A 72089-nucleotide genomic window follows, 5' to 3' on the forward strand; every position below is an offset into this window, starting at 1 on the left:
TTTGACTTAGAAATAAAAGATAAAAAGGGAGTAGAAAATTCTGTTGCTGATCACTTGTCTAGAATGTATTTTAAGAGTCCACAGGAAACCCCCATCAATGAGTCACTCCGGGATGACATGCTCTACGGGATTAACAGGTCTGACCCCTGGTATGCAGATATTGTTAATTTTATGGTTTCAGGGTATGTACCACCAGGAGCAAACAAGAAGAAGCTTATTCAAGAAAGTCGTTCACATATATGGGATGAGCCATACCTCTCTCGAGTATGCTCTGATGGCTTACTCAGAAGATGTGTGACCACTGAGGAAGGATGGAAGATCATCGACAGATGTCATTCATCACCATATGGAGGTCACTATGGAGCATTCCGTACACATTCAGAGATCTGGCAGTGTGGATTCTACTGGCCTACAATGTATGAAGACACGAAGCAATATATCAGAAGATGTGGGCCATGTCAAAGCCACGGAAACATAAATACAAGGGATGCAATGCCACTCACCAACAACCTTCAGATTGAGCTCTTTGATGTCTGGGGAATAGACTACATGGGTCCATTTCCTCCATCAAAGAAATGTGAGTACATCTTGGTGGCAGTTGACTATGTCTCCAAGTGGGTAGAGGCACTACCTTGCAAGCATGCCGACAACATCAGTTCAAAGAGGATGTTTGAAGAAATTATATTTCCAAGATTTGGAGTCCGCAGAGTAGTGATAAGTGATGGAGGAGCACACTTCATCGACAAATGCTTCAAGCAATATCTATCAAAACATGGAATCCGTCACAACGTCGCTACCCCCTATCATCCTCAGACAAGTCGCCAAGCAGAGACTTCCAACAAACAAATCAAGAATATTCTTCAGAAGATAGTAAATGAAATGGGAACGGCATGGAAAGACAAGTTACCCGATGCACTCTGGGCATACCGGACAGCATACAAGACCCCAATTGGAATGTCTCCATACCAATTGGTGTACGGGAAGACTTGTCATCTACCCGTTGAACAAGAGTTCAAAGCACACTGGGCCATAAAGAGATGGAATATGGACCTAGATGTTGCTGGAGATTATAGAAGAATGCAACTATCAGAATTAGAAGAATGGCGAGAGAAGGCATATCACAACTGAAAGATCTACAAGGAAAGAGTCAAAAGGTGGCATGACAAGAGAATCAAGAAGAAGGAGTTCACACCCGGAGATAAGGTATTACTTTTTAATTCTAGGGTGAAGCTTTTCGGGCATGGAAAACTCCGGAGCAAGTGGGAAGGACCATTCAAGGTAATTAATTCATCATCCCACGGAGCTATCACACTCCAAAATGACGAAGGTACATTATTCAAGGTAAATGGTCAACGTCTTAAATTATTTTTAGAGCCCAATAAAGAATTAGAAGAAAAAGACGTAGTCCATTTTTACCTTCCCATGGAGAACTAGAGCCCGACCTTTTTAGTCTGATGTTTTTGGGTCATACATATATTTTGCATCTAGAAACGCGCTCAAGAAAGTGGGCCCACAGATGGGCCAGAGAGAGGGCGGGCGCCCAGATCAGGTGGGCGGGCGCCCAGCTCCTGTTCCCCCTCGGTCCCGATTTTCTCTGTTATGGAAAATGCACTTATGGTAATCCGATTAATCCCTCAGATGGAAAGTTTCGCACGCACATCGACGAGAGCAACCCAAACAACCCATAGAGGCACTTTTTGACCCCTATATAAACAGACCCCTGTCCTCAGTTTTCAAACACCAAGCCACCAAGCCTTCTCTTCTTCAATTAGAGCTTGATTAGTTCCTTGCTACTCCAATGGCCGAGAAGTACCACGATGATTGGGAAGTCGTCCCCTTCAACCTCAACATGGAGCCTGTGGAAGACCCCGATGCCCGTGCTCTCGTCCCGGCCAACACAGAGCGACGGCTAGAAGCCATGCCATTACGCCAACGCAGCTCCGCCCAATCTTACCATGCTCAACCAGTTCTCACCGCACCGCCACAACCCCTACTTCTCAAGGGATCATCATCCAAGACGAAGACCACCATCAAGGTGCCAACCGGCACAAGGATCCTTCCACCTAGACCCAATGAGAGGGTCGTTGGAGTCAAGACCAACCGGAGCGGCGAGATCAGCAGCATTCGCTACACTACGTAGGAGGAAAGGCCTTACTTCGAATGGATTAGAGCAGCCAAAGTCCGTTTCATCCCTCCAAAGGCAGCCCCGAAGCACGCTCTCAATGCTTTTGAGACACCTCGCAAGCGTCGCAAAACTATAATGGATATTGATGAGGACGTTCTCAGACTAGACAGAGTTATCATAGACCTCCAGTCCTCGATTAATTCCCTCACTAGACAGCTCTCTAACCACAACACCGTTATACTAGGCCTTAGGCATGATCTTGCCAGTGCCAACAAGAAGATTAAGGAATTAGAGCGCCGCTAAGTTATCTAGATTAGACATTGAGGCAATGCATCTTAGTCATGTATCATTAAATTCGGTTTAGGTTTACTATTATTGTCAGTTTGTTACTATTATCATCAGTTTGCTATTATCATCAGTTTGCTACTAGTCTTTTGTAATAAATGCCTCAAGATTGATAAAGAGTATTATTATTATTATTATGTCTTGTGTGTCTCTACTTTATTTTTGTGCAAGAAAGCAGAAAACAAGTATGGGGGAGATCCCTCAACATGCCAAACACACTCTGACTACACCACTCCACGATTTAGGTACATACTCTGCACACTTTACTTTACACATACACATATATTGGATTATGCAGAATACTGTTTCCGACATGATAAATTAAAAAGATTAAAATGTTTCTAATCATGATTAATCTCATTCTGTAATATTTCCTGAAACTTGCAACTATTATAAAATCATTTTTAAAACCCTGTGTTTCTTAAAGACAATATGGAATGTGAGATGGTAGAGTATGAGTTTCTTATTCTTGATATCATTGTTGCTTGGAGAATTCATTTCAAAATCTTTAAAATTCTAGCTACCATCCTCAATGTTTTATATGCCTGATAAATCTGAAAATATTAATTATAGCTATCTACTCTGTATTGAGTTTGTTCAAAATGAGTTAGACCCTTGTTGAGAGATTTATCATGCTCCTAAGATCAAGACATTTATTTAGAAAGATTCACTCTTCTGAAGTATTATTGCATTAGAGGCATGGGCCATGCAAAAATAAAGATATTTCGAGGAAATAAAAAGGAGCAAGTGCTCGACAACCTCGCAGAAAAAAATGGACAAGTGTCCGGCAGTAGAATTAGGGGTACCTCGGTATCCACTTTAAAAAAAAGAGAAAATGATAGCCCATGGTCCCTCTAATAAGCAATATGCCAGCAAGAGTTGACAAAGATTTTAATTTCCAAAGTCATTGATCTAAGAGTATGACATTCCCCTCCTCGGATCCCGATTTGATCATGCAATAAATGCAAAGTAAGTATGCTTGAGAATTTTTGCAAATTAAAACAGCCTCAGTGAGATATATATAAAAGATAATGAGTGATCTGAGAGAACCTATGAGGATAAAAAGGTATGCTAACTTTCTTTCAAAAATATACAAAAACTCCAAGTGACGAGATTGAGAAGAAAGGATCTTTACTCTTAACCATAAACTTCCCTAACTATGGTACATAGTGGATTTTTAACACCCTGCAATTATAAAGAGAATGTTTTAAAATGTTTACCCCAGATATTTTTCTTAACCATCTTTTTCTCGAGGACGAGTAAAAGCCTAAGTATGGGGGTATTTGTTGACAGTTCTTAAGTATCAATTTTAATTATCAAATAAACAAGAGAAAGGACCAATATGCAAACAACACCTAGAATTAGGGTTTGATCTGACAAAATTCCATGAGTTTTGTGGTTTATCTATTTCTACAGGGGGTTATCAGGAAATAAGGAAGAAAGGCCCACATGTCGGGATTACATAGAGATATCAATGTACCGCGTGATTTTCTACCATCTAGAAGACTCCAGAAGCCACTGTAAGAAAGCAGTGGCCGAAAGGGGCCAGGCCCAGGGCGCCCGCCCTGAGGACCTGGGTGCCCGCCCCCTCCTGTACTCCGTTGGGGACTCTCTTCGCACATGATGTTCCACCGACCTAATGGATCAAAGATAACGTAGTACCACCTCGCTTACCGACCCAAAAACGCATAGAGGAGGACTATATAAGGAGACCCCCCTAGCCCCTGGAGGAGACAAGAAGTTATCATAGAGATTGAGGGGTGCCCTCGAAGGAAAACCTCTTCTCTAATTAATATTTCTTTTTAGGCTTAGCAACCAATGTAAGTAGAAATAGATCTTCTAGTTTCTACTAGATTGAGAGAGATAGAGTGGAGGTGTAGATTGGAGGAAGGCCGGCCTGTCGGTGTCTACTCCAAGCTTGTACCTGCGGGATTAAGTTCTCCTAACCCGAGGCTTGCTCCTAGGATTCTTTAGTATTTCGACTTCTAAATTCTAGTAAGTTCTTGTTTTATTGTTCTTTTGGTTTATGAGTTTACTTTAATCTCTTCGCGTAGAGTTTAGAGTAATCATTGCTGGCGTAAACGTGGTGTTTAGGCTGGGGTACTCATAGATATTCCCTGACTAGCTAGACTGTGGTAGTAGTGAGGAACGTGACAATTCTGAGTTACCTTTGAAGACCATATCTCGTTAGCAGGAAGGATAGGGTTTATAGGTGCGGGTTGAACATCCTTTGTGGTGTCTAGATTCCGTTAGCCTCTCCGATAGAACAGTAGATCATCCTTACCAAGGTTAGAAGGAGATTACGGTTGTAGTCTTCTCTATTTATCACTCACATCGAGAACATTCTTTGTTGCCTAAAGGGTTAGTAGTAATAGACCGGTTAGTTAGATGCACTCTTTCTTCTAGTGGTAAAAAATAAATACGATACTCTGGATAATTTTCCGGGTGAAGTGCTCACCGATATCCATGCGCTTGCGGATCAATTCCTTATTGCATTCCCAAATATCAACATGGAGAGGAGTTAATACCCGAAGTTTAGAGTCGTCTATCCGCTGTTTGATGCTAAAGGTTATCTCTTTTATATTAAGTACGTTATATAATTTATGCATTGTCTTTTGATATTACCCCTTATTTGTAGCTATATGGGAGTTTTGACTTCTAAAACTCACATATGGTGCATATCTGGTTTTATCCTTAAAATCGGGTATTACAAAGTGGTATCAGAGCAATGCTAACTGTAGGACGCAAGCCTAGTTAGAAATTTGTCGTCTTAAGGTTTTTGAATTGTCATAAAATCCTTGCTCTATAAATCTTGGTATTTTCATCCATACTATATCCCTATCCTTGCTATTTGTCTCTACCTTGTTGCTTATTTTAAAAGTACTTGTTCTCATCTTCACTCCTTGATTTGATAAGCTTTTAGAATCTTCTCTTACCACCTGCTTACGTAGTTGAAAAAGAATTTTAGGATCTTTACCCTTACTATGAAGAGAACGATAGTATCGCAAGTTGCGTGAAGTGTGAACCTTCGATGCTTAATTGGTTTGTTATTATGTTTATGCTTGATTTGGATCTTTGTAATGATTGCAATGATCTTGTGGATTTTTTTCACAATTTCATTTAGTTTATAGGCCCAAGGCATAAGGAGTAATGAAATAAGTAGTTGGGTTTGGTTATATCCTGTTTCTATCCTTTGCTGATTTCTGGAGCAGTCTGCAATGTTTTTAGTATATCTCAAGTTCTGATCGTGCAAAGTTTGTCAACTTTTTCTGGGAAGAACTAGACTTCAAGAGCTTTCTCTGACCTCAAGATTCACCCACATAGCTATTATGGTTTGGAAGTTACAAAAATCACAAGATGATACAACTGTGCTGTCAAGAATCAGGACCAGTTTTGGTTGCCTACTATTTGAGACAAATATAGCTATAGAATTTGGAAAAGCGTTCTATAGAAAAGATGTAGACAATTTACTATGATTTCAAACAGTATAAGCTGGAACTAATTTGGATTAGTAGAACCTGAGATATGACATTTACACTTGGATGTTTCTGTTCTGTATCAAAGTCTGGACAGTTTTGGTATTCCCTATTTCCGGCCAAGTTAAAGACAGAATCTGGGAAAACATGGTATACGAAAGTTGTAGAGGATTTCCTAAGCTTTTCAAAAATGTAGGGATCATCTCCAGATGAGTTAAGTAGCTCGAGATATAATTTTTGGAATTTACTGCACCTTTGCTGAGACATTATCAGGAAGGATATTATATTGGTTGTTTTACCTAAGCTTAGAGACAGAATCTAAGGAATGCTTCTATATGAAAGTTGTAGGGAATTTCATACGTTTTCTAACGGTATAAGCTACAACTCTATTGGATTAACAGAATAAGAGTTATACCTATTTTACTACGTTGGTGTTTTCATATCGCGAGGAAATTTCACGATACTTGTTTGCTCCATTGCACATAAGTTCTTTGGGATGTCAAAAGGTCTCAGTGCTAGTCAACTTGTCAGGAAAATATGCAAGCTACCTTCCTTTTGTCCCCTAGTTGACTTTTCTTAAGGGGGGTAGCCTAGTTAAAGGAGTTACAACGAGAAGGATTGGCTAGTGTTGGATCATATGTGAGGATCACCAGCTCTTGGTAAATTGGTTTTGATTCAAGATATCATCTCATTTAGAGAATATTAATGGAGATATATGTCATTGCTGATACTCATGGATTGAGAGTTATGCTATGAGGATCAGATGACACCAAAGTCTACAAAGCTATATGTACAAAGTGAGAGTGAAGCAACTTAACCGTGATAAAGGTACCGATAATTGGAACTTAGTGATGAAACTAACCTTGGATCAAGAGACTCGGTACAACGAATGCAAAGGACTATGATGTGTAGCGTACAAAAAAGATAGGAGAACTAGTCCCTAGTGTTCCCCAATCAACCTCGTCTTAAGGGGGGTAGTACCTTGATATCACGGATGATGTATTTCAAAACTATCTTGAAATGATAATTGTCTTCTGAGATATCCTATGGTTATGTGCACATATGTTACCCAGTGGAAAATTTTCTTAGCCGCACCATCAGGGAAAAGAATTGAGTATCAAGGTGGCCCACTCCTACCTGAGGAGGCAAATCCATGCCAAGTTATCATGACTTTGAGTCGTAAGTCAAAAGGTTGGAATTCAAGATAGAATTTGATCAATTATGAACAATAAACATCCTATGGAAACTTTGTTCATAAGTTATGATCCCGAGACACAAGTGTTTGCAGTTGGAATGCAAGTGTGAAGTTGAAAGAGTATTAAGATTTTTTCCTGTTTCTCTTTTGGAATCCGTGCCTCTTCCGAATCTCGAGGACGAGATTCATTTTAAGGGGGGCTAGATTTGTAACACCCTAAAATTTATAACTCCTGAACTAGGTGAAAAAATGATTTAATTTGTTGTTTTTGTGCCCATGAAACATAGGAAAATAATATTTTTCTTAAAATAAAATTAATCATAGGGTGTAGCAACATTTTTGTGCACTCATGCTTATCCATTATATTTATTGTGCTGAGTGGTTTTACTAAAGTTCAAAAAAATAATTCCAAGTGATTTTTAAAAATGGTTTCCAAAAATGGCTTTAAAGTAATAAGAAAAGAAAAGAAAAAAAACTTATAAAAAGGGCAAACCCACCCCTCCTTGTTTCTGGCCTGAATGGCCCATCAATCCCTTTTCTTCCCTCGGCCCGTCTCTGTTTTCCCCCTCTCGGCCTGCTTCTCCTCCCCACTGCGCAACAGGCCGGCCCAAATGCCGCAGTAGGCAGCCAGCTCGCACCCTCCCCTTCCCCCTCTTTCACTGACGTGTCGGGACCACTCATCAGTCGCCTGCGCTTCTTCCACCTCGCGCCATAAGCGTGCAGGACTCCCGACCGGGAGCCAAATCCCGATTCGCACGGGATTTACTACCACCCGCGCTCAACCGAGCCTTTTTAAGCCTCTCGCCTCTCCCCAATTCTCTCCTTTCCCTTCCGGTCCCCGCAAAGAAGCCCTAGCCATCTCGAGCATCGAAAACCGAATCTTGTCGATAACCTTTTCCGCCTCCGCCCGCAAACAGCACACCTCCGAGCCCTATCGATCCGCGCCGGACGCCTGGGTGAGTTCGCTTTTTCCTCCTCTGCGCTCCTATGGTCTTGATTTTGTGTTTGACGCTCGGTTTCGCGAAAACAGCAGTCGCCGGCGAGCTCCGAGGTGGTTTTCCATGGCGCCGCCGCGCCGGAGCCCCATCCCAGCGGCCGGCCCCCGTTGTGACCTTCTTGACGAGCTGAGAGCCGTTAGATGGAGATCCAACGGTCAGGAATAGAAGGTAACGGTTTGGTGTTAACTTTGCTAAAGAGCCCCTGCCCTTTTTCAGAGTAAACCCGCGGTCCAAAACGGGTTTTGAAAGTGCGTCTTCCTCTTTTGGAAACGTAAAAGCTCCCGGGTTAAATCAAAATACGTTTTCAGTAATTACAAAATTGCCACCAACTCATAAAATCTTCGTTTGAACTCCGATTTGACCCGCTCAAATTGTGTTGGATTCGTATTCATGAGCTCTACATGTTAGTAAAATTGTTTACTCATTTTGAAATTTTTTAATTTCGTGACCCTATTTAATTAATTATTTATCTATAGGAAATGTTGGAAAATTCATAACTTCTACGTTTTAATTCCGATTTTCGTGAACTTTACGTTTGTGTGATCGTATCGCTGCTTAGAATATTTTGATAAAATTTTATATTTGTTTTACCACTGTTTGGTGTATTGTTCTAATTATAGCTTGTTTGCTTTGTGTATGATTGTCCCCATTGGATTGCATGTTGTTGATTGATGATCGAGTTTAGTCGGTGAGCTTTACGTTGGTGATCAAGGTCAAGCTTTTGATGACCAACAGCAGGCTCAGGAGAGCTTTGATCAAGGCAAGTATAACTGGGGATTATCCTTGTTACCTATACACAATTAATACAATATTTATCATATGCATATGTCCACCTTGATGACCTTAGCAAAATCAGAGATGTTTGTTATCTTGAATTCCTTGTTACCTATTTGGATATGCATTTGGGTAGTTCTTGCTAGTGCTTGATTATTAATCCATGATCTTGTAACATGAATATTTGAATATACAATAAACAATAAAATAAGCTTTCTAGCAACTTGAACATAAAGGGTGGAAAGAACTCTGGCTTTTGACAGATTGATCTTGACCCTCCATAAGGACTTATCCCTTGGCAAAAGCTATGACAACTCGTACAACCATGAGGGCTACATGGCTCTGGTTTTAGCTCAGTATGAGGACCTTTTTCTAGCTTGTTAGCGGTTACCTTAAATGGCGTAAGAATGGCTAGACACGTTGGGTATAGTGTGGCCTCTGTCCATGTGTATAGGCTGCGGGTTATGTGCCATGGAAGGGGGGCTCTATATCTGCCTGCCGAGTGAATCTAATGGCCCTAACTTGTTAGACGAAACCTTTGAAAGGCTTCATAGTGATCCCTGCCGACCTCCCTTGGAAGGGGGTTAAGAGACTCATGACCTCGGGCGAAAGGGTAAATCACGACTCATGGGTAAAGATGTACAACCTCTGGAGAGTGTTAAATCTGGTATACAAGCCGTGCCCACGGATACGGGCGGCCCGGAGAACTGACAGAATAGACGGACACTGATGAACATGATTAATGATGATAAAGGATGGTTTATTATGTTGTTTATATGTGTTATTCATAATTCTTGTATACATTGATCATGTGGTTATGGGATTAATTATGCTACCTTGATATTTGCTATCCAATGATTAAATATGTTATCTACATATAAAAGCTAAACGCAGTCAAACCAGTGTCAGCTTATTGAGCCTCATGAACCCCTGGTTATACTTGTTGAGTACGATATGTGCTCACTCTTGCAATTTCCCCCACACTTCAGGTGTTGCTTTAGGCTTGTGATCAACCAGTCAGTTTGATCCTGTGGAGAGGAGTTAATACCCAAAGTTTAGAGTTGTCTATCCGCTGTTTGATGCTAAAGGTTATCTCTTTTATATTAAGTATGTTATATAATTTATGCATTGTCTTTTGATATTACCCATTATTTGTAGCTATATGGGAGATTTGACTTCTAAAACTCACATATGGTGCATATCTGGTTTTGTCCATAAAATCGGGTATTACAACGGTTGTTGATGCATATGTCTATATTAAATATTGCAGATCTCGTTGAGTTGATCTTGATATAGGTCAGCGTTGGAGGGGAAACCACTTCGCCGACATAAATTGATGGTTTCCCAAGGACAAGCTTAGTGTCCTAAAACAAGCTCTAATCAGATTGTAACATGAGCTTTTAATTATTTGCAACATTACCTTGTGTGTTGAGCATATAAGGATAATTGTAAAAATATTCCTTCGGGTATTCTTGTCACTAACCTTTCCAGGATTGGAGCAAGAAGATCAGATGAATGACAAGCACAAGGTATGTCCAACCAATCATCATACAACATTGAATTAAATTCATCCAAACTTGAATTTTGCAAAATTCAAGCTTGGGGGAGTACTTTACATAAAAACATCATTTGCCATGTTGCTATGTTGGTTGTCCATACCTTTGAGACCTGCTCAATTTGTTAAATACTAATCACACTACTTCATCTCCACTTGAGTAGATCTCTATAAATGCTCTCATGCTATCTTTATTTGCTTTAGTATATGTCTAGATTTGGAGTAGTTTCATTTATCTCTTAATTAAGCATGGTGCTTAGTTTAGGAATGATGACCTTACTTCCAAGGGATTTTAAATTAAGCATGATGCTTAGGTCAAAATGCCCTCCTAATCAAATTAGACATGGTGTCTAGGTTGATTTTTGAGCCGATAGTATGCTATAGTAGATATTGGATATTTTGTTGGACTAACCCCTGTAGGAAAACTTTCAATATCAACCTGGAAGTCCCGAGATAAACCCACATTGAAGACAAAGAGAGAGACACATGAAGTTTAACAATTTACACAATGAAGGCATAGCTCACAAGAGATGATCCATGGAGGGTGCCACAAACACAATGCACAACCGCTAAGAAAGGAAAGCTTCCACAAAGTGATACTGTACCATCACTCTTCAAGTAAGGTAACATCTTAAGGTACTTGACTATCACTTTTATAAGTTTCTCCTTGGTTCTAACGTTCACATGAATAAAAGTGACAAACATGTATGATTACAACTCTAGATTAACCAACCCAGTCGATTCAACATGTTTAGTCCTTCCACCTTTGTGATCCCATACTCCTAATATGAGCTAAAATGTTGCACATGCAATCTTTGGAAGATATATAAAAAAACATAACTATAGATAGATTATCTTTCCATTAGGTTGAGCGATCTGATCTGACAAATGTTTTAAATGCTACACTCATGATTTTATTATCCATCAACTTTGTCTTGCTCACTATGCTTAAGGTTAGAGAAGAACAAATACACTTTTGGTTCTGTTGGTGTTTTCCACCAACAGGGCCCATGCACTTGATCTCTGCCTTGTCTCTATGAGCAGGTACACTTCGAGCAAAATATGAAGGAGTTTTACAACTCTTAGACTCCACCAAGTGAAGAACCTGGATCTACGAGCACAACACACTGGAGATACTGGACACTCAGGCAATCACTGCCCTGAGATGCTTGAGGACGTAAACTACATCAACAACAACAACTACTACAACCGTCCTCAACAAAATCAAGGTTGGAATCAACAGAGGCCTAACTACTCAGGATGCCCCGTCATCTCGATCTCCATCGGCATGGTGGACTTCCCAGAAGCACTCTGCGACTTTGGCTCCAGCATCAACATTATGCCTAGGACTTCGTGGTGATAGAGACTAGTATTGATGAGAGGGCACCCATCATCCTAGGGAGCCCATTCCTGAATACCTCGGGAGCTATTATCTACGCTAGTACTGCCAAGATCAGTTTTTACATCAAGGGGAGGAAGGAGACGTTTTCCTACAAGAACAAGACTACACAAATCTCAGAGCAATCCCAACATGAACCAAGGAAGAGGACCAAGAGGAGGAACAGGAACAAGCAAATGTGGACCGAGTCAGCTAAGATGGTCACTGCAGTTCAAGGAGGTCAAGACCGTTGACTTAAGTCACCGTTCCTGACCAAAAAGGACGACCCAGTCACCTATCAGCTCCTGTTTGGAACCATGCCCTTAAAACCGACATACACCCAGCTCCAGATGGCAGATCAAACATTTCAGAAGGTTGAAGTTATTGACATAGGAGAAGATGAGTACGATCCACCCATCATCCTTGAGAGACCGTTCTTCAGCTCCGTTAAAGCAATCATCTACATTGGAACTGGAGAAGTCCACATGAACTTCCCCTCTAAGAAGGTACGCCGCTATTTTATTGACCCTAACTATATAGTTGAAGATTCTAAGCAGGTCAGGACAAGAAGAAGACGACGCAACCGCAACCAGAGGAGGCAAATCATCAAGGACGGATGGGCAGACTACGAAGGAGAAGTAGTAAGATCTGAAGACATACAGCTTGAACAGAACTGTCCTGAGGAGACCGTAGCACCGAGTCAGGTGTGGAGAGAGAAGATAGTTATACACGAAGAGCAGGCGCCACCGGAACCACCGACTATGCCATCCAGCGAATCCTAGGACGAGCGAATCCGAGGACGACTGAGGAAACGGAGAGTCCCGTTCGGAGGACTTAAAAACACCGAACGCCTTGCCAAGAGGTAAACTTGGTAGTTATCCTTTTCCTTTCAATTATTTAAAATAGTTTGCTTAGTTAGTCAGGTTCATATTATCTCGAAAAGAAAATAAAAATGTTAAAAATAGTAAGCCCCATGTGAGTATGCTCATGGCGTAAAACCCATAAGTACATTCACTGTGGTGGTGTAAAAAAATGAAATAAATATATTCCTGTCCTATAAAAATAAAAATATAAAAATAAGATTGTGATCCTACTAAAGAGAGTAATATTCATTAGAGGAGGCTCAACATGATAAAGGCTAGATACTTATGCTAACACTTAACCAGTTCCACAAAGCTTTGTTGTCTATTTGAGCTCCATGGAATTCAAGGATAAGAGAACACTAGCAGACGAAGGACATCCTAATCGCTGTCAGGGTGCTGCCGACATTCAAATACACCTCCACCACCTGCTTGTTACATCAGAAGAAATTGTGTCAAAATCCGGCTTGGGGGAGAGCACCCCCATTTATCCAGCTAAGTATTTTACTCACGTTTATACTTTACTCTAATAGTAAAAAGATGCATAATCATATAAACCCAAATAAAGATTTTATGCTTATATATATATTTGCTTAGTTTGCTAAATAAATAAATAAATAAATAAATAAAGTTTGCTATGAACCCTCATGATAAGCTCTCACATGGAAATGATGAATAGTTACTCTGCCATGACTAGTTCTCAAAACTGAAATCTCTCTCAAGTTTAGGCATAACTGTTATAATTTAAACCTGCTCTAAACCTGAACTTGTGGGAAGAGTACTTGATCTGAAGTCTAAGTCGTTAACGGATATGATATGGGAAGGTTGCTGTTTATCTGTTCCTAGAGATGCTAGAATTCTGGAGAATTTTATCTTTGAAAACCTTTAAAATAATACATGATGAGTTCCTGTATGATGAGAGTTTAATTTCCTACCATAGCCATATATACATGCTTATTAAACTATGAACCATACATTTACTTTTTACTGCTTATGAGCATTGAGTGTGGTCAAGCTGTGTAGGCCCTTAGGAGCTTGTCATGTGGTTAAATCAAGATTCACTTGCACGTTCACTCACACATGCTGCTTCTACTCCGAAAGTACGCATCCACATATATCCACCCATTTCCATCTCCAGAACCACCCAAAAATATTCTACTCCTAATCCAGGAGAGAATAGCCAAAAACATTTCTGTTTTCCCCTGTGAAATAAATGCTCAAGTTATCTTGGTTACTACCACTTGCTACATTATTCCAGGAGGGTGAGTGCTCTGAAAAAAAGTGAATACGAGGAAATAAAAAGGGGCAAGTGCTCGGAACCTCGAAAAAAAGAAAGGAAAAAGTGAGACGAGAGGTAAAAATGGACAAGTGTCCGACAGTAGAATTAGGGGTATAAGATACCGACCTGAGAGAAAAGAAAAAAAAGAAAATATAGAGCATCTCATTCCCCTCAAAAAGTTTCAAAAGAGCAAGAAAGGTATGTATCCCCTCAAAAGAGCATAAGTAGAATTAGACTTTCACTATTGTTATCACCATCATCACCATACACCATTCATTCGCCACACATGCACATCTTGATTTGACTTATTGACTTGTTCTTCTGGATCCATGGTTTGACTATGCAATAAATGTCTTGTAAGTATGTATTAGCTGTCTGCCACCTATGAGCTCCAGATATCAAAACCTTATTAGAGTAGGGTGAGAGAGAAAGCAATGCCACTATGCCTCATACCAAAAATACCACATACTTTGAGAGAAGGCATACACCATTACTGCCTTGGTAAGGATCTAGAAATACCACAAAAGAGAGACTAGAGTGAGTCATACAAGAAATCTCTGAGTTTTATTTGAAAATCTACAAAAACTCCAGAGCTATAGTTAATCAAAGAAGAAGAGACATGGCGCTTGACTAGACCGTTCTATCTTTTAACTGCTTAAGACATAAGTGACGGTTCCAAGCCCCATGGTGGAAGGTAAAATGAGTAAGTTTAAATCTTAAGAGTTTACCCTAACCCAAAGATGATATCTTGTTTGAATGCATGTGTACCTTTAAGGCATGAAACCACTGCAGAAACTCTTGAGTTCATCTTTGCTCAGGAACGAGCAAAGGTTAAGCTTGGGGGAGCTTGTTGACGGTCCTTAATGCTCACATTTAACCATCAACTAATCATGGAAAAGGATCCAAATGCAACCAACACCCAGACTTAAGGTGTTTTGGTGTTTGTCTATTTCTGCAGGGGGTTATCAGGAAATACGGAAGAAAGGCCCACACGTCAGGTTTACATAGAGATATTAACGTGCCGCGCAATTTTCTATCATCTAGAAGATTCCAGAAGCCACGGGAACAAAGCGGAAGCCGAGACGGCTCAGGGATAGGGCGCCGGCCCTAGTCCTGAGGGCGCCCGCCCTGCTACAGTGCCCAATCAGAGTCTAATTTGGGGATCACGCTCCACCGATCTAAAGGATCAAGGAAAACTGTGCGATTAATGTCAGTTTGATCCGACGGCCCAGATTCATCTGAAAAAGACTATATAAGCAAGGCGCCCTGGCCCCTAGAGATCATACCTCTTCTACAGAATCAAAGTTAGAGTTTCAATTCTTCATCCAAGTAGAGAGGATCCCTCTAGTTCTTCTAGTTCTACCTCTAGTTCATCTAGTTCTAGTTCTAGTTCATCTAGTTCTAGTTCTAGTTCCTCTAGTTCTAGTTCTAGTTAGTTCTAGTTATAGTTCTAGTTAGTTCTAGTTCTAGTTCTACTTTTGCAGCAACTGGTTCGTTCTACGTCGTTCTCCAGGTTCTTCAACTCATAATTCCTGAGTTCTTTAATTACTTTTATTTACATTCAAGTTATTTATCGGATTCTCGCTTGCATCAAGTGCTCTAATCTTTGAAACATTAGAGTAGTAATTAATAGATTAGACGTGGTGTTTAGTCTTGCAATTACCTGGAATTGCACCCAATCCTGCGGATTGTTGTGGTAGCCTTAGGGTAGTGACAGCCCTAACGGTCGACGTATTCCACCACGTTCGGATCGGTGTTTGTAGGACCGTAGTCAGACCTTCCTAGCCCCCTTCTCATCTGTTTCTGTGGTTAGTGCTCTGATGTCCCGATATAAATAATCTTTGAAGTAATTCTTGATTCTTAGATCAACTATAGAACTCTTAGGAAACTTCCTCTCTTCCCACCAAAAATAATTATATAGTTATCCTTGGGCGATCTTGGATCTTAATTAGTACACTCACGTTCTCTGTGGAAAATCGATACTCTGGAATACTCCCGGGTGAAAGCTACATCGGTATCCGTGCGCTTGCGGATTTTTCTGTTTGCGTTTAAAATACCCAACAACTACCACTTGCTATATTATTTCAGGAGATGAGTGCTCAAAAAAAAGAAAGAGAAAGAATACGAGGAAATAAAAAGGGGCAAGTGCCCGGAACCTCGAAAGAAAAGAAAAAGTGAGACGAGAGGTAAAAATGGATAAGTATCCGACAGTAGAATTAGGGGTACAAGATACCCACCTGAGAGAAAAAGAAAATATAGAGCATCTCATTCTCCTCAAAAAGTTTCAAAAGAGCAAGAAAGGTATGTATCACCTTAAAAGAGCAAAAACTAGAATTAGACTTTCACCATTGTTATCACCATCATCACCATACACCATTCACTCGCCACACATGCACATCTTGATTTGACTTATTGACTTGTTCTTCTGGATCTATGGTTTGACTATGCAATAAATGTCTTGTAAGTATGTATTATGTGTCTCCCACCTATGAGCTCCAGATATCAAAACCTTATTAGAGTAGGGTGAGAGAGAAGGCAATATCACTATGCCTCATACCAAAAATACCACATACTTTGAGAGAAGGAATATACCATTGTTGCCTTGGAAAGGATCCAGAAATACCACAAAAGAGAGATTTGAGAGTCATACAAGGAATCTCTGAGTTTTATTTGAAAATCTACAAAAACTCCAGAGCTATAGCTGATCAAAGAACAAGACACATGGCGCTTGACTAGACTGTTCTATCTTTTAACTGCTCAAGACACAAGTGACGGTTGCACGCCCCATGGTGAAAGGTAAAATGAGTGAGTTTTAAGTCTTAACAGTTTACTCTAACTCAGAGATAAGATCTTGCTTGAACGCATGTGTACTTTTGAGGCATGAAACCTCTGCAGAAACTTTTGAGTCTATCCTTGCTCAGGGACGAGCAAGAGGTAAGCTTGCGGGAGTTTGTTGACGGTCCTTAAGTACCTAATATAATCATCAAATAAATAAAGAAAAGGATCCAAATGCAAACAACACCCAAACTTAGGGTTTTATCTAACAGAATTCCACAAGTTTTGGTGTTTGTCTATTTCTGCAGGGGGTTATCAGGAAATATGGAGGAAAGGCCCACACGTCGGGTTTACATAGAGATATTAACGTGTCGTGCAATTTTCTACCATCTAGAAGAGTCAAGAAGCCACGGGAACGAACGGGAGGCCGAACGGGCCCGGGGGCAGGGCGCCCGCCCTCCCCCCTTGGGCGCCCGCCCTGGTGCAAGCACCAATCACAGAATGGAGTACACCATTACAAAGATCTCGTCGAGCTGATCAAAATTCATATATTATTTGCTATATTTGGAGTTCAGAATCAAGAGATATTAATAAAAGAAGGACTCCACGTAAAAGAGTTGTGGGATTAATTGGGCCCAAATCAGATTTTGGTCCATTAAGACCAATGTGCATTTTAATGAGATATGGTGGAAAGTTTAGTACCACATCGCCTGCTGAACCAAAAAGGCACAAAAGGAGGAGGCTATATAAGCAAGGCCCCTGGCCCCTGGAGGAGAACACATCAATATAGAGTTGAGAGGTGCCCTCAAAGGATAACCTTTCCTCTATATAGAATTAGGGCTTAGCATCCAATGTGAGATTAGAATTAGTTCTTCTATGTTCTTCTAGATTGATAGAGATAGAGTGGAGGTATAGATCGGAGGAAGCCCGGCCTGTCGGTGTCTACTCTGAGGTTGTACCTGCGGGATCAAGTCTCCTAACCCGAGGCTTGCTCCTAGGATTCTTCAGTATTTCGACTTCTAAATTTTAGTAAGTTCTTTGTTCTTATTGTTCTTTGGTTTATGAGTTTACTTTAATCTCTTCCGGTTGAGTTTAGAGTAATCATTGCTACCATAAACGTGGTGTTAAGGCTAGGGTACTCATAGATATCCCCTGTCTAGCTGGACCGTGGTCTTCGCGAGGAACATGACATTTCCGAGTTACCTTTGTAGCCCACATCCCGTTAGCAGGATCGATAGGTTTTATAGGTGCGGGTCGAACATCCTTTGTGGTGTCTAGATTCCGTGAGCCTCCCCAATAGAACAATAGATCATCCTACCAAGGTTAGAATGAGATTACAGTTGTAGTCTTCTCTATACATCGCTCACATCGAATCACATTGTTTTTAGCCTAAAGGGTAGTAGCAATAGATTTGGTTAGTCAGATGCACGCTTTCTCCCAGTGGTAAAAATATAAATAATGATACTCTGGATAACCTCCCTAGTGAAGTGCTCACCGATATCCGTGCGCTTGCGGATCATTTTCTGATGGCGTTACCAAATATCAACACATTTGCATGAGTGATTGCATCTATTGGCACATGAGAATCGTTTGAGCTATGGATTTCTTGTTACTCTTGGTGGTTGCCACCACCTAAATGGCTTAGAGAATTTACATGGCCATCACCCAGTGATTGTGAGGAGTTCTTGCGCCTTCCCTAGCAGAGCACAAAAGGCAACTCTTGTGGATTGCACGTGTCATTGAGCAACCTCACTTGTGGGTAGGTTATTGCAGTGTCCTATGTGAGGACGAGGTTCGTGCAACACCTCTTAGCTGCTGAACCATCAAGTGCTAGCAAGCACATGAACCTCGGGAGAAAAATCATGTCTCAATTGTGATTGATTGATATTGTCCTGGTGTTTGATTGGTTTACATCTTGGTGATTGGTTCATCTCCTACAAGGCGATATAAAGATCACAACCTATCTATTTGTATTTCCACAAAGTAGTGTAATTAGTTTTAGCTACTAGCTTTACGTTGTGTACTCTAATTCACTAGTGTAGCTTGTAGTGACATAGCTCTTGTGTGCCTAGTGATATTACTAACTAGAATTGTTGGGATAGGTGGCTTGCAAAACCTCAACTAGAGCTAGAGTAAAAAGCTTCATTTTGTTATTTACTAACTCCTTGCTCTAGTGAGTTTGTAGATTTTTTAAAATAGGTTATTCACCCCGCTCTAGTGATATTAGGACTTTTCAAGTGGTAACAGAGCTGTGGTCACTGTTTTATCAATGCTTAACAACCTTCAGGGCAAGATATGGCTCAAACAGTGTTGAACTATGTTTGGGGCAAAGCATTGTTCTTTGATGGCATAAGTTCTTTTGACTATTAGAAGAGAAAGATGAAGATGTACCTTAGATCAATCAATGATAGAGTGTGGGAAGTCACCGAGACTGACTTTGTGATCCTTGATCCTATAAATCCCACTAACAATGAGAGAGCCACCAAGCAATACAATATAATGGCTCTCAACACAATCTACAATGGCATTGATTTTAAGGTGTTTAAGCAAGTCAAAGATCCTAAGAAGGCTAGTAAAGTATGGAGAAGGCTAGAAGAAACATGAGGGCACTACAACGCGAAATAGTGCTAAGCTCTATATGCTCAAGGACAAGCTATCCAACTTCAAGATGAAGGATGATGAGTCCATACTAGAGATGTTCTGTAGGCTCCAAGTCATTATCATTGATCTGAAGGGCCTTGTTGAGAAAGTAAAGGATGAAGACTTCATTCACAAGTTCTTGATGTGCTTGCCTAAGAGATTCAAGACATTCATAACCATCATATTTAGAGGAGGATTAAAGGATGTATCTCCTAATGAGTTACTTGGAGATATCATGACTGAAGATCAATACAATAGTGATGATGATGAGGTTGTAAAGAAATAGGAGGACGACAAGAAGAGCAGTGTAACATCCAATGCTAGCTCTTCATTCAAGAGGAAAATCAATGGAAGAATCAAGTGATAATGAGTGCTCTAATGATAATAGTGATAATGAAGCACTAGCCCCTTTTGTCCACAAGTGTGGCAAAATAATGAAGAAGAAAGGTTATCATACAAGCAAGACAAAAGACTACTCCACGAACAAGGAGTATGTGAAGCTATCCTACAAGTGCAAGAGTCTCGATCATGTGGTAGTAGAGTGTCCCTAGAATAGTGACGATGATGAGAATGAGAAGAGGAACAAGAAGGAAAAGAAGGTTAAGAAGGAGAAAACGATGATCTTCAATTAGAAAAAGAAGGGTGGATCCTATATTGTAACATGGGACAGTGATGCTTCTTTGGATGATGATAACTCTAGTGATGATGACAAGACATCCAAGAAAAAGATGGTTGTTGCAAGTATTGCTATCAACAAGCCTTCACTCTTTGACACTCCATCATGCTTCATGGCCAAGGGCTATAAGGTAAAATGTGATGAGAGCGAAGATGAAAATGAACATGAACATGAAAGTGATAGTGATGATGATGATGATGATTGTTGATGGTTGTTAACCATCAATTTTATATGCCAACCAAGGAGAGAAAAGGGGATAAAAACTAAACATCACCATAGACTTAGAGTTTTCTCTGACAATTTTCACGAGTTCTGGTGATTGACTGTTTCTGTAGGGAGTTATCAAAAATTAACCAAAAGAGGCCCACATATCCAATTTACATAGAGAGAAGACCACGTCAGTAATCAAAGAACAATCTAAAAGACTCAGGAAGGCAACACCCCAAAGCTAGGGCCTACCTGGCATAGAGCTTGAGCGGGCGCCCATGCCCTAGGGGCGGCTACCTAACCTCCTCAGCCAATGAGGAGCAACCTCATAGATCCTGCCTCCTCCACCTTTGTGGAGTAATCTTGCCCGAGGGTTGTGGTGCTTCTTGGAGGGCTATATATTCAAGGCCTCTACTCCTATGGAGGAGGAATTCATTCTCTCCATTGAGAATTATATGTAGCCATTTGTTGAGCTAGGGATTAGAGATATCTCCACCAGAGAATTAGAATAGCTACTCCAAATCTTCAACTTCTACAAATGTTTAGACTAGAAAGAGGAAGATTCAAGCGCTTGTGCTCAGATTTCTGGATCTTCATCGTCAAAGATTAGAATTATCTTGTACCTTCCTTGTAACTTTATTCCAAATATCATTATGCTTCTATTTATTATGTTTCTAGTTTATTCTAGTTCTACATTTAATATGATTATGATTGGTAGTGAGTTTATGTATAAGTTTGTAAGGTGCTTAGCTCTCATCGCGGGAGGGTTAGGTGATAGATGTCATGTAAGCATGGTGCTTAGATGTCATTTATCTGCAAATAAAACCTATTGGCTGGGTCATGGTAGATCGTGGAAGTGATAGTTCTATTGAGTCCTTCGTATTCCATCTCCCGTTGGTAGGACAGGTAGAACCGCAGTTGCGTAGGAAGTCTATCAATGACTTGGCTTTTTATAGCAATGTACATTATACATAAATGAAGAGTCTTTTGTGCTATATATGATAGTATAGCATCAGACTAGATGAATGACTTAGTAAATTAGAACTACTTAGGATTTTCTATCTCTTGAACTAATCAAACGTCGACCTACTATTAAGCTGAGTAGTCTATATCTAATCTCTCTATGATTTATTCCCTGAGCTTTTATATTTCATATTTTTTATCTATCATGGTTTACCCGTCTGACAAGTATGTGGCTACGCAACCCATCACTCATAAGTAGTCATGTTTTGTAAGTTCATCTCATTGTTTAAGTCCTTAGTTCTTTCCCTTGAGCTAAATATAAATAATGATACCTAGAATACTTTTGGGTAAAGTGCTGCAATTGTATTTAATTTGTACACTTGCGGATCCTATATTTATTTTATTAGTGGAATAGTTTTTATACCAACACTTCTGGCGCCATGCTAGGGACGACAACTTAGCTTAAGTGGTGTTCGAAGTGTCAACAAGCATTTCTAGCGCCGTTGCCGGGGAAGGAATAAACTTTTTGTGAAAAATTGTCTAAACAGATACTTAGTAAACGAGTGGTAGCTTGCTAGTCACCTCTACTTGGTAGGTTTACCCTTGTTTGTTTTTCTATGTCTATATTTTATACAGGGTATTAGCAGGATTGAATCTGATTCATTCAACTCTCCAGCATCACAATCGGATCAATCAAGAAGGAAGCTCATCACCAATGTCTGAAGCTATGGCTGAAAAGACCATGTTGGAGTTCTCTGCTCCAATAGTGGAGAACATCCGCACTAGTCTAACACTAGAAACAAAAGATCTTGAGTTTGAGCTCAAGCCAAGCCTCATCAACATGGTGAAAGCTGTCCGATTTAGTGGAAATGTACATAAAGATGCATATGCACACCTGCAGGACTTCATGGAGATTGGAAGCACCATCGCCATAGAAAGAGTTAATCAAGATATCATACTACTTTGCCTCTTTCTATTGTCCCTAGTGGGAAGAGCAAAGTGTTGATATTTGGGAACGCAATAAGGAATTGATCCGCAAGCGCACGGATATCGGTGAGCACTTCACCTGGGAGGTTATCCAGAGTATCGTATTTATTTTTTACCACTAGGAGAAAGAGTGCATCTGACTAACCTGGTCTATTACTACTAACCCTTTAGGCAACAAAGAATGTTTCTCGATGTGAGTGATAAATAGAGAAGACTACAACCGTAATCTCTTTATAACCTTGGTAAGGATGATCTACTGTTCTATTGGGGAGGCTAACGGAATCTAGACACCACAGAGGATGTTCAACCCGTACCTATAAATCCTATCCTTCCTGCTAACGAGATATGGTCTGCAAAGGTAACTCGGAAATGTCACGTTCCTCACTACTACCACGGTCCAGCTAGTCAGGGAATATCTATGAGTATCCTAGCCCAAACACCACGTTTGCGCTAGAGATGATTACTTTAAACTCTACGCGAAGAGTTTAAAGTAAACTCATAAACCAAAAGAACAATAAAACAAGAACTTACTAGAATTTAGAAGTTGAAATACTAAAGAATCCTAGGAGCAAGCTTCGGGTTAGGAGAACTTGATCCCGCAGGTACAAGCTTGGAGTAGACACCGACAGGCTGGGCTTCCTCCGATCTACACCTCCACTCTATCTCTCTCAATCTAGTAGAAACTAGAAGATCTATTTCTACTCACATTGTTTGCTAAGCCTAAAAAGAAATTTTATTTAGAGGAGAGGTATTCCTTCGAGGGCTCCTCTCAACTCTATGAAAAACTTGTCTCCTCCAGGGGCTAGGGGGTCTGGTTTTATAGTCCCCTCAAGTGAACGTGAGCCATTGGATCAAACCGATATTGATTGGACGGTTATCCATGATCCTTTAGGTCGGTGGAGATTAGTCCCGCAAGAGAGTCCTGATCCAACTCGAGGAGGGGGCGGGTGCCCAGGTCAACTGGGCGGGCGCCCAGTGCCTGGCCCTGTTCGGCCTCCGCTTCCTCCCTGTGGCTTCTGGAGTCTTCTAGATGGTTGAAAATTGTGCGGTGCGTTGATATCTCTATGTAATCCCGACATGTGGGCCTTTCTTCCTTATTTCCTGATAACCCCCTGCAGAAACAGATAAACAACAAAACTCGTGGAATTCTGTCAGATCAAACCCTAATTCTAGGTATTGTTTGCATATTGGTCCTTTCTCTTGTTTATTTGATAATTAAAATTGATACTTAAGAACCGTCAACAAATACCCCCATACTTAGGCTTTTACTTGTCCTCGAGAAAAGGATGGTTAAGAAAAATATCTAGGGTTAAAAACATTGTAAAACATTTTCTTCATACCTGCAGGGTGTAAAAATCCACTGTGTACTATAGTCAGGGAAGTATATGGTTAAGAGTAAAGATCCTTTCTTCTCAATCCTGTCACTTGGAGTTTTTGTATATTTTTGAAAAGAAAGTTAGCATACCTTTTATCCTCATAGGTTCTCTCAGATCACTCATTGTCTTTTATATATCCCACTGAGGCTGTTTTAATTTGCAAAATTCTCAAGCATACTTACCTTGCATTTATTGCCTGATCAAAACGGGATCCGAGGAGGGGAATGTCATACTCTTAGATCAAAGACTTTGGAAATTTATAACTTGTCAACTCTTGCTGGCATATTGCTTATTAGAGGGACCATGGGCTATCATTTTCTTCTTCTCTCTTTTTTTAAGTGGATACCGAGGTACCCCTAATTCTACTGCCGGACACTTGTCCATTTTTCTGCGAGGTTGTCGAGCACTTGCTCCTTTTTATTTCCTCGAAATATCTTTATTTTTGCATAGCCCATGCCTCTAATGCAATAATACTTCAGAAGAGTGAATCTTTCTAAATAAGTGTCTTGATCTTAGGAGCATGATAAATCTCTCAACAAGGGTCTAACTCATTTTGAACAAACTCAATACAGAGTAGATAGCCTTTACAATCATAATTAATATTTTCAGTTTTATTAGGCATATAAAACACTGAGGACGGTAGCTAGAATTTTAAAGATTTTGAAATAAATTCTCCAAGCAACAATGATATCAAGAATAAGAAACTCATACTTTACCATCTCACATTCCATAATGACTTAAGTAACACAGGGTTTTAAAATGATTTTCAATAATTGGAAGTTTCAGGAGATATCATAGAGTGAGATTAATAATGATTAGTAACATTTTAATCTTTTTAATTTATCATGTCGGAAACAGTATTCTGCATAATCCAAGATATGTGTATGTGTAAAATAAAGTGTGCAGAGTTTGTACCTGAACTGTGGAGTGGTGTAGTCGAAGTGTGTTTGGTATGTCGAGGGATCTCCCCCATACTTGTTTTCTGCTTTCTTGCACAAAAATAAAGTAGAGACACACAAGACATAATAATAATAATATTCTTTATTAATCTTGAGGCATTTATTACAAACTGACGATAATAGTAGCAAACTGACGATAATAGTAAACCTAAACCAAATTTAAAGATAGATAACTAAGATGCATTGCCTCAAGGTCTAATCTAGATAACTTAGCGGCGCTCTAATTCCTTGATCTTCTTATTGGCACTAGCAAGATCATGCCTAAGGCCTAGTATAACGGTGTTGTGATTAGAGAGCTGTCTAGTGAGGGAATTAACCGAGGACTGGAGGTCTATGATAACTCTGTCTAGCCTACGAACGTCCTCATCAATATCTACTATAGTCTTGCGACGCTTGGGAGGTGTCTCAAAAGCATTGAGAGCGTGCTTCGGAGCTGCCTTTGGAGGGAAGAAATGGACTTTGGCTGCTCTAATCCCTTCAAAGTAAGGTCTCTCCTACTCCGTAGTGTAGCGTATGCTGCTGATCTCGCCGCTCCGGTTGGTCTTGACCCCAACGTCCCTCTCATTGGGTCTAGGTGTGTCGGTGTTTTTCCCCCGGGGGGTCACACCAACGAGTAAATTTGTATGCGTGTTCCCTTTTCCGGATGGTGATGCAAGAAGACACAGAGATTTATCCTGGTTCGGGCAAGAGAAGGCCCTACGTCCAGCGGGGGGAGAGAGTTTGTATTATCTTGCACCTAAGTGCTTGTACAGTGGCGAATACAAGCGTGGTATGAAGCGTGGAGCTTTACTACGTATGAGCGTGGTCTTTTTTGCCGTCCCTCTTCTATTCCTGAGTCCCTCCTTTTATAGTTCCAAGGTAGGGCTTAGGGTACATGTGTAGGTATAGGAATGGGAGTCGATAGCAGCGTGGAGCGCTGACCTACTCGAGGTTTCCGTACCGGCATGCCCTCGAGCCGTCCCATCTTAATAGCCTGGTGATGATCACGCGTGCCCTTGCATTCTGCTCTGCGTGCCGTCTTGGATTGGTTCGGCGGGTGCACGCTTATAAGGCCCGGCGGCAAATCCGGCGGAGCGGTTACGGCGTGGTCATTTGACGCCCGACTCGTCCCCAAGAAGGAGCCTGGTGAGGTCGAGGGTCGGACGCCGCACGAGGTGTCGATACCTGGAGCGCTGACCTTGGGTGTCTCGAGGGGGTCCCGATTAGACGTTCCATCCTTGTTTCCCGTGTCCTGGCACGCCCTGGGCCGTTCGGCGGGAAGGCTGCAAAAAGAACGATGGGACGGAAGCCTCCCGCGGCCCATGTGTTAGGTGGAGAAGCGTCAGGTGCATTAAATGCTCCGACCCGCGTGCGCGCGTCAGGCGGCGGACAGTGTCCTTGCGCTCGACGCCCCTCGGTTCGCTCGAGCCCGCTTCCGTATTCGACGGCAGTTGCTGCTCGACCCCTGACCGACTCGCTCGACGGTATTTCCGTCTTCGAGGCTGCGGCCGTCGATGGTCGCCCGTGTGTATGGATGGTTTCGTTATACGCATTGATGAGGGTACCCCTTGTTGGTACCCTCGACAGTAGCCCCCGAGTCTTCAGTCGAGCGCTGGCGCTCGAGTGAAGACTTTCGTTTTTGTATGGTCGAGCTTCCACGGGGGCGCGCGAGCGACCCCGCGGGGGTAGCCCCCGAGCCCTCGAGGGAGTATTTAACTCCTTCGGGGGCTTATTTCACCAAATTTTGCAGAAACGCTGTCAACACCCGTGGTGGAAGGTTTTGTTCGGCTTTGCCTTGCTTGGAGGTTTCGACGTACTCTCGATAGAGCAAGCATCTTCCACCCCAGTTTGAGTTCCCAGCGGGTAGTCCAAGTGAGAACCTGTGCCCCTTTCGAGGGGGTCAGCTGTAGCCCGGAGGCGCCCTCATAAAGCAGGGTCAACGTGGTCGAGGGTACCGGTCTCGTTCGATAGAGTCCAGCGGCTCGGTGCCTCCCTTCGGGGGGATTCCTCTCGACTGTCTCAACCCTACCTTGGACATCGCCAGCGAGTCTTCGAGGCGGGCCTCGATTTTCGACCGCTCGCTGGGGATCCCTGACTCTTGGCGCTCGAGATCGGCTGTCGAACCCTTTCGACGGGCCAGCCATCGACCTCTCGAGACTATCATGGGCGCATACTTTGGCTTACGAAGTAAGGAAGCTGCCGTGCCGGTTCGTCTTTCTGCCCGTTGGGTGCACCTTTTGAGGTAAGTGACGTCGCGACACCGTATCGGCGGGGAATTCGGAGCGTCCGGCCTGTGAGGAGAGAAAGGACCGTCAGACGGTGCATTTATGGGGGAGTTACCTTATTTCTTGGATCTGTCCGTTGGCGGACTGCTGCCTATAAGTACGTCGTGGCATCGCCGCCGTTCCTCTCCCTTCCGCCCTCTCGCTCTTACTCCTTTGCTGCCTTTGCTTTCTCGCCGTCTCACGCGCACACGCCCCCTCGAGCTGTAGTGAACCCACCGTCCCTTCAGCCGATATGCCTGTAAGACTCGTCGCTGCCGACGACTGGCGCCCGTCGTCGATGACGGAGCGCCGGCTGTTAGAGCTTGAGAAGGAGGGACTGCTGCGCCGCCGCACCTCGCTGTCGTCGCCAGAGTGGATCGCGCCGCCGGCGAGTCACAGGGGGCCTCAGCCGCCCGAGGGCTACGTGGTGTCGTTCGCCAAGTTCCACCGCCACGGTCTGGGTGCGCCCCCAAGCCGTTTCATGCGGGCCCTCTGCTTCCATTATGGGGTGGAGCTCCAGCACTTCTCTCCGAACGCCATCACCGTAGCAGCGGTCTTCGCCGCCGTGTGTGAGGGCTTCCTGGGGATGATGCCGCACTGGGAGTTGTGGCTCCACCTCTACAGGGGCGAGCTGTTTCACGCCCCCACCGGAACTACGGGCGTAAGGAAGCCCGTGCGGGCGGGTTGCCTCAATCTGGTGCAGAAGACGGGGAAGACGGACCGGCCGCGGGAGTACATCCCGGTAGGGTTATCAACCAACCACGCCGGCTGGGACTCCCAGTGGTTCTACCTGCGGAACGACGACAACCTCCTGCCTTCCTACTCGGGCCGTCTGATTTTGGAGCGTCCAGCGGACTGGACGTACGGCGTCGTCCAAGCTCATCAGTCTCGGCTCGACCCCCTCCTTGACGCCCTGAAGAAGCTTCGCCAGGAAGGCTTGACCGCCGCCCTCGTCCTCTTGGCCGTCCATCATCGGAGAGTTCTCCCTCTGATGTCACGACCGTTGAGGATGGACGAGATGGGCCCTGGCGTCTCATCTCGGGACCTCGAGGCGTGTCGGATGTCCAACGAGGCTCCGGCGGACGACGAAGTCGCAGCCCAAGTCAGGGCTGCCATTGCTGGTGATTTTCAGCCGGAGCATGTCAACGGCTTCCCCATGAGACCTGACGCCGGCTCGATTGATCTGGTACGCTTTCTTCTTGCGCGCATCCCCGATTCTGGGTTTCTTTTCTCCCCTCTCTTTTTTCTAAGTCTACTGTAGTTTTGGCAGGGTCGGATTGATGTCCGGTCCTCGAGGCCTCCGGTAAAGGAGGACGAGGTCGATCGCGACAAACGGCGCCAATCCGCCGAAAACCTGAAGTCTGCCAAGGACTCTGCAAAGAAGGGGGAGAAGAAGAAGAACCTCGACCGCCAAGCATTAGAGGCGCGTCGAGCCAAATCCAGGCAGAGGGGGGAGCCTGAGGAAGAATCCCCCAACGATGATGACGATGACGACGAGGACAGCGACGACTCTGAGGGGATGGCGTCGCGCCTCGACCGGATTCTCGAGGGCCCGCCTCGAGGTGACGTCGACGCCCCCCGGACGGAGGCGCCAGAGGAGGGTCCGAGCAGATCTCGTTGTCCCCAGGCCGACACCCCTCCCGCGCCCAAGGCGGGCCAAGATGCACCGCGCCCTCCCCCGGTGCCCAGGGAGAGCGGCCCGGCTGGGTCCCAGGCGTCGGGGCCGCTGACTCGTGGTCGCGCCGCGGCCTCTGAGAAAGGAGACGCCGGCCGTAGGAGCGCGGGTCCCGGCGTCCGCCAGGCGGGGACCGACGTACCTAAGCCGGTTCGTGCCCTCGAGGGGCCTGGAGCTCCGACGCGGGGTGGCTCGAGGCCCGCTGGTCTGGGTGGCGGAAGGCGAGCCGTTCTCCCCGTGGGGTAAGCCTTTTTGATGTTGCGGTTTTTGTCTTCCCATTCTTCCACCTTTCCTCTTATGCCGACCTTTTCTCAGGCTGAAGCGGACCCTTGAGCAGGCCCAACCGTCTATGGCCAAGAGGCTCAGAACGGGTGCCGCCTCCCAGGAACCAGGTTCGTAGTTAATTCCCGGGCGTCGCGATGTTCTTATGTTGGTTATCATAACGTCTGACCCTTACCCTTTGTTTTGTAGGCTCATCCAGCCCCCAACCTCCAGCCGGCGTCGAGAGGGCTTCATCTCGTCCCGCGCCTACTCCGTCGCCGCCGACTCATGATGCGGCCCCCCAGACGCGAGCGTCAGAGGGAGCCCCCGAGCCCCCTCGATTGGGGGTCGAGGGGGAACCCATCACCATCAGCGATACGTCTGATGGCAACGAAACGTCTGGGGGCGCTCGCCCTATGGAGGAAGAAGCGTCGACCCCCAACGTCGCGGGACGGACTCCCTGGCCTGCGGGCCTTCGAGCTCTCGAGGCGCAAAGGAAGATGGAGGAGGAGGAGGAGCGGGAGCGCGAGGCGACGCAGCCGTCACTGGAGCAACAGCAGCAGCAAACCCAGCCGGAGGAGCGGCTGCAGCATCAGCAGGAGGAGCAGCAGCAGCAGCTGGGGCAGCAACAGCAGCAGCAGCTGGGGGGCCAAGAGGACGAGCCACTCGAGCCCCCGCCTCAAGGTTTGGCCGAAACGGCGCCACTGGCGTCGCAAGAGCCCGGCGATCAAGAGGGAAATTTGCCGGTGTACGGACCTCCCACCCCAGCGTGGCTCCTCCCGGGGGCGCCTGCCGCGATCCGGGCAGAGTCGGGGCGAGCGGACGGAGTCGTGGCGCTCGCCTGTATGATGCGCACCCCCACCGACCCCGAGTCCGAGATCAAGAGGACGATCTACGGCATGGACGGGATCGCCCCGGGGTTCCTCCGGGAGCGTCGAGCATGGGAGGACCGCTTTCCCTCTGAGGAGGACGAGATTGGGTCGTCAGGGAGCAAGGACGGCACGTGGAAGACGGTGGACGACGATGGGCGGTTCCCTTGCCTCGCCGACCTGTTCTTGCGCCACGGGGGTTCCCTCGAGACCGTCGAGAACTTTATCCGCGGCGTCAAGGCGTGGGCTGATCGGGAGATGGAGAACTGGTGTCCCGATCGGATTCGTATCCGAGCTTCCACCGACCCGTCCGAGCCCAACATCTTCCTCGACGACAAGAAGGAGGTCGAGAAGTGGGAGCATGTCGAGAAGCTCCGCCTTTGGATGAAACACGTGGTGGGGCTCCTATCGGACGTCATCAACAACGGGCTTGGGCCAGCTTATTTTGTAAGTGTTTCTCGAACTCCAACCTTTATGGTGCTTTCTGGCTTCTGTATTCTAATCCATCCGACCCCTGATTCGCAGGATATGAAAGAGACCTCTCGCATCAAGTCCAGCTTCATACATGCCACGAGGGGCGGATGGGAGCAGCTTCCCCTCCTCAAGGATCAACTCCTCGAGTCACAGGAAAAGCTGCTTAAAGCTTACAAAGATCTCATAGCACTCGAGGAGGAGAAGAAGGCGAGGGAGGCTGCTTTGGCCGAGGCCCGAGAGGTCTCGAAGAAGGCGGAGGAGGAGGCGATGCAGCTACGGGAGCGGGCTCTTACGGTCGAGGAGGCCGCGTCCAGAGCCCGGGAGGAGGCCCTGTCCTACAAGAGCGTCATTGCGGACCTGGACAAGGAGAAGGGCCTTCTCCAAACCGACCTGGACTCCCTCCGCGATTCCTTCCAGAGGATGAAAGTGGCGTACGTGGATAATGAGGTCGCCAGGGGTGCCGCCGAGGACACAAAGAAGAAGGCCCTCGAAGACCTCGAGATGGAGCGAGCCCGATCCCGCAGTCTCTCTGACGACGTCGAGCGTCTGAAGGGAGAATTGCTGGAGAAGAGTGGAGCTGTCGCTCAGGCTGGCAGGGTGATCGAAGATCTCCGCGTCGCCAATACTGAACTGGCGCGCTCCAACAGAGAGATCGAGCGTGCCAACACCAGATTGGTCGGCGAGAACACGTCCCTAGAGGAGAGCATCAAAGGTATGTTTCCTTTGTTGAATTTCCTTTTCGAGGTGTGCTTGAGTTTTTCCTAAAGCTTATTTGTATTGGCATTTACAGGGCTCAAGGACGAACTCCTGGCCGCCCAAGCCGAAGCTCACAACGCCAAGGCTCAGCTCGAGGCTGAGGTTGCTTTGAACCGTCGGGTGCGGACGGCGATAAGCGATCTCTCGACCTCTTGGGAGGTCGAGCCTATGGATGAGTCGAGGGAGGACGCTCGAGGCGATGCCCTGATCGACCAGTTGTGCTACATAGGCGCGACGCTGCGAGATCGGGTGCGGGACGCCCTCCACATCGGGGTGAAGCGGGCGATGGCGGTTGTCTGCTCGGGCTTCTCCTACGACATGGAGGTGGTGTCCCATGGCTTCGTCACCGACATCTCCAAGACCGACGCGGAGAACGAGGAGAGGCTCCATGCCTTGATCGACGACGCGGAGGCTCCTGGGGAAAGGTTGGCCAAGCTCTTCGAGCCTGAGGTGCTCCCTCCTGAGGCTAGCTCGGGCGGAGGCGAGGGCGGTGAGGGTCGTGCCGCGGACTGAGGCCTGCGAGCCTGCTCAGGGCGCCTGAGGCCCCTTGTATGATACTTTATTAATTCTGCTGTTACGTGATATAGTATCTTTTTGTAATTGTTAACTGCATATTTGTCTTTCCGCTCGAGGTTCCTTTGTTTCTCTTTGTTCCTACGTTTGTATCCCTTGCTCGCTCTTTCGTCGAAAGCAACCTCGATTACTTCAAGGGTAAGGAAGTGAGTAGAGTTTCCGTAGCCCAGGGGCGTAGGAGTTCTCCGGCTCATTATCCCTCGGCCTTTGAGGGGATCGAGGCGCCTTAGCTACTCGAACCGTGCAAGGTTTATCAAGCAAGAAAGGAAAATTTCTTGGCTTTTTCGACGCTTGGGGAGGGGTCGTCCCTCTGGTAGCCCCCGAGGGGGTGCGGACTATGATGGGTCATGGTCGGCATCCCCTTTTAACGTCGAGACTATGACTCATAACTATTTTTGGTACAGAAAAGAAACCGCTCGAGGGAAAGACTTTATTTATTCATGCGTTCATTTACAAAGTCTTCGTACAAAAAGTAGGATCGTAAGTCTAGGACTTCTAGGGGTAGAATCGACGTAGCTGTTCGATGTTCCATGCGTTGGTGAAGATTGCCCCCTTTTCGTCCGCCAGTTTGTACGTTCCTGGCTTAAGAACCTCGGCCACCACATACGGGCCTTCCCAAGGTGGAGTCAGCTTGTGGCGTCCTTGATTGCTTTGCCGGCGTCGTAGGACGAGGTCGCCTACGTTGAGGTCCCTCTTGCGCACGTGCTTGTCGTGGTAGCGTCGGAGTTTCTGCTGATATCTGGCAGAGTTGAGGAGGGCCATGTCTCGAGCCTCCTCGAGTTGGTCGACCGCATTTTCTTGAGTCTCTTTGTTCGATTGCTCGTTGTAAGCCTTGAGTCGTGGTGACCCATACTCGAGGTCTGTGGGGAGGATAGCTTCAGAGCCGTAGACCATGAAGAACGGGGTGTATTTTGTGGCCCTGCTTGGCGTTGTCCTAAGGCTCCATAGGACTGAGGAAAGCTCCTCGACCCATTTCTTGCCGAATTTCTTCAATCGATTGTAGATCCTTGGCTTGAGTCCTTGCAAAATCATACCGTTGGCACGCTCGACCTGGCCGTTAGTTCGAGGGTGGGCTACTGCGGACCAGTTCACACGGATGTGATGCTGATCGCAGAAATCCAAGAACTTTCTGCCGGTGAACTGAGTGCCGTTGTCGGTGATGATGACATTGGGGATCCCAAACCGATGGATGATGTCGGAGAAGAAAAGGACGGCCTGCTCGGAGCGGATGTTGGTGATGGGTCGAGCCTCGATCCATTTGGAGAACTTGTCAATGGCCACCAGCAAATGGGTGTACCCTCCTTTCGCCTTTTGTAGAGGTCCTACTAAATCGAGCCCCCATACCGCAAACGGCCAGGTGATGGCGATCATCTGAAGAGCGTGGGCGGGCAGATGCGTCTGCTTGGCGTAGAACTGGCACCCATGACACGAGCGTACGAGCTCGATGGCATCTGCCACGGCCGTTGGCCAGTAAAAGCCCTGCCGAAAGGCGTTTCCTACAAGGGTCCGTGGGGCGGCGTGGTGGCCACAAGCCCCCGAGTGCAGGTCATCGAGGAGTTTTCGGCCTTCCTCTACGGTGATGCAGCGTTGTAAGACCACCGTCGGGCTCCGTCGATATAGCTCGTTGTCTTCGCCATAGATCACATATGATTTAGCCCGTCGAGCGATACGACGGGCTTCTGTCCTGTCTTCTGGTAACTCGCCGTGGATAAGGCAGTCGAGGAACGGTGTGCGCCAATCGAATGGTCGACCTGGCCGTCGTTCTATCTCCACCATCAAGAGCGTATCAACAGCGTTGGTTGGTTGGATGGCGATGGCGTCGATGCCAGCTCCCGTGCCTAGGTCGACGGATGGCTCGTGAAGATCTTTTGAGAACGCGTCAGGTGGCACCGTGCCTCTTGTCGATGCGATCTTGGCGAGTTCGTCGGCTGCCTCGTTGTAGCGTCGAGCGACATGGACAAGCTCGAGTCCGTGGAACCTGTCTTCGAGTCGACGGACCTCCTTGCAGTAGGCTTCCATTTTTGGGTCGTGGCAGCTCGAGGTTTTCATTACTTGGTCAATGACGAGTTGGGAGTCACCTCGGACGTCGAGGCGTCGGACTCCTAACTCGATAGCGATCTTGAGACCGTTGACGAGGGCCTCATATTCTGCGACATTGTTAGATGCGGCAAAATGAATCCTGATTACGTACCTCATGTGGACGCCCAAGGGTGAGATGAACAGTAGGCCGGCCCCGGCCCCAGTTTTCATGAGTGACCCGTCGAAATACATTGTCCATAGCTCCGCCTGGACCTGAGTCGGGGGAAGCTGGGAGTCTGTCCATTCCGCGACGAAGTCTACCATGGCTTGCGATTTGATGGCCTTTCGAGGCGCGTAAGTGAGAGTCTCGCTCATGAGCTCGACCGACCACTTAGCTATTCTTCCCGTGGCCTCCTTGCTCTGGATTATCTCGCCCAAGGGGAAAGAAGAGACCACCGTGATAGGATGACCAAGGAAGTAATGCTGCAGTTTGCGGCGGGCAAGGATTACGGCGTAGATCAGCTTCTGGATTTGGGGGTAACGCGCCTTGGTCTCCGAAAGCACCTCGCTGACGAAATAGACTGGCCTTTGGACCGGCAGCGCATGACCCTCCTCTTGTCTTTCGACCACCACCGCCGCGCTGACGACCTGGGTCGTCGACGCGACGTAGCGGAGCAGCGGCTCTGCAGGTTGAGGCGGAACCAGGACTGGTGCCGAGGTCAGCGTCTTTTTCAACCTCTCGAGTGCTTCCTCGGCCTCGGGGGTCCAAGAAAAGCGCTCGAACTTCTTTAGGAGTCGATATAATGGTAATGCCTTTTCTCCTAGTCTCGAGATGAAACGACTCAAAGCCGCCAGGCACCCCGTGACTCTCTGTACACCCTTGATGTCTCGGATCGGCCCCATTCTCGTGATGGCCGAGACTTTCTCGGGGTTGGCCTCGATGCCGCGTTGCGAAACGATATAGCCTAGGAGCATGCCTCGAGGTACACCGAAGACGCACTTCTCGGGATTGAGCTTGATCTGGCTGATGCGTAGACAGCTAAAGGCAATCTCGAGGTCCTGGATCAGGTCTCCTCGTCGCTTTGACTTGACGACAATGTCGTCGACGTAGGCTTCGACCGTCGACCCTATGTGTTTGCCGAATACGTGGAGCATGCAACGTTGATACGTGGCTCCGGCGTTTCGAAGCCCGAATGGCATGGTCACGTAGCAATACATCCCAAAAGGCGTGATGAAAGAGGTCGCGAGCTGGTCGGACTCCTTCATTTTTATTTGATGGTAACCGGAATATGCATCAAGGAAAGAAAGGGTTTCACATCCCGCGGTAGAATCGACAATCTGATCAATGCGTGGCAATGGAAAGGGAAATTTTGGACATGCTTTATTCAAACTAGTATAATCGACACACATCCTCATTGTCCCATTCTTTTTCTTAACTAATACAGGGTTCGCTAACCAGTCAGGATGATGAACCTCCTTGATGAATCCGGCCGTCAAAAGCTTGTGGACTTCCTCGCCGATGATCTTGCGCTTTTCCTCGTCGAATCGGCGCAACCGCTGCTTCACTGGCTTGGAACCGGCTCGAATCTCCAAGGAGTGCTCGGCGACTTCCCTCGGTATGCCTGGCATGTCCGAGGGACTCCATGCAAACATATCAGCATTTGCACGGAGAAAGTCGACGAGCACGGCTTCCTATTTGGGGTCGAGGTCGGCGCTGATCGTCAGCACCTTCCCGTCGGAGTTGTTGGGGTCGAGCGGGATCTTCTTGGTTCCTTCCGCTGCCTCGAAGATGCCCGCGTGGCGCTTAGGCTCTAGAGCCTCAGCGGCCAGGGCCTCGAGCTTCGTGATGATCTCGGTGGAGTTCTCGACCGCCTCCCCGTACTCGACGCACTCGACATCGCACTCGTAGGCATGCTCGAAGGAGGAACTGACAGTGATGACGCCTTTGGGTCCGGGCATCTTCAGCTTCAAGTAGGTGTAGTTGGGTATAGCCATGAACTTGGCGTAGCCCGGGCGCCCGATGATGGCGTGGTACGTGCCTCGGAACCCAACCACCTCAAAGGTGAGGGTCTCCTTCCTGAAGTTGGCCGCCGTGCCGAAGCAGACCGGTAGGTCAATTCGACCTACTGGCAGTGCCTTTTTTCCTGGCACGACGCCGTGGAAACCGCCGGCGCTCGGCTGGAGGCGTCCTCTATCGATGCCGAGGAGGTCGAGGGTCTCGAGGTAGATGATGTTGAGGCTGCTGCCACCATCCATCAGCACTTTCGAGAGTCGGGTGTTGATGATGATGGGGTCGACGACAAGCGGGTAGACGCCCGGGGCGACTACCTTGTCGGGGTGGTCCTCTCGGTTGAAAGTGATAGGGGTGCTTGACCAGCTAAGGTATTGGGGCACCGCCATTCTTGCTGCGAAGACTTCGCGTCGCTCCCTTTTGCGCTGCCTCGTGGTTAATTGAGTCGAGGGCCCGCCGTAGATCATGTAGCAGTCGTGGACGGCGGGGAAGCCGTCGTCATCTTTGTTGTCCTCCTGGCCGCCAGCCTTCTCTTTCTTGGAGTCATCACGCGTATCTTTTTTGAACCCCGGACTGTCGAAATGCCTTCTTAGCATACGACAATCCTTGAGCTTGTGGTTGGCGCCTCCCTTATGGTAAGGGCACGGCTCTTCCAACATTTTGTCGAAGATGCCTCCATCCGGAGGGCCTCGAGGCTTCTTTCGGTCCATGGCGGCGACAAGGTTGTCGTCGGAATCCTCCCGATGGAACTGCCGCACTTTCTGCTTCTTTTTATTTTTCTTGAGGCCCCGACTGGGGGTCCCATCTTCGTCGATGGGCTGCTTGCCTTTTCTTCCCTCTGAGCTGAAGAAGGCGCCAACTGCCTCCTCCCCTGCCGCGTAGTTGGCTACTACGTCCATCAGCTCGTCGACGGTCTGAGGTCGATTGCGACCTAATTCCCGCACCAAGTCTCGACTGGTGGTGCCCGAGACAAACGCCAAGATGACGTCGTGGTCAGGGATGTGCGGCAGCTCGGTGCGCTGTTTCGAGAAGCGTCGGGCATACTCCCGAAGAGTTTCTCCCGACTTCTGCTTGCACTTGCTTAGGTCCCATGAGTTCCCTGGCCGTATGTAGGTCCCTTTGAAGTTACCCTCGAAGACTCTGATCAGATCAACCCAGTTGTGGATCTGATTGGCGAGGAGTTCCTCGAGCCATCGACGGGCGGTGTCGGAGAGAAAAAGGGGCAGCTGTCTGATGATGGCTCGGTCATCGCCTCGAGCGCCACCTAGCTGACAGGCCAACCTGAAATCGGCCAGCCATAACTCTGGCTTGGTCTCTCCGTTGTACTTCGCGATGCTGGTCGGGGGTCGAAACGGACTGGGCAGGGGCGTGCTGCGGATCGCCCTGCTGAACACCCGTGGGCCTGGTGGCTCGGGGGCCACCCGGTCCTCGTCGCTGTCGTATCTTCCGCCGCGATGCGCGCTATAACCGCGCTGTTCCGCGTCTCCGTGCCGGCGGCGCCTATTTTCTTTGATGTCGTGCCGCGCATCGTGTCGACGTTGATTGTCGGCAGGGAGGATGAGAGCGGTCTTTCTACCTCGAGGGGGAGGTTGTTGATGGACTGATACCTCCTCTTCGTTTAGTGGCTGTTCGTCGCGCTTCTCTGTGGCAGCTCCTCGTCGTCGAGATGCCGAACTTTCGGCTTGTTGAACCGCCGCCACCTGGAGCAAAGTCTGTACTTCATCTCGAATGCGTCGGGCCTGGGAATTCGACGGCTCTGGCATGTTACGTAGCAGCATCGTCGCTGCCACTACATTCTGGCCTGCTCGAGGGAAACGGCTGACAGGTTGCTTCGCCTCTGCGTCGCCGACGATCTGTCGATGTACCTCTCGAGCGCGTCTGCGGACACTTCAGCCCGGCGGGTAGGGCAGGTCTTGTTCGAGGATTTGCTCGAGCAGGACGAGGCGCTCGCGATCTTCGTCGAGCTTCATCTTGAGCTCCCGCAGCTGCGCGAGCTGCGCGGTTCTATCTTCCTGAGGAAGAGGGTCGAGCCGTCCGTCGTTCCCAGGCATCCTTGGGTCTTCTTGCGCCGCGGGGGCTCGACCACCCGCAGTAGCATCCCGTGTCTCTTCGGTGGTTTCTGCCGCCCCGTCGATGTGATAGCATTCCCTCGTAGGGTCATAGCTGTCTGTCTCGGAGTCGGAGTCCGGTTCGGCGGCGTAGAAACACCCACGTCCTTCCTCCAGCAATCGTTGCCTGAGGGAGGTGATCGAGTATCGTCCGGGGCCTAGACGACGGAGGCCTCGTACTCGGGAAAGGTCCGGCAGCTCGGACGCCGGCCGCCGCGCTTCAGAGCTATGTGGGAGGACCATGGGTCTTTCCACGTACGTCTGGGCGTTTGGGCATATCGTCCTGGCGAGCGACGCCGCGGCGTTGTCCATCCCGAACGGCAGTGCCGCCCTTGGAGAGAACAACCCGTGTGGAAGTAGCCTAGCCGCGGTGGGGGAGAGGGCGCGAGACGCGTCCCTTCCCGTCGTCGCGCGGTGCTGAGTCGTCGCACTTGTTGCTCCGTCACACGGTGCTGCCGACTCGTGGCTCACGTCCTGCCTCGCACGAGTTGTTGGTCGTGCTGAAGCGGAGGGGCCGCGGTGGTGCTGTCCGTGCCTCTTCTTAGGCGGGGAGGCGTGGTGATGAGGGCGTCTCGGGGCCTTCAACCGTGCTGGCGTAACGCGGGCTCCTCCTGGTCCTTTGACTGAGAGCAAGATCATGTCGTAGCCGGAGCCCGTAGACATGAACTCGAGACTCCCAAACCAAATCACCGTGGAGCGCGGAAACGGCGAGGCAAGAGTAGCCATCCGGAAAGGAGTGGGAAATCGATGAAAAAACACGCAGGACCCCTACCTGGCGCGCCAACTGTCGGTGTTTTTCCCCCGGGGGGTCACACCAACGAGTAAATTTGTATGCGTGTTCCCTTTTCCGGATGGTGATGCAAGAAGACACAGAGATTTATCCTGGTTCGGGCAAGAGAAGGCCCTACGTCCAGCGGGGGGAGAGAGTTTGTATTATCTTGCACCTAAGTGCTTGTACAGGGGCGAATACAAGCGTGGCATGAAGCGTGGAGCTTTACTACGTATGAGCGTGGTCCTTTTTGCCGTCCCTCTTCTATTCCTGAGTCCCTCCTTTTATAGTTCCAAGGAAGGGCTTAGGGTACATGTGTAGGTATAGGAATGGGAGTCGATAGCAGCGTGGAGCGCTGACCTACTCGAGGTTTCCATACCGGCATGCCCTCGAGCCGTCCCATCTTAATAGCCTGGTGATGATCACGCGTGCCCCTGCATTCTGCTCTGCGTGCCGTCTTGGATTGGTTCGGCGGGTGCACGCTTATAAGGCCCGGCGGCAAATCCGGCGGAGCGGTTACGGCGTGGTCATTTGACGCCCGACTCGTCCCCAAGAAGGAGCCTGGTGAGGTCGAGGGTCGGACGCCGCACGAGGTGTCGATACCTGGAGCGCTGACCTTGGGTGTCTCGAGGGGGTCCCGATTAGACGTTCCATCCTTGTTTCCCGTGTCCTGGCACGCCCTGGGCCGTTCGGCGGGAAGGCTGCAAAAAGAACGATGGGACGGAAGCCTCCCGCGGCCCATGTGTTAGGTGGAGAAGCGTCAGGTGCATTAAATGCTCCGACCCGCGTGCGCGCGTCAGGCGGCGGACAGTGTCCTTGCGCTCGACGCCCCTCGGTTCGCTCGAGCCCGCTTCCGTATTCGACGGCAGTTGCTGCTCGACCCCTGACCGACTCGCTCGACGGTATTTCCGTCTTCGAGGCTGCGGCCGTCGATAGTCGCCCGTGTGTACGGATGGTTTCGTTATACGCATTGATGAGGGTACCCCTTGTTGGTACCCTCGACAAGGTGGAAGGATCCTCGTGCCAGTTGGCACCTTGATGGTCGTCTTTGTCTTGGATGATGATCCCTTGAGGAGTAGGGGTTGTGGCGGTGCGGTGAGAACTGGTTGAACATGGTAGGATTGGGCGGAACTGCGTTGGCGTAATGGCATGGCTTCTAGCTGTCGCTCTGTGTTGGCCGGGATGAGAGCACGGGCGTCAGGGTCTTCCTTAGGCTCCATGTTGAGGTTGAAGGGGATGACTTCCCAGTCATCGTGGAACTTCTCGGCCATTGGAGCAGCAAGGGACTAATCAAGCTCTAATTGAAGAAGAAGAGAAGGCTTGGTGGATTGGTGTTTTAAAACTGATGTCACGAGTCTGTTTATATAGGGTTCAAAAAGTGCCTCTAGGGGTTTGTTCGGGTTGCTCCCGTCGATGTGCGTGAGAAATTTTCCATCTGAGGGATTATTCGGATTACCATAAGTGTATTTTCCATAACAGAGAAAATCGGGACCGAGGGGGAATAGGAGTTGGGCGCCCGCCTACTTGATTAGGGCGCCCGCCCTCTCTCTGGCTCCTCTGTGAGCCTGCTTCCTCGGGCGTGTTTCTAGATGCAAAACTTTTTAGGAAAATATATGTATGACCCAAAAACGTCAGATTAAAATGGTTGGGCTCTAAATCTCCATGGGAAGGTAAAAATGGATTACATCTATTTCTTCTAATTCTTTATTGGGCTCTAAAACAATTTAAGACGTTGACCATTTACCTTGAATGACGTACCTTCGTCATTTTGAATTGTGATAGCTCCGTGGGATGATGAATTGATTACCTTGAATGGTCCTTCCCATTTACTCCGGAGTTTTCCATGCCCGAAAAGCTTCGCCCTGGAATTAAAAAGTAATACCTTATCTCCGGGTGCGAACTCCTTCTTCTTGATTCTCTTGTCGTGCCACCTTTTGACTCATTCTTTGAAGATCTTCGAGTTGTGATATGCTTTCTCTCGCCATTCTTCCAATTCTGATAGTTGCATTCTTCTATGTTTTCCAGCGACATCTAGGTCCATATTCCATCTCTTTATGGCCCAGTGTGCTTTGAATTCTAGTTCAACAGGTAGGTGGCAAGTCTTCCCGTACACCAATTGGTATGGAGACATTCCGATTGGGGTCTTGTATGCTGTCCGGTATGCCCAGAGTGCATCGGGTAACTTGTCTTTCCATGTCGTTCCCATTTCATTTACTGTCTTCTGAAGAATATTCTTGATTTGTTTGTTGGAAGTCTCTGCTTGGCCACTTGTCTGAGGATGATAGGGAGTGGCGACATTGTGACGGATTCCATGTTTTGATAGATATTGCTTGAAGCGTTTGTTGATGAAGTGTGCTCCTCCATCACTTATCACTACTCTGGGAACTCCAAATCTTGGAAATATAATTTCTTCAAACATCCTCTTTGAACTGATGTTGTCGGCATGCTTGCAAGGTAGTGCCTCTACCCACTTGGAGACGTAGTCAGCTGCCACCAAGATATACTCACACTTCTTTGATGGGGGAAATGGACCCATATAGTCTATTCCCCAGACATCAAAGAGCTCAATCTGAAGGTTGTTGGTGAGTGGCATTGCATCCCTTGTATTTATGTTTCCGTGCCTTTGACATGGCCCACATCTTCTGATATATTGCTTTGTGTTTTCATACAATGTAGGCCAGTAGAATTCACACTGCCAGATCTTTGAATGTGTACGCAATGCTCCATAGTGACCTCCATATGGTGATGAATGACATCTATCGATGATCTTCCATCCTTCCTCAGTGGTCACACATCTCCGGAGTAAGCCATCAGAGCATACTCGGAAGAGGTATGGCTCATCCCATATATGTGAACGACTTTCTTTAATAAGCTTCTTCTTGTTCGCTGCTGGTGGTACATAACCTGAAACCATAAAATAACAATATCTGCATACCAGGGGTCAGACCTGTTAATCCCGTAGAGCATGTCGTCGCGGAGTGATTCATTGATGGGGGTTTCCTCTAGACTCTTAAAATACATTCTAGACAAGTGATTAGCAACAGAATTTTCTACTCCCTTTTTATCTTTTATTTCTAAGTCAAATTCTTGGAGTAATAAGATCCATCTAATCAGGCGAGGTTTAGCATCTTTTTTAGTGAGCAAATATTTTAGTGCAGCATGATCAGTGTAAACAATTATTTTAGCTCCAACTAAATAAGATCTAAATTTATCAATGGCAAAGACAACAGCCAGAAGCTCTTTTTCAGTGGTTACATAATTAAGTTGAGCTCCTGTCAAAGTTTTACTAGCATAAGCAATTGCATGATGCTTCCTATCTTTAGTTTGTCCAAATACTGCCCCCACAGCAAAATCACTAGCATCACACATAATTTCAAAAGGCAACGACCAATCAGGGGGTTGAATGATTGGTGCAGAGATGAGTGCTTTCTTTAATAAATTGAAAGATGTTAGACATGCATCATCAAATTCGAAAGGAGCATCCTTGGCTAGCAAAAGAGTAAGTGGTCTAGCAATGAATGAAAAATCTTTTATGAATCTACGATAAAAACCAGCATGGCCAAGAAAGCTTCGAATTCCTTTTATATTCACAGGTGGAGGTAGTTGTTCAATTACATCAATTTTAGCTTTGTCTACCTCAATACCTCTTTCAGACACTAGGTGTCCCAGCACTATTCCTTCTCTAACCATAAAATGACATTTTTCCCAATTAAGGACTAAGTGCTTTTCTTCACATCTTTGCAAAACCTTGTCTAAGTTTTCAAGACAACTATCAAAAGTTTTTCCATATACAGAGAAATCATCCATGAAAACTTCCATAATCTCTTCAATCATATCAGAAAATATAGACATCATGCATCTTTGAAAAGAAGCTGGTGCATTACATAACCCAAAAGACATTCTTCGGTAAGCATAAGTTCCATATGGGCATGTAAAAGTGGTTTTGCTTTGATCATCAGGATGGATCGGGATCTGATGATACCCTGAATATCCATCTAAGAAACAGAAGAACGAATGGTTTGCTAATTGCTCTAGCATCTCATCTATGAAAGGTAAAGGAAAATGATCCTTTCTCGTGGCTTTATTTAGTTTTCTATAGTCTATGCACATCCGTCATCCTGTGACAGTGCGTTGCGGAATTAGCTCGCTCTTTTCATTCATAATAACAGTCATGCCTCCCTTTTTAGGCACAACTTGAACTGGGCTGACCCACTCACTATGCGGCACAGGATATATAATCCCTGCATGCAGCAACTTTATAATTTCCTTTTTAACTACCTCTCTCATAGTGTTGTTAAGTCTACGTTGAGGTTCTCGAGAGGGTCAAATAGAAGGATCTGTTAGAATACGATGGGTACAAATCATAGGACTGATTCCTGTAAGATCTTGGAGTGAGTAGACGAAAACTAAGTGATGTTTCTCAAGAATGGTCATTAATCGCAGAGTTTGCTCCTGAGTGAGTTTATCACTAATGATCACAGGAAACTCTGATTATTGTTTAGAAAAGCATAGATAAGACCAGGTGGTAAAGTTTTCAGCTCTATGGGAGGTCTAGGTGTTTCTGCAAACTCATCTAAGAGTTCAGGTTTAGAAGGTTCGGCCTCTTCTTCTATGAAGAAAAGAGTTTCGTCTTCTAAGTCTCATTCATCTAAAAGCTCAAGAGATGCAGCCTTTACCTCCTCCATAGGATCAGGCAAAAGATATGACTCGGCCTTATTATTTAAGGAGTGTGAAATTGTTATTGGAATTTTAAAGGCTTTTCCAAAAGAAATGTGTAGCTTTCCAGTATGACCTTCATAAAGGAGTCTTCTAAAAGGTTGTCCTATCAATAGGTCGAAGTCCCATGTATCAAAGATATAGAAGTTCAAATGAACCATGGAGCCTTCTACTGTAAGAGGTAGGACATTAATAATTCCAAGACTGGGGACTAATCGTCCCGAAGATTCCTTTATGACCTTTGTTGTGGGGGTTAAGAACAAGTTTTTAAATAGTTTAAGTGCAAAAGATTCAGACATGATGTTGATCCCCACAACAGGATTATAGAGAGCATCAAATCGATCAGAATTATAAGCACAACGTATAGTTATAGTGGGTGTGTTCAAACGGATCACATCAGAGGAAAGCTCTGATTCCTCCAACCACTCACTACTCATGACTGCGATAAGCTCTCTTAATTGATATTCACTTGGCAAACAAATGCTAAGATGGCCGTTTTGGGGTCTGTTAGTAGAATGGTAGTTGGAAATGTTTCCAAAATCGGTAAAAAGATCAGATTCTATATCCAGCATGAAATCCGGTGGTGGAATTTCTTCCTCTTGTGGCTCAGAACTTGGAATAGCTAAAGTAGACGAAGAATTTGGCAGAGTGTCTACTTCGGCTTCGTCGGTTTCATCATGAAGGGTATTATCCATCTCAGCTTCTAGGATTCTATCTAGGATCACTCTAGCTTCATCAGTAGGGATGCGAAAGAAAGAACCTCTAGACATTGTGTGTAGCATTTGTTTCTGATCTTTCTGAAGACCTCGAAAAAAGTGAAATAAAAGAACAGGGTCTTCAAGATTAAGGTTTGGACCAGATTCTAAAAGATCAGAAAAACGTTTCCAGGATTTTCCCAAAGTTTCATTATCTTTTTGTTTAAAAGATAGGACTTCGAGTCTAAGGTCGCCGATACGGTAGAGGGAATAAAAATTTAGACAAAAGTTGGCTCATAAAACTCCCCATTCACCTTGTTGTTGACTTACCTTCTGACTGTACCATTGTCTAGCTTATCCCCTTAAAGAAAAAGGAAAAAGCTTCCAACGTAAAGTTTTATCAGAAATGCCTTCAATGTGAAGACAATCACATGTTTGCTCAAAATCTCTAATATGAAGGTAAGGGTTTTCGTCTTCCTTTCCCGAAAAAGATAGGTTTTAAATCATGTCAATAAACCTAGAACTTAACCTATACTGGGATGTTTGGATAGACTGTGATGACTCCCATGGTAAAAGGTCAGTTTCCGAAGGTGTTGCAAATTGGTAGATTGATTTAGAATCTTGGTTTTCCATAAGGTAAGAGTAAAGAAAATGGATAAAGAATATAAAAGATAAGAAAAGATAAAAATATAAATACAAGCTAGTAGTAAGACTCAAGGTTATCTCAGCAAACCGTCTTTCTCCCCGGCAACAGCGCCAGAAATGCTTGTTGATATTTGGGAACGCAATAAGGAATTGATCCGCAAGCGCACGGATATCGGTGAGCACTTCACCTAGGAGGTTATCCAGAGTATTGTATTTATTTTTTTACCACTAGGAGAAAGAGTGCATCTGACTAACCTGGTCTATTACTACTAACCCTTTAGGCAACAAAGAATGTTTCTCGTTGTGAGTGATAAATAGAGAAGACTACAACCATAATCTCTTTCTAACCTTGGTAAGGATGATCTACTGTTCTATTGGGGAGGCTAACGGAATCTAGATACCATAGAGGATGTTCTACCCGCACCTATAAACCCTATCCTTCCTGCTAACGAGATATGGTCTGCAAAGGTAACTCGGAAATGTCACGTTCCTCACTACTACCACAGTCCAGCTAGTCAGGGAATATCTGTGAGTATCCTAGCCCAAACACCACGTCTACGCTAGAGATGATTACTCTATGTTGACGATCCTTAAGTACTAAAATTAATAATCAAATAAACATGGAAAAGGATCAATATGAAACAAACATCTAGAATTAGGGTTTTATCTGATAGAATTCCACGAGCTTTGGTGTTTATCTATTTCTGTAGGGGGGTTATTAGAGAATATGGAGAGAAGGCCCACATGCCATGTTTACAATGAGATAATTACGTGCCGCGCAATTTACCTCAATCTAGAAGAGTCTAGAAGCCACGGGAAGGAAGCGGAGGCCGAACGGGGCCAGAGGCAGGGCGCCCGCCCTCCTGCCCTGGGCGCCCGCCCTGGGTTGGACCCCAATGAGAACTCTTTTCTTGGATCAAACTCCACCGACCTAAAGGATAAATCTAAACCACACAATCAATGTCAGTTTGATCCGACGGCCCACATTCACCTGAAGGGACTATATAACCAAGGCCTCTCCACCCCTGGAGGAGAGAGGATAAGAGAAGAAATCATTATTCAGAGGTAGCCATCAAAGTTAGGGTTTAGAGCTTCTCTCCCACAGAGAATTAGAATTAGCTACTCCCTAATCCTTCAAGTTTAGAGGTTTGATTAGATAGAAATTAGAGAAGTAGAGCACTACGCTCTAGATTCGGATCTTCGGTAATAAAGATTGGTATTATTCATATCTTTCTCTAATTCTTTGTTTTAATTGCATTATGTCTCTAATTATTATGTTCTTAGTTTGCTCTAGTTCTATATTTGATATAGTTCTAATTGATAATGAGTTTATGTATAAGTTTGCAAAGCGCTTAGCTCTTGACGCGAGGGAGTTAGGTGATAGATCACATGTGAGCGTGGTGCTTAAATGTTATTTATCTGCAAATGTATCCTATTGGTCGGGTCGTGTGGTAGTTCACGATAGTGACAGCTTCATTGATTCTTATATAGTCCACCCTCCGTTGATAGGACAGGCAGAACCGGTATTGTGGAGTGAATCGTGCGATGCTCTGATTTACTTTAGCAATGTTCCTTATACATGAATGAAGAATCTTTTATGCTATATATGATCTTGTAGATAACTAGAGTAGATTATGACTTAGTAGTTAGTAGATAACTTAGAATCCATTCTCTAGCTAATCCGACATCACCTACATATATGAGGAGTAGTCTATTTTCTAATCGCTGTGTTATCTACCCATGAACTTATAATTCATTATCATTATCTTTATGGTTTACCCCCTACTAACGTAAGTGACTGTGTGATGAGTTTCTTATTAGTAATCATGTTCTTGCAAGTTTATCTCTAGTCTATGCCTTGATAGATTTTGCCCTTAATTTAATCTCCTTAGTTATCTTGAGCAAAATTATAAATAACGATACCTGGAATACTTATCCTGGTGAAATGCTACAATGAGGTGTTTTATCTGTGCGCTTGCGGATAGAATAGATTATTTTCTAGAGAGCCTTTACATTTATAAATACCTTTGTACACTCTGGCACCATGTTGGGGATGACAACCTAGTATCTAAGTGGTGTTAGTTAGTGTCAACACCCAGCATCACTATGATGAACAAATGGCATTCTAGAACTACATCAACACCTCTCTTGCTTGCAATGATCAGAATTGGATTGATCAGCACCAGTGGAACCAAAATACCACTTAGTCCCTGACCACCATTATAGAAGGACAAGACCAAGTCAACAACACTCTAAATGACATCTTTGCATTCCTACAAATCCTGAAGGACCCACCGTGTGAACACTAGCTTGGGGGAGGACCCCCATTATCAAGGTAAGTTTTCTTTCACTTCATTACAGTTTTTTCCTTTCTTTTTATCTCATAGAAAAACCTTAGAAAACCAAATAAATATTTGTCATTTAATTTACTGTTTAAGTTTGAAGCTTGCTTAAAAATGAAAACCAAATAAGAAAAGTGTGTAACATGAGTTTGCTTTACTTCTCTGTTAAGTTTGCTATAAATAAAATATATAGACCTAAAGAATGCATGATGGAAATGATGACTAGTTGTTCTGCCGTAATTCTTTTAAAGTACCTAGTTTTAAATTTGAATTCTCCCAAGGATTGGATACACTGTTCGACAACTGAATTTACTCTACTCTTTCAACTTGTGGGAGCATATGCTTAAACTAAGTCTAGGTAGTTGATGGACATGATATAATGTAGTCTGAGTTGTTGTTTATTATGTTCCTAGTGCCACTAAATTCTAGAGATTTTTTTTGTGAAAATTAAAATGTTTCATGATGAGTTCCTTGTATGACAGAGAGTATAAAATTCCTACCATAGCTTTACTTATTTAGAATAAGAAGCCTCCATATATTTGTAGGGCTTGTGTTTGCTCGAGCTGTGTTGACCCTTAAGAACTCATCGTATGGCTAAATCCTGGTATCACACACACTTATGTTAACCCTATGTTGCTTCTACTCTAGAAGTACACACTACATATATATTCCATCTTTACCTATTCAAAAATGTTTCACTCTTACACTAGGAGTGATCACCAAAAAAATATATTTCCCCTGTTCATTTGCCAGCCATTTACCTCAAGTTCAATGCTCCATGTTTCATCTTTCATTCATCTATAAAATTTTCAAAAGGAGTTGTTGGGCTGCAACAAAAAAATATTGGACAAAAGTCCCATTTAAAAAAAGAGAAGAAAAGAAGAAGAAAGATTTATAAGCCTAAGTTTATCATCAAGTTTTCGAAGTTTAAAGTTAGTGGAATCATTTTCCAAATAAAGGAGCATTAGAATTATTATGCACCCCTTCTCCGTGCACAAATATTCTCTATTCTATCATCCACATATAAAACCACTCATGCACAACCGATTGGTTATATGATGAGTTTCTCTGGATCCATGGTTCGATCAGGCCCAATGCATTAGTTACCTTCACACCTATAAGCTGCACATAAGCTATATTAGATATAGGGTGAGACAGATGGAGTGAAGGCTGTATAAGTGACACAAATACCACATATCCTGGGAGCAAGAGAGAAGACATCACTCCTTTCAATGCCTTAGAGAGGATCCAAAAATACTACATATTGTGAGACTTGAAAGGGTCATACTAACGAACTCTAAGTTTTATTTCCAAAAATTTATAAAAACTCCAAAATAGAGGTGGAACAACACAACATGAGACAACAGTGCTTGACATAATTGTTCTGTCTTTCAACTCCTCAAGACCCAAGTATAGGTAAAAGCCCCATGGTTGGAAGAAATATGAGCAAGTTTGGAAGTTATGATAGTCCACTCTAGTCTGGGGATGAACTATTATTTAAGGCTTGTGTACCTGCAAAGCATGAACGTATGGTAGCAACACTTGAGCCATCTCTTGTAGTTGTTTGCTTAGGGACAATTTCCCTGGGTTTTGGCAAATGTCTATTTTTTTGAAGGGAGCAACCTTGTGGATCATGTTAGGCCCACTCGGAATAGAGCCTGGGTGGGCTCCCATGCCCTAGGGACGGCCGCCCGGCCTCCTCTGCCAATGAGGAGCAACCTTGTGGATCATCCTCCACCGCCTTTGAGGAGTAATCTTGACCATCTATTAAGGTCGGTTTGATCTGAGGGTTGTGGTGCTTCCTAGAGGGCTATATATTCAAGGCCTGTCCCCCTTGGAGGAGGAATTCATTCTCTCCATTGAGAATTATAGGTAGCCATTAGTAGAGCTAGATATTAGAGATATCTCGACCAGAGAATAAGAATAGCTACTCCAAATCTTCAACTTCTACATAGGTTTAGACTAGATAGAGGAAGAGTTAGGTGCTTGTGCTCGGATTTCTAGATCTACAGCGTCAAGTATTGGTATTATCCTATAACCTCCTTATGACTTTATTCTAAATATCATTATGCTTCTATTTATTATGTTTGTAGTTTATTCTAGTTCTACATTTGATATGGTTATGACTGGTAGAGTTTATGTATAAGTTTGCAAAGCACTTAGCTCTCTTCACAGGCGGGTTAGGTGATAGATGTCATGTAAGCATGGTGCTTAGATGTCGTTTATCTGCAAAAACACCCTATTGGCTGGGTTGTGTGGTAGATCACAGAAGTGACAGTTATGTTGAGTCCTTTGTATTCAATCCCCCGTTGCTAGGACAAAAGAACCGCAGTTGCGTAGGAAGTCTAGCTATGTATTGGCTTTTTATAGAAATGTTCCTTATACATAGATGAAGAGTTTTTTTTTCTATATATGATAGTCTAACATTAGAGCAAATAAATGACTTAGTAAATTGGAACTACTTAGGATTTTCTATCTCTTGAACTAATTTGATGTCGACCTACTATTAAGTTGAGTAGTCTACATCAAATCTCTCTATGATTTATTCCTTGGGCTTTTATATTTCGTATTATTCATCTATCATGGTTTACCCCTCTGCCAAGTATGCGGCTATGCAACCCATCGCTCATAAGTAGTCATATTGTGCAAGCTCATCTCATTGTTTAAGTCATTAGTGCTTTCCCTTGAGCTAAATATAAATAACGATAACTGGAATAATTCCCGATGAAGTGCTGTAATGGTATTTAATCTGTACACTTACGGATCCTATATTTATTTTATTAGTGGAATAATTTTTGTACCAACACTTCTGGTGCCATGCTAGGGACGACAACTTAGCTTAAGTGGTGTTAGAAGCATCAATAATGATGAATTCACTAATGAACAACTCATGGACATGCTAGAGCAAGCTAATTCACTTATTCATTCCAAAAACAATAAGTGCAAAGAATTGGCTGTTGACACTTACTAACACCACTTAGATACTAAGTTGTTATCCCCAGCATGGTGCCAGAGTGTACAAAGGTATTTATGAATGTAAAGGCTCTCTAGAAAATAATCTATTCTATCCGCAAGCACACAGATAAAATACCTCATTGTAGCATTTCACCAAGAAAGTATTCCAGGTATCGTTATTTATAATTTTGCTTAAGAGGACAGTGGAAATGAAGATAAGGACAAAATCTATCAAGGTATAGACTAGAGATAAACTTGCAAGAACATGATTACCAATGAGGAACTCGTCACACAGTCACTTACTTTGGCAGGGGGTAAGCCATATTAATAATGATAATGAAATACAAGCTCATGGGTAAATAACACAGCGATTAGAAAATAGACTACTCCTCATATATGTAAGGTGACGTCGGATTAGCTATAGAATGGATTCTAAGTTATCTACTATCTACTAAGTCACAATCTACTCTAGTTATCTACAAGATCATATATAGCATAAAAGACTCTTCATTCATGTATAAGGAACATTGCTACAATAAATCAGAACATCACAAGACTTACTCCGCAATACAAATTTGAATAAATAGAGACATAATGCAATTAGAATAAAGTAGTAGAGAAAGATATGAAATAATACCAATCTTTATTAACGAAGATCCGAATCCAGAGCGCTAGGCTCTCCTGTAACACCCAAAAATTTGCTTTTGAATTAATAGGATTTAATGAGAATTATTTAAGCAATTTTTGTGGGCATTTAATCTAGTAAATAAAATAATTTTGATCAAAATTAAAATTTATCCTAAGTTTAGGAACTTGTTTATGCATTCATGCTGAAGAATATGTTATTTTGTATTGTTTGCCTCTGACTTGAATTTATTTGCATTCAAGATTTTATTTGGAAAAGGTTTTTGGAAAAGAAAACAGAAAAGAAAATAAGAAAACAAAACCCCAGCCGAACCCCCCCTCACCCCGCGCACGGCCCAGTTCTTTTCCCCGGCCCACTACGTTCTCGGCCCAGGCGCGTGCACTCCCTCCCCTCCCTGTCTGCTGGGCTCGCTGACAACCTGGGCCCGCAAGTCAGCCTCCTCTCTCCCACCGACGACCCGGCCCCACCTGACAGCAAGTCCTCCCCTTCTTCCACGCGTATCCGACCAGGATTCTTTCCTCCCAGCGCCGAGCCGATCCCGAAACTCCCGGATCTCCTTCCTATCTTGTGTGCCAAGCTTCTATAAAGCCTCTAGATCAACCCCGCTATTGACACTAGCTAACACCACTTGAATACTAGGTTGTCATCCACAGCATGGTGCCAGAGTGTACAAAGGTATTTATGAATATGGAGGCTCTCTAGAAAATAATCTATTCTGTCCACAAGCGCACAGATAAAACACCTCATTGTAGCATTTCATCAGGAAAGTATTCCAGGTATCGTTATTTATAATTTTTCTCAAGAGAACAGGGGATGAAATTAAGATAAGGATAAAATCTATCAAGGCATAGACTAGAGATAACTTACAAGAACATGATAACTAATGAGGAACTCGTCACACAGTCACTTACTTTGACAGGGGATAAGCCATAATAATAATGATAATGAAATATAAGTTCATGGGTAAATAACACAGCGATTAGAAAATAGACTACTCCTCATATATGTAAGGTGACGTCGGATTAGCTAGAGAATGGATTCTAAATTATCTACTATCTACTAAGTCACAATCTACTCTAGTTATCTACAAGATCATATATAGTATAAAAGACTCTTCATTCATGTATAAGGAACATTGCTACAGTAAATCAGAGCATCGCAAGACTTACTCCGTAATACAAATTCTACCTGTCCTATCAACGGGGGGTGGACTATATAAGAATCAACGAAGCTGTCACTATCGTGAACTACCACACAACCCGGCCAATAGGATACATTTGTAGGTAAATAACATCTAAGCACCACGCCCACATGTGATCTACCACTTAACTCCCACGTGTCAAGAGCTAAGCGCTTTGCAAACTTATACATAAACTCATTATCAATCATAACTATATCAAATATAGAACTAGAGCAAACTAAGAGCATAATAAATAGAGACATAATACAATTAGAACAAAGTATTAGAGAAAGATATGAAATAATATCAATCATTATTAACGAAGATTCGAATCCAGAGCATAGTGCTATACTTCTCTAATTCCTATCTAATCAATCCTCTAAACTTGAAGGATTAGGGAGTAGCTTTTTCTAATTCTCTGTGGGAGAGAAGTCTAAACCTTAACTTTGATGGCTACCTCTGATAATGATTTCTCCTCTTCTCTTCTCTCCCCCAGGGGTGGAGAGGCCTTGATTATATAGTCCTTTCAAGTGAATTTGGGCCGTCGGATCAAACCGATATTGATCGCACGGTTTTTCGTGATCCTTTAGGTCGGTGGAGCAAGATCCAAGAGTTTGGTTCTGATTGGCCCCGAGGCTAGGGCGGGCGCCCTGCCCCCGAGCCCGTCTGGTCTCCCGTTCATTTCCCGTGGCTTCTGGACTCTTCTAGATTAAGGAAAATTGTGCGACACGTAATTATCTCGTTGTAAAGATGACATGTGGGCCTTCTCTCCATATTTTCTAATAACCCCCTGCAGAAATAGATAAACACCAAAGCTCGTGGAATTCTGTCAGATAAAACCCTAATTCTAGATGTTCGGTGCATATTGATCCTTTTCCATGTTTAGTTGATGGTTAGATTTAGTACTTAAGGACCGTCAACAAACTCCCCCAAGCTTACCCTTTGCTCGTCCCTGAGCAAACAGCTAAACTGAGAGGATCAGGAGTTGCTTCGATGTTTTCTTTCGTGACAGGCACACATGCTTTCATATAAAATTCTTCCAGATTAGTGTGAAGTGTCATGGAGCTTAATAGCTGCACTTAAGTCTTAAGTAATCGAAAGACAAAATAATTAAGTCAAGCATTATTCCTCCTGTCTATACTTCACCTTTGTTCTGGAGTTTTGCATATGTTTTCAAAATAAAACTCAGAGTTCCCAGCAATGATTCTCTCAAGTCTCTCTATATGTGGTATTTGTGGATCCTTACCAAAAATGTCACTTACCTATAGCTAATGGATATTTAAGTGGAGCTCATAGGAGTGAAAAACAGCTCATACATATGTTGTCTAATCGAGCCACAGATCCAAAGGAACTGAACATATAATTAAATGTGAATGTGTGGTGGAGTACATGATAGTGATAGTATAAGTGATGATAAAACTTACTTCTCATTGTTCCTCATATTGCTATCTCTCCTCTTCTTTGATCTTTGCTTTGGGAGAACATGGGCTATCTTTTTTTCTTTTGTCTTTTTTCTCAGGTGGGTAGTAGATACCCCTAATTCTACTGTCGGACACTTGTCCATTTTTTCTGCTCAAGTGGGCATCTTTGTACCCCTAATTCTACTCCGGACATTTGTCCATTTTTACCTCTCGTCTCACTCTTTTTTTCTTTCTTTTTTGGGGTTCCGGGCACTTGCCCCTTTTTATTTCCTCGCATATTTTTTGCATAACCCATGCCTCTTCTGCATTGAATCTCTTTAGAGAGAGAGAACAACAATACTTGAGACAGTGAGTGATAATATTTTTAGCAATTTTAATGAATGGTGGTGAATGGAGTAGTGGATGTGTGCAAGTGAATATCTTAATTCAACCACATGAAAAGCTCCTAAGGGTCTACACCGCTCGATCAAACTCAATGTGAATATAGTAAAAGATGTTATAGCAAGTATGGCTGTGGTAGGAAGTGTTGTCATGCTAGGAACTCATCATGTGACTTGTAAGTTTTCAAAATAAATCTCCAGAACTTAGTGTAGTAGGAACAAGATAAACAGTAGCTCAAACTTTATATCATGTCTTTCTCTTACCTAGACTTTAGTTTTATGCTTCCCATAGATAGTAATTTCAGTTTTAGTAATTCCTGGAAGAACTCTAATATAAAAGCTAGGTACTTGAATGTAAGCAAACAGAGCAACTGTACATCATTTCCGTCGTGCATTTTTTTGGTCTTTTATTTTTTTCTTTTTATTTTGTTTTCATGTTTATAAAATGCAGTAAAGAAAATATTTATTGGGTTTTCTAAGTTTTTGTCTTTAAGATCAAATACTAAAATAGAAAAGAATAACTAAGAAGGGCAAATAAAAACTTACTTGATAAAACGGGGAGGAACTCCCCCAAGCTGGATGTGGTTGTCGGTCTTACCCAATGTTCCATAATTGCATCATGGTGGTGATGTTGTCGTTCATTGTCGTGGTGTCTTGTCTCAATTCTTGTACTGCAGTGGCGTGGTCCTGGTTCCATTTTTGTTGCTGTTCCAGGAGTCTTCCATGTTCTGCTTGCGTATTCTGAATGTCGAGGAGAGTGTTGTCGGTACGGGTGAAGAAAGCGCCGGCCTCTTGCTAGTAGTCGTTCGTGAAAGCATAAGAGGCGTCGGAGTATCGTCCTGCATTGAATTGGGGCGGAGGTCTGGATCCTGAAGCTCCATATGGATCAGTGGAGTACCTGCCTGAATGGAAAGGCGGGTTTGTCCACTGGTGATCTTGGCTCTTCGGGCATGTCTCCTGTGTTGGCTCTTGTGGTTGCGCATGTCGAACCCATGGGTCCCGAAGGACTCGGGGGTTGTAGTCGCAATAATGCAGGTGTGCTGCTTCTTTTGGCCCGGGATCAGCTCCATACCAGGTGCGTTCTTGATGGGTGATCATCCTTTCAGATGCCACTCGTTGTGGAGCTCCCTGGTTTACCGGTGTCACTACAATCTCAATCAAAAAATTTTGAACAACATAGAGGCCAAGGTTCGAGTTAGGTAACCGAATCTTGCCTTTATTATCGTATAACATATACATTACGTTCCCTTCTTTTTTTCAACATCCGAGCATTACTAAATGTGTCATAGCCATGATAAATCCATAACTCGTCAATGAATTCCAATGACGAGTTTTCTAGAAAATGAAGATTAGAGGCTAGACGAGTGATAAGTGAAGTACATCCTACTGGTCCCTGAAGACTAGGTATACTAAGCCAATGAGAAAATAAAAGTGTAACAGGTGAAGTGGGTACTTTATTTATAGCAGCATATAGAAGTTGTAAATCTCGTACTCTTACTTTTCTAATATCATCACGATGGAAAAGATTGTACCCAAGCCATTTGTGGAACATCCTAAGAGTGGGGTGTTGCATGTCACTGGTTCACACTTGACTATAAAACTCATCTCTAGATATTTCTCTCCAGAACTGGTGTCTCTCAAAATTGGGTAAGTCGGAGTCAATGTCCAGGATGCATCTTGAAGAGAAACCGAGATGGTCGCTCAGTTCTCTCCAAGACAACATAATGTCTTGTTTGAACATCCGAAAAGCAATTCCCCCCTCATAATATTGTAAAGTACAAAGAAATTCAAGGGTGAGAAGACGGGAACCCAGCTCAGTTATGTTCCAAAAATTTGTCCAACCTAACATCTGGAAAATTAAGTCGAATTCAGTATCCATACTTGTTACTTGTAGCAAGATTGGATCAAGAGTAGGGGTGTGAATGAAATCTTTGTTCTTTAGCTGCTGGTAAACTTCCTTTTCCCTGCAGGTTTAGTCCAATGTCTCCTATCTTGAGAAGGACATTGACTTGCTGATCAGATGAAGATGACGGAGCTTGTGTGGGTGTCGGGTCGACGCTCATCTCTGACGGGTGCGAGGAGTGTCGGGATGAAATCCTTGTACTTATGTTCTTGAGGGCCTTCCCTGCGTTCTTCACCTTCTTGAACATCCTGTAAACAAAAGTTGACACACACACACAACTAGTGGAAAATGTGAGAAAAAATGTTAGTGGTTAACTGTCCGGAATGTCAGTAGTCCAGGGGTTAGTCGTTCAAGACAAGTTTTTATTTTGGCAGCACCTCCCCCTAAACAACTTTTACTTCCGCTCAGGACAGCGGGATCACTACTTACTAGGTGAACCTCACTCTTTCACTCAAAGACTACCAACTTCTTTCCCACTCTTCTCTTCCTCTCTACTCTCCTTCTCACTTCACTACAAGAGCTCCTTCTCTGGAAACTGAAACTTGTGTGGTTTTCTAGAATGCTTGTGTGAAGAAGATGGAGGCAGAAGGTGGCAATTTATAGGAGGAAGGGGGACAGGGCAGGCGCCCACCTTTGGTGCCCATCCAGGCTGCCTTTTCTCCACTCCCTCCTTTGCTTAATCTTTATGCCAAAAAATAATTCAATGGTGGTGGTTGGTCGGTGGAAAAGTGCTGGTGAGTGGAGTTATGTTGGTGGATCAAATAATGTGATGGGATGTGTGTGAGGTGTGGTGTATGACATGTGGGACCCAAGGAATGTGGGTCATGCTTCTAGAAGGTTGCTATAATTAAATATAATGCAGGCAAATCTATGAGAAATGAAAACTCATTGAAATGATAATGGAAAAATATTTTGTGCCTCCACAATAATTAATACATATGGGTTGTTACACACCATAAATATTATTTATATGGGGCTTTTCATTATAATAATGCTATGAATAAATATGACTAATGCAATAATTAATTATGCAAAAATTAATGATGTGGATAAATACCCATTTACCTCTCGGCGAGGGTTTGGGATTTCTAGGTCCCCCAAGCTGGACCTCCAAATCTTTTAATCTTCTGAATTACCTTCATCCGGAGATGGTGTCTCTAGTGGTTCTTCTTCATGAACTTCCTTCACTGTAGAGTCTCTCTCTGGTCTGGGCTTGAATGTGAAGTGTTCTTCTTTTCAATTTATGCTGAACTTGATTTCTCCCTTCCCGACATTAATGTGGGCATTGGCAGTGCTCAGAAATGGCCTTCCAAGGATGATGGATACTTTTGAGTCAGGACTCATGTCCAGTACCATGAAGTCTACTGGCACAAGGAAATCTCTAATCTTGACTGGAATGTTTTCGGCGATACCCAACGGGTGTCGAACTGATTGATCTGCTAGTTGTAGGCACATTGATGTTGGTTCTAGGGTCGTATGCTCAAGCTTCTCGTAGACTGATGCTGGCATCACACTGACACTTGCTCCGAGATCACAAAGTGCATTGCTGAAGTGTTAGTTTCCGATCGAGCAATCAATAGTGGGGCATCCTGAATCCTTCTTCTTCCTTGGTGGTTTATTGAGGATGGCCGCACTACATTCTTCTGTGAGCTTGATAACCTCAGTGGTGGGCAGTGGTCTCTTTTTGTTAAGAATATCTCTGATGTACTTTGCATATGTGGGTACCTGTATGGCATCAAGTAGAGGTATGTTGACATATAATTTCTGAATGACCTCTACAAACTTACCAAACTGCTCATCTGATTGCAGTCCTCTGTTTCTTTTGGAAAATGGCAAATAGTTGGTGTCGTAAAAATCTTTCCTCATTTCTCTAGTTCTTTGTGGTTGTAGCAGATCTTCTGCTTCAACTGGGCTTTCTTCTTCTATCACTGCTGGTTACACTGGTGCTGATGTTCTTTGTTTCTCTTTTGGGTATGGGGGATCCCTGGTGGCTTTGCCTCCTCCAGTAGTTATGTTCTTTACATACTCAATGTTAGTGCCAACAGGCAGTGCAATAGCTAGCTTTATTAATTTAAACTCTACCCTTTTATTAAGAGTGTTTTGCTCATCAAAGTCAGTTAATAGAAAATCCATTTTATTGTGTATATCTTTTAGAGATGATTCATTTGTAACTAGCCATTGTTTAACTTCATCATTAGTTTTGGTTTGTTGAGCAATTATCTCTTTCAATGAAAGTTGCTTGAAAGTATTACCTGAATTTATACCTTTGCTATTGGGTTGACTCGGGGTAGGTTGATATTTGTATACTGTCTCAATGGGCCTTTGATCTTCTTTGAACTTGGCCCTCTGGTCAATCCAATGGAGCAAATTTTCCATCTTGGTTGATAATGCATTTACTTCTTCTGGTATTTCTTCAGTTTGATGACATTGTTGACCTTCATCTTGGAACCAGCTTTGGTTTTCTGCTATCTTATCCAAAAGTATCTCTGCTTTTCCAATTGTAAGCTCCAAGAATGATCCTTTAGCAGATGCATCTAGGCACTCATGAGCCTTCTGGGTTAATCCATGGTAGAAGTCTGCATAAGTAAGCATGTGGCCATTCCATGATGAGGACAATCTAATATGTATCCTTGAAAATGCTCCCATACTTCTGAAATGGTTTTTGTCTTCTATTGTTGGAAACTGACAATATTTCCTCTTAAGGCAGCTGTCTTGCCCATTGGGAAAAACTTAGATAGAAAGGCATCTGACAAGTTCGTCTAGTTGTTGATGTTATCTTGATGAGTGTAGAACCACTTCCTCGCCTTCCCTTCTAGTGAGAATGGAAAAAGGCGAAGCAGTATGATGTCTTTGTCAACTCCGTTGATGTGGATTGTGCTTCCAATCTCTAAGAAATTCTGCAAGTGTGCACTAGCATCTTCATGTGCCTTTCCACTGAATTGTGTAGCTTGTACCAAATTGGTGAGGCTTGACTTGAGCTCAAACTCGGGTGCTCCTTCTTCTACTGCAAATCTTGGACCAGTTGGAATGTTCTCAAGACTTGGAGCAGAGAATTCTTGCATGGCCTTTTGTGCCATAGCTTCAACAATTGGTAGCTAGCTTCTTCTTCCTTTCTTGATTGCTTTGGTTCAGATGATAAAGAGTTGAATGTACCCAAAGTCAATCCTGATATACCCTGTATAAAAAATATAAATATAGAAAAACAACAGGATGAACCTGCCAAAGCAGAGGTGCCTTGTTATATACCCAAAGTCAATCCTGATATACCCTCACTTAGTAGCTGTTTTATTGTAATACCGGATTTTAAGGACAAAACCAGATATGCACCATATGTGAGTTTTAGAGACCAAATCTCACATATAGCTACAAATAAGGGGTAACATCAGAATACAATGCATAAATTATATAACGTACTTAGTATAAAAGAGATAACCTTCTGTATCAAACAGCGGATAGACAACTCCAAACTTCGGGTATTAACTCCTCTCCACAGGATCAAACTGACTGGTTGATCACAAGCCTAAAGCAACTCCTGAAGTGTGGGGGAAATTGCAAGAGTGAGCACATATTGTACTCAACAAGTATAACTAGGGGTTCATGAGACTCAAATAGGTGACACTGGTTTGACTGCATTTAGCTTTTAATAGTGGATAGCATGTTTAATCATTGGATAGCAAATATCAAGGTAGCATAATTAATCCCATAACCACATGATCAATGTATACAAGAATTAAGAATAACACAAATAAACAACATAATAAACCATCATTTTTTATCATTAATCATGTTCATCAGTGTCCATCTATTCCGTCAGTTTTCCGGGCCGCCCGTCTCCGTGGGCACGGCTAGTATACCAGATTTAACACTCTGCAGAGGTTGTACATCTTTACCCATGAGTCATGATTTACCCTTTCGCCCGAGGTGATCAGCCTCTTAACCCACTACCAAGGAAGATCGGCAGGGATCACTATGAAGTCTTTCAAAGGTTCGTCTAACAAGTTAGGGCCGCTTGGTTTCATTAGTCAGTCCATGTGATTCACCCGCAGGAATCCACGGTCTGCTATTCCCCAATTGCGCCACAAAGGGTAACCATTAATGAGCTAGAAAAGTTACTCATACTTGACTAAAGCCAGAGCCATATTGCCATCATGGTTGTACGAGTTGTCGCAACTTTTGCAAAGGGATAAGTCCTTATGGAGGGTCAAGATCAATCCAGCAAAAGCCAGAGTTCTTTCCACCCTTTATATTCAAGTTGCTAGAAAGCTTATTTTATTGTTTATTGTATATCCAAACATTCATGTTACAAGATCATGGATTATTAACCAAGCACTAGCAAGAACTACCCAAATGCATATCCAAGTAGGTAACAAGGAATTCAGGATAACAATCATCTATGATTTTGCTAAGGTCATCAAGGTGGACACATGCATATGATATATGTATTAAAAGTGTGTAGGTAACAAGGATAATCCCAAGTTATACCTGCCTTGATCAAAGCTCTCCTGAGCCTGCTGGTCTTCAAAGGCTTGGTTTCTCTCACCAACGTATGGCTCACCGTCTAATCCCAATCATCAATCAACAACACGCATTCCAATAGACAATCATACATAGAGCAAACAAGCTATAATTAGAACAATACACCAAACAGTGGTAAATTAAAGATAAAAGTATATGAAAATACTCTAAGCAGCGCTACGATCACACAAACATAAAGTTCACGAAAATCAGAATTAAAACGTAGAAGTTATGAATTTTCTAAGATTTCCTATAGAGAAATAATTAATTAAATGCTACTGCAAAAATAAAAAGTTTCAAAACAGAGAAATAATACTTATAACATGAAGAGCTCGTAATTATGAACCTAGCGCAATTTGAATGGGTCAAAACGGAGTTAAAATAAATATTTTATGAGTAAAACAAACTCAGTAGTAATTTTGTAAATACCAGAAAGCGTATTTTTGAACCAAACCGAACTGAGTTACGTTTCCAAATCTGAAAGGCGTATTTCATAAGGGCGCTTTGGACCGCGGGTTGAACTTTAAATCTTCCAGGGGCTCTTTAGCAAAAACGTGAATGAAGGGGTATGTTCTATTGTGAGCCGTTGAATCTCGATCTGATGGTCCAGAACACATCCAGGGGCTGGGGAGATTTCAGCCGGCGGCACCCAGGAACCAGACGGTGGCTCCATTGCCGGAAACAGAAGAAACTCGCCGGAGTTCATGAAGAAAACACTAGGAAGCTCGGTTTTCGACGGGAAAAGTTCCGGAAGCAAGAGAGGACCCTCGCGAACTCACCTGGGGGGTTATCGAAGCTCGGGAAGGCCTCGGGAGAGATGCGCGACGCAAACCGTAGGCGGCCATTCCTGTACAGATTTCGGCGTCGATTAGAGAGACACTGGAAGCACTAGACAATGTAAGAACAGGTCTGGCGGCTCCGCAAGGGCATCACAAAGCTCGGCATGGGGCTTTCAACAACCAGAGAGCAATGAAACTCGGTGATGGCGGCGGCGGCTTGCTCTTGTGTTCACCGAGTTCCAAAACGGCGTCGGGGAGCAGGTTGATTGCCTCTGGACGCTTGTAGATGGAAATAGAGACGCGGTGAGGAAAGGCCAAGGCTAAAACAGGCTCGGGAAAAATCAAATCCCGTGGAAAACGGGATTGGCTCGGTCCCAATACGGTGGGGAAACCTGCTTGGTCACGTTCCAGGAAGAAGAAGGGAGTTGGTGACGCTGACGTGCGGGCCCAGAGTGGCAGTGGGAAGAAGAGAAGGGAAGCTCGGCTTGGGCTGGCCTGTTGCGTTTTGGGCCGAAGAGGAGAGGGGAAGGTTTTTTTTCCTTTTTTCTTTTGCTTGTTCTCTTTTTATTTCAAAGCCTTTTCAAAACAATTTAAAATCAGTTTGAAAATATTTTGACTTTGCCCAAATTCACACAATACAACGAAAATAAATGCTCCAAAATGAATGCACAAACATATTGCTAAATCCTATGATAAATTTTATTCAAATGAAAAATATTATTTTCCTATATTTTCATGAGCACAAAATACAAAATTAAATCAAATTAGCTTTATTTCCAAAGGAACAAATTTTAGGGTGTTACAAATCTACCCCCCTTAAAATGAGTCTCGTCCTCGAGATTCGAAAGAGGCACTGATTCCAAAAGAGAAACAAGAGCAAGATATTGATAACTTCACAACTTGTATTCCAAATATAAACACTTATGTCTCAGGATCACAACTTAGGAACAATGCTTCCATAAAATGTCTATTATTCGTGATTGATCAAGGTTCATCTTGACTACCAACTTTTTGACTTATACAACTCAAGACATGATAACTTAGCATGGATATGCCTCCTTAGGTAGGAGTGGACCACCTTGATACTCAATTCTTTTCCCTGATGGTGTGGTTAAGAAAATTTTCCACTGGGTATCATAGATCGCTCCTGTGCACATAACCATCCATTGCCAAGAACCAATGAAATGTCAAGTGACTCTAGCACGATGGGGTTTACAGTGAAGTTCTCCTTGCTTATGACAAGATTGATATTTGAGCAAACCTGATCTGCTTGTATCTCTCCACTTGGGGTTCGAACTAACAAAGGCTTTGTAGCACCCGGTTTTAAGAATAAAACCAGATACACACCATATGTGAGCCCAGGAAGTCAAATCTCACATATAGCCACAAATAGGGGTAATATCAATAGACAATGCTTATATATAACGAACTTAGTATCAAAGATATAACCTTAGATAGCAAACAGAGGAAAGACACTCCGTTCTTCAGGAGAAAGCTCCAAATCCACAGGGACAACTGACTGGTTGAGCACAAGCCTAAACTCTTTTCCAAGCTTGCAATCTGGTACCCATCCGGGATTTTTATCCAAATAAAATGTAAAGGCAAGGGTAAGCACATCTCGTACTCAGCAAGAATAACATAGGGTTCATGAGGCTCAAAGGCTAGACACTGGTTGAACTGCGTGTAGCTTTTAGTTGTCACAATTTTAGCATACGAGTAGCATCAAGTTGTCAAGTCCCAAAGTAAACTCATGATCAAGTAAAGTGAATAAAGAATAGCATAAACAACATATTAACAATAATAAAATTAATGATTTGCCATTAGTGATCATTTATTCTGTATTGGTCCAAGGCCGCTCGTGACCGTGAGCACGGCTGATATATCAGTTTTACACTCTGCAGAGGTTGTACACTTTCACTTTGAGTCATGATTTACCCTTTCGCCCGAGGTCACGAGTCTCTTAACCCCCTTCCTAGGGAGGTCGGCAGGGTTCACTATGAAGCCTTTCAAAGGTTCGTCTAACAAGTTAGGGCCGCTTGGTTTCATTAGTCAGTCCATGTGATTCACCCGCAGAAATCCACGGTCTGCTATTCCCCATTTGCGCCACACGGGTAACCTCTAACAAGCTAGAAAAGATCCTCATACTGAGCTAAAGCCAGAGCCATGTAGCACTCACAGTTGTACTGTATGACCCGGATGGTCAGATACAGATAAGTCCTTATGGAGAGAAACTAGAGCACCATAGGATAGCCCAATGCTCCAGCCCTCTTTACCAAAGTTGCTAAAAAAGTCATCTTTTAATGTTTATTGCATATTCCATTAATCAAATTACAAGATCATGGTTTAGTGGAGCACTAGCATAAGCTACCCAATGCAAAACCATAGGTGACAAGGTATAAGATCAATACTAGAAATTCCTTAACAAGAAGACACATGCAATATGAATAGTGTTATTAAAGTTATTAGGAAACAAGGATGATCCCATGCTATACTTGTGTCAGTGTTTTCCCCACGGGGGGTCACACCAACGAGTAAATTTATATGCGTGCTCCTTTTCCCAGATGGTGATGCAAAAAGACACACAAAGATTTATCCTGGTTCGGGCAAGAGAAGGCCCTACGTCCAGCAGGGGGGGGAGAGTTTGTATTATTTTGCACCTAAGTGCTTGTACAGGGGTGAATACAAGCGTGGTATGGAGTGAGATGGAGTGTGGGAGTTCTACTGCGTATGGGTGTAGTGTTGCGTGGTGTTGTATGTCTATTCCCGTGTCTCCCCTTTTATAGCTCCAAGGAGAGACCTAGAGTACATGTATAGGTGTCAGAGTAGGGGTCGATAGAGGCATGGCGCGCTGACCTACTCGAGGCCTCCGTACTGGTGTGGTCTCGAGCCATCCTGTCTTAGTAGCTTGATGATGATTACGCGTGCTCCCGCATCCTGCTCTGCGCGCCGTCTCGGGCTGGTTCACCGGTCGCACGCCTATACGGTATAGCGGCAGATCCGGCGGAGTGGCTGCGGTGTTGTCACTCGACGCCCAACTCTTCCCCAGGAAGGAATAATGTCTGGTCGAGGGTCAGACACCGTGCAGTGCCTTGTTGTCCAAAGCGTTGACCTTGGGTGCCTCGAGGGGGTCCCGATTGGACGCTCCATCCCTGCTTTCCGCTTCCTGGTACGCTCTGGGTTGTTTGGTGGGGAAAGCTACAAAAAGAATGATGGGACGGGTGCCTGCTCCCTATCACGCTTCCCGTGACCAGCGTGTTAGGTGGGAAAGCGACAAGCGCATTAAATGCCCTGGCTCTCGTGCGCGCGTCAGGCAACGGACAGTGTCCTTGCGCTCGGCGCCTCTCGATTCGCTCGAGCCTATTTCCGTATTCGACGGTAGTTAGTGATCGACCCCTGAGTGGTTCGCACGACGTCCTTTCTGTCTTCGAGGCTGCGGCCGTCGATGACCGCACGGCTTATTAGAACGTTGAGTTGAGGGCCTCGATCTGTGCATGGGTAATCTCGTCATGTGCATCAGTTAGGGTACCCCTTACTGATACCCTCGACAGTAGCCCCCGAGTCTCCATTCGAGTGCTGGCGCTCGAGTGGAGGCTTTATTTCGCGGTCGAATTTCCGTGGGGACGCGCGAGCGACCCCGCGGGGGTAGCCCCCGAGCCCTTGGAGGAGTTTTTGACTCCTTCGAGGGTTATATTGCCTAATTCTCAGAAACGCTATCGACACCAGTGGTGGAAGGTCCTGATTGGCTGGTTTTGCGTGGGGGCTTCGACGTACTCTCGATAGAGCGAGCATCTTCCACCCCAAGTTGAGTTCCTAGCAGGTAGTCCAAGTGAGAACCTGTGCCCCTTTCGAGGGGGTCAGCTGTAGCCCGGAGGCGTTCTCATAAAGCAGGGTCGACGTGGGCGGGGATACTGGTCTCATTCGATAGAGTCCAGCGGCTCGATGCCTCCCGTCGGGGGGATTCCTCTCTACTGTCTCGACCCTACCTTGGACATCCCCAGCAAGTCTTCGAGGCGGGCCTCGATCTTCGAAAACTCGCTGGGGACCCCTGACTCTAGTGCTCGAGATCGGCTGTCGAACCCTTTCGGTGGGCCAGCCTACGAACTCTCAAGGCTTTCACGGGTACACTCCTTGGCTTACAAGGGAAGGAAAAAGACCATGTGCGGTTCGCCTTCTTGCCTGTTGGGCGTGCCTTTTTAGGTGGGAGACGTTACGACACTGCGTCGGTGTGGAATTCGGAGCGCCCCACCTGAGAGGAGGGAAAGCACCGTTAGACGGCGCATTTATGGGGGGAGTTACCTCATTTATCGGATCTGCCCGTTGGTGGACAGCTGCCTATAATTGTGCCCTGGCGTCGCCGCTGTTCTCCCTTCCGCCTTCCGTCTTCATTCTCGCCTTAGCCCTCTTGTTGCCTTAGTTCTCTCGCCATCTCACGCGCTCGTGCCCCCCAAGAGCAGCAGCGAATCCGCCATCCTTCCAGCCAAGATGGCTGTGAGACTTGTTGCCGCAGACGACTGGCGCCCGTCGTCGATGACAGAGCGCCGGTTGCTAGAGCTTGAGAGGGAGGGACTCCTGCGCCGCCGCACCTCGCTGTCATCGCCGGAGTGGATCGTGCCGCCGGCGGACCACAGGGAGCCCAGGCCGCCCAAGGGCTATGTGGTTTCGTTCACCAAGTTCCACCGCCACGGCCTGGGCGCTCCCCCGAGCCGCTTCATGCGGGCGCTCTGCCACCATTACGGGGTGGAGCTCCAGCACTTCTCCCCAAACGCCATCACCATCGCGGCGGTCTTCGCCACGGTGTGTGAGGGCTATTTGGGGATGATGCCCCACTGGGAGCTGTGGCTCCACCTCTACAGGGGCGAGCTCTTCAACGCCCCCACTGGGACCACCGGCGTGAGGAAGCCTGTGCGGGCGGGTTGCCTCAATCTCGTGCTGAAGATGGGGAAGACGGAGAGCCCGCGCGAGTACATCCCAGTGGGGCTGTCGACTAACCACGCCAACTGGGATTCCCAGTGGTTCTAACTTGAGGAATGACGACGACCTCCTGCCCGCTTACACCGGGCGTCTGATCATGGAGCGTTCGGAGAATTGGATGTACGGCGTCGTCCAAGTTCATCAATCTCGGCTCGACCCCCTCCTCGACGTCATGAAGAAGCTGTGCTCGGAAGGTTTGACCGCCGCTCTCGTCCTCTCAGCCGTCCATCATCGGAGAGTTCTCCCATTGATGTCTCGACCGCTGAGGATGGACGGGATGGCCCCCGGCACCTCATCTCGGGATCTCGAGGCATGCCGGATGTCGAGCAAGGCTCCGGCGAATGACGAAGTCGCGGCCCGGGTCAGGGCCGCCATTGCTGGTGATTTTAAGCCGGAGCATGTTAACGGCTTCCCCATGAGGCCTGATGCGGGCTCGATTGATCTGGTATGTTCTCTTCTCATGTACAGCTTTGATTCTGGATTTCTTTCTACCCCTTTTCTAAGTCTGCCTTTGTTCTGGCAGGGGCGGATTGATGTCCGGTCCTCGAGGCCTCCAGTGATGGAGGACGAGGTTGACCGTGACGCGCGGCGCCGGTCTGCCGAGAAGCAAAAGTCCGCCAAGGATTCTGCAAAGAAAGGAGAGAAAAAGAAGAAACTCGACCGCCAAGCATTAGAGGCGCGTCGAGCTAAATCCAGGCAGAGGGGGGAGCCTGAGGAAGAATCCCCCAGCGACGATGATGGTGGAGATGGTGATGAGGATAGCGACGACTCCGAGGGGATGGCATCTCGCCTCGTCCGGATCCTCGAGGGCCCGCCTCGAGGCGACGTCGACGCCCCACGGATGGAAGTGCCAAAGGAGGGACCAGGCGGATCTCACCACCCTCGGGCCGACACCCCCCTATGCCCGCGACTGGTCAGGTCGCCCCGCGCCTTCCCCCTGCGCCCAAGATGGGTAGCCATGCTAGGCCCCAGGCGACGGGGCCACCGACTCGCGGTCGCGCCGCGGCCTCCGAGAAAGGAGAGACTGGCCGCAGGAGCGCGAGTCCCGGTGCCCGCCAAGCGAAAGTTGCTGGGTCAAAGCCAGCGCCTGTCCTCGAGGGGCCTGGGACCTTGATGCGGGGTGGCTCGAGGCCCACCGGTCGGGGCACCGACAGGCGAGCTGTTCTCCCCGTGGGGTAAGCTCTTCGATGTTGTGACTTTTGTTCTCCTGTTCCTCTGCGTTTCCTCGTATACTGGTATTTTTATGCTCGTTCCTTTTTTCTCAGATTAAAGCGGACGCTTGAGCAGGCCCAGCCTTCAATGGCGAAGAGGCTCAAAGCGGGGGCAACCTCCAAGGAGCCAGGTTTGTAGCTTACTTTCTAGGACTTGTGATGTTCTTACATTGGTCATCATAGTGACCGACCTTTATTCTTTGTTTTACAGGCTCCTCCGACTCTCAACCTCCAGCCGACGCTGAGAGTGCCCCGCCTCGTGCCGAGTCTGCCCCGTCGCCGCCGACACGGGCCGAGGTCCCCCAGACCCAAGGGCAAGAGGGAGCCCCCGAGCGTCCCCGATCGGGGGTCGAGGGGGACCCCATCACCATCAGCGACACGTCTGGCGGCAACGAGATGTCGAGGGATGCCCGCCCTATGGATGAGGAGGCGTCGACCTCCCTTGTCGCGGGACGGATGCCCTGGCCTGCTGGTCTTCGCGCCCTCGAGGAGCAGAAGAAAAAGGAAAAGGAGGAGGAGCAGGAGTGCGAGGCAAGGCGGCAGCCGCAGGAGCAAGGCTGCCGACAAGAGTCGCAGGAGCTCGAGGGATAGCAGCAGCAGCAACAGGGGGGCCAAGAAGAAGGACCGCTCGAGCCCCCACCTCAAAGTCCGCCCCAACTAGTACCACCGGCGCTGCAAGAGCCCGGAGAGCAGGAAGAGGATTTGCCTGTTTTCGGTCCTCCAACCCTAGCGTGGCTCCTTCCAGGGGCGCCCGCCGCGATCCCGGCAGAGTCGGGGCGGGCGGACGGTGTGGTGGCGCTTGCCTGCATGATGCGCACTCCCGTCGACCCCGAGTCCGAGATCAGGAGGACGATCTACGGCATGGACGGAATCGCCCCAGGGTTCCTCCGGGAGCGTCGGGCGTGGGAGGACCGTATTCCCCCTGAGGCGGACGAGATCGGGACGTCGGGGAGTAAAGACGGCACCTGGAAGACGGTAGACGACGACGGGGAGCTCCGCCTTTGGATGAAGCACGTGGTGGGGGTCCTGTCGGACATCATCAATAACGGGCTCGGGCCGGCTTACTTTGTAAGTGTTTTTCGATCTTTAATCCCCATGGAGCCTTTTGGTTTTGTGTTCTAACCGTTTGACCACCGGCTCGCAGGACATGAAAGAGACCTCCCGCATCAAGTCGAGCTTCATTCACGCCACAAGAGGCGGCTGGGATCAGCTCCCCGTCCACAAGGACCAACTCCTCGAGTCGCAGGAAAAACTCCTTAAGGCTTATAAAGACCTCATAGCGCTCGAGGAGGAGAAGAAGGCGAGGGAGGCTGCCTTGGTCGAGGCTTGAGAGGTCTCAAGAAAGGCGGTGGAGGAGACGACGCTGCTGCGGGAGCGGGCTCTGACGGTCGAGGAGGCCGCGTCCAAAGCCCGGGAGGAGGCCCTGTCCTATAAGAACGTCATTGCTGACCTGGACAAGGAGAAGGGTCTTCTCAAGACCGACCTGGACTCCCTCCAAGAATTCTTCCAGAGGATGAAGGTGGAGCACGTGAACAGTGAGATCACCCGAAGCGCCGCGGAGGAAGCCAAGAAGAAGGCCCTCGAAGACCTCGAGGCGGAGCGGGCTCGATCCCGCAGGCTCTCTGACGACGTCGAACGTCTGAAGCGAGAGCTGTTGGAGAAGAGTGGGGCCATTGCTCAGGCTGGCAAGGCGATCGAGGATCTCCGCGTTGCCAACACTGAGCTGGCACGCTCCAACAAAGAGATTGAGAGGGCCAACACCAGATTAGTCGGCGAGAACACGGCCCTGGAGGAGAGTGTTTGCGGTACGTGCTTGGTTTCCTTTTTGAGGCGTGCTTGGTTTATTCTAAAGTTTTTGCATTGACGTTCACAAGGCTTAAGGACGAACTCTTGGCCGCCCAAGTCGAGGCTCGCAACGTCCAGGCCCAGCTCGAGGGGGAGGTTGCTTTGAACCGTCGACTGCGGACGGCGATAAGCGATCTCTCGACCTCTTGGGAAGTCGAGCCTATGGACGAGTCGAAGGAGGAGGCTCGAGGCGACGCGCTGGTCGATCAGCTGTGCTACTTAGGCACGACGCTGAGAGATCAGGTGCAGGATGCCCTCCACATCGGGGTGCAGCGGGCGATGGCGGTTGTCTGCTCAGGGTTCTCCTACGACATGGAGGTGGTGTCCCACGGCTTCGTCACCTACATCTCTAAGACCGACGCGGAGAACGAAGAGAGGCTCCACGCCTTGATCGACGACGTAGAGGCTCCTGGAGAGAGGCTGGCCAAGCTATTTGAGCCTGAGGTGCTTCCTCCTGATACTAGCTCGGGCGTAGGCATGGGTGGTGAGGATCGTGCTATGGACTAAGACTTGCGAGCCTGCTCAGGGTGCCTGGGGCCCCTTGTATAGTACTATGTTAATCCTGTTTTTATGTGATACAGTGTCTTTAAGTGGCTGTTATATGTTTGTTTGTCTTTTCTCTCGAGGCTTCTTTTCGCGCCTATGTTTGTTTTTTCTCACTTGGTCTTTCATTCGAGGCGGTCTCGATTGCCTCAAGGGCGAGGAGGCGAGTAGAGTTTCCATAGCCCGGGGGCGTAGGAGTTCTCAGGCTCGTCGTTTCTTGGCCCTTAAGTGGCTCGAGGTACCTTTACTACTCAACCGTGTGAGATTACCAATAGGAATGAAAGGATTGCTAGATTTTTTCGACACTTGGGGGGGGGTCGCCCCCCTTGCTAGCCCCCGAGGGAGTGTCGACTATGATGGGTCGTAGTCGATACTCCCTTCTATCGTTGAGACATGTGGAAAAGTAAATCGCTCGAGGGAAAGACTTCATTTATTTGTACATTCATTTACAAGGCCTTGGTACAAAGCGTACGTAGGAACATAAAGCTTTGAAATTCTAGGGGTAGAATCGACGTAGCTGTTCGATGTTCCATGCGTTGGTGAAGATCGCCCCCTTTTCGTCCGCTAACTTGTATGTTCCTGGCTTCAAGACCTCGGCCACCACGTATGGGCCCTCCCAAGGAGGAGTCAACTTGTGGCGTCCTTGATTGCTTTGCCGTCGTCGTAGGACTTGTACGCTTTGAGTCGAGGGGACCCATACTCGAGGTCTGTGGGGAGGACAGCCTCAGAGCCGTAGACCATGAAGAATGGGGTGTATTTTGTGGCCCTGCTTGGCATTGTCCTTAGGCTCCATAGGACCGAGGAAAGCTCCTCGACCCACTTCTTGCCGAATTTTTTCAAGCGATTGTAGATCCTTGGTTTGAGCCCTTGCAAAATCATGTCGTTGGCACGCTCGACCTGGCCGTTAGTTCGAGGGTGGGCCATTGCAGACCAATTCACACGGATGTGATGCTGATCGCAGAAGTCCAAGAACTTTTTGCCGGTGAACTGGGTGCCGTTGTCGGTGATGATTACGTTGGGGATCCCAAACCGGTGGATGATGTCGGTGAAGAAAAGGACGGCCTGCTCGGAGCGGATGTTGGTGATGGGTCGAGCCTCGATCCATTTGGAGAACTTGTCAATAGCTACCAGCAAGTGGGTGTATCCCCCTTTTGCCTTTTGCAGAGGCCCTACTAAGTCGAGCCCCCATACTGCGAATGGCCATGTGAACGGGATCATCTGAAGAGCATGGGCAGGCAAATGCGTCTGTTTGGCGTAGAACTGGCACCCGTGGCATGAGCATACGAGCTCGATGGCATCAGCTACGGCCGTTGGCCAGTAGAAGCCTTGTCGGAAGGCGTTCCCTACGAGGGTCCGTGGAGCGGCATGGTGGCCACAAGCCCCCGAGTGTAGGTCCTCGAGGAGTTTTCGTCCTTCTTCCACGGTGATGCAACGCTGCAAGACCCCCGTTGGGCTTCGTCGACATAGCTCATTGTCCTCGCCATAGATCACATACGACTTGGCCCGTCGAGCGATACGGCGGGCCTCGGATCGATCTTCTGGCAGCTCGCAGCGGATTAGGCAGTCGAGGAACGGCGTGCGCCAGTAGAACGGTCGAGCAGGCCGCTGTTCTGCCTCCATCACCTCAGCTGTCATCAATAGTGCGTCGATGGTGTCAGTTTGCTGGGCAGGAGCGGCATTGACGCCAGCCCTCGAGCCCAAGTCGACGGATGGCTCGTGGAGATCTCTTGAGAACGCGTCAGGTGGTACCGTGCCTCGGGTCGACGCGATCTTGGTGAGTTCGTCAGCTGCCTCGTTGTAGCGTCGGGCGATGTGGACGAGTTCGAGGCCATGGAATTTGTCCTCGAGTCGACGGACTTCCTTGCAGTATGCCTCCATTTTCGGGTCGTGGCAGCTTGAGGTCTTCATTACTTGGTCGGTGACGAGTTGCGAGTCGCCTCGGTCGTCGAGGCGTCGTACTCCTAGCTCGATGGCGATCTTGAGACCGTTGACGAGGGCCTCATATTCTGCGACGTTGTTGGAAGCGGCAAAGTGAATTCTGATGATGTACCTCATATGAACGCCCAAGGGCGAAATGAATAGCAGGCCGGCCCCGGCTCCCTTCTTCATGAGTGACCCGTCGAAATACATCGTCCACAGCTCCGACTGGACCTGAGTCGGGGAAGCTGGGAGTCTGTCCACTCCGCGACGAAATCTACCAAGGCTTGCGATTTGATAGCCTTGCAAGGCACATAAGTGAGAGTCTCACTCATGAGCTCGACTGACCATTTGGCTATTCTTCCCGTGGCCTCCTTACTTTGGATTATCTCGCCCAGGGGGAAGGACGAGACCACCGTGATAGGGTGGTCGAGGAAGTAGTGCTGCAGCTTGCGTCGGGCGAGGAATACGGCATAGATCAGCTTCTGGATATGGGGGTAACGTGCTTTGGTCTCTGAGAGCACCTCGCTGACGAAATAGACCGGCCTCTAGACTGGCAACGCATGCCCCTCCTCCTGCCTTTCGACCACCACCGCTGCAATGACAACCTGGGTCGTTGAGGCAACATAAAGGAGCAGTGGTTCCGCGGTTTGAGGTGGGACCAGGACTAGTGCTGAGGTCAGTGTTTTCTTCAGATTTTCGAGGGCTTCCTCGGCCTCGGGGGTCCAAGAGAAACGTTCGACCTTCTTTAGAAGTCGATATAATGGTAACGCCTTTTCTCCTAACCTCGAGATGTAACGGCTCAGCGCCGCTAGGCATCCCGTGACTCTCTGCACACCCTTGATGTCTCGAATCGGGCCCATTCTTGTGATGGCCGAGACTTTCTTGGGGTTGGCCTCGATGCCACGCTGGGAAACAATGTAACCCAGGAGCATGCCTCGAGGCACGCCAAAAATGCATTTCTCGGGATTGAGCTTGATCTGGTTGGCGCGTAAGCAGGTGAAAGCGATCTCGAGATCCTGGATCAGGTCCCCTCGCCGCTTTGATTTGACGACGATGTTGTCGACATAGGCCTCGACCGTCGACCCTATGTGCTTGC

Source organism: Sorghum bicolor, chromosome 1 (assembly GCF_000003195.3).
Source record: "Sorghum bicolor cultivar BTx623 chromosome 1, Sorghum_bicolor_NCBIv3, whole genome shotgun sequence".
NCBI lineage: Eukaryota > Viridiplantae > Streptophyta > Magnoliopsida > Poales > Poaceae > Sorghum > Sorghum bicolor.